This window comes from Mesocricetus auratus, unplaced genomic scaffold, assembly GCF_017639785.1.
Source record: "Mesocricetus auratus isolate SY011 unplaced genomic scaffold, BCM_Maur_2.0 Super-Scaffold_100004, whole genome shotgun sequence".
Taxonomy (NCBI): Eukaryota; Metazoa; Chordata; class Mammalia; order Rodentia; family Cricetidae; genus Mesocricetus; species Mesocricetus auratus.
In genome coordinates, this window is record NW_024429189.1 from 60,635,701 (window position 1) to 60,696,648 (window position 60,948).

The 60,948-nt window shown below is 48.8% G+C and overlaps 1 protein-coding gene across 1 annotated transcript; it reads left to right on the top strand.

Annotated features, from left to right (window-relative positions):
• Positions 1-19,691: 19,691 nt before the first annotated feature.
• Syt13 (synaptotagmin 13) lies at positions 19,692-60,488 on the top strand. The gene is made up of 6 exons (XM_005064894.4): positions 19,692-19,959; positions 45,511-45,736; positions 48,093-48,227; positions 50,926-51,227; positions 56,024-56,153; positions 58,064-60,488. Exons 1-6 carry the CDS (start codon positions 19,777-19,779, stop codon positions 58,366-58,368), a joined length of 1,281 nt encoding a protein of 426 aa, XP_005064951.1. The 5' UTR covers positions 19,692-19,776; the 3' UTR covers positions 58,369-60,488.
• The last annotated feature ends 460 nt before the right edge of the window (positions 60,489-60,948 follow it).

Here is a 60,948-nt window from a genome sequence, read left to right on the forward strand (position 1 = left end):
ACGCTGGGGCAAACAGAACATTAACCCATTGCTAGTGGAAGAGTTAGCCTAAAACTACTTTGGAAAACTTCTTGTCTACTAAAGCTCAGCACCAATTTAACCAGTGACCTAGTGACACCTTTTCAAGGCATGAACATCCATTTCCCAAGAGACACATACAAGCCTGTTATTACTGGCTCAACTAATGGGGGCAAAACCCTGGAGAGTGGCCATTGCTCAGCAACAGGGAGGTGGGGAGATAATAGTGATGGAGTCTCACAATATGCAACGCTGCACTGCAGTGAGACCAAATGAACTCCTGCTGTGTACAACAACGTTGATGAAGTTCACAATCCAATGCTCATTTAGTCAAGAGCCAAGGGAGATGAGGGTGGCTTTTCTAAACTGAAGAGGCATACTAGCCAACTGCAGCAAGTTTGTGGGATTGAATTCCGGATTTCTTTTTAAAAGCTACATTTCCAGGCTGAGTGGCAGCAGCTGGAGTGCATGGGTTGTGTTAGGAGTTGCTGAATTAACATCAGTGTTCTTAGTTACAATGAGGAGGCTGTGTGGGAGGATGCTCTTGTTCTGGAAGCTTCAGGTTGAAGGTCTTAGGTACTTGTCTCTTGCTTTTTTGCATGCTTGATGAAGAGGAACCATGTAGTTAAAAAAAATGGAAGCATGTGGTGCAGTGTTAAAGATCAACAACAGTCTGGAGATGTGGCTCAGCAGTTAAGAGCATGTATTGCTTTTACAGAGAAAATGGGGTTCTATCCCACAGCCCACACTGTGGCTCACAACCATCTGCAACCACAGTCCAGGGGATCCGATGTCCTCTTCTGACCTCCGAGGACACTAGGCACACATACATACAGTGCTCATGTGTACATACTGCAGACAAAAGACTCACACGCATAAAATAAAAAATATAAAATAAATTAAAGAAAAAATCATAACGTAGATGAGGAGGTATATAGTGTTCACCCATCATACTTACAATGTGTCTAGAAACTTAATTTTTTTCCTGAAGAGAATCAAAGGCATGGACAAGAACCAAAAGGAAAAATATAAAACATTGCACTTATAGAAAATTATAAAACTGAAAGAAAGACAAAGGAATGGGAACCCTAAACCTTCACCATAAAAGAAATGACATCTGTAGAGAATTTCCGCTGCATTTTCACTTAATGTTGAGTACTGAACCAGGGAGGGGAGCTGAGTGGAAAGAGACAAAATTACCTCTTTGCAAACAAACTATCAGACCTAAGAGGCGTGGGCAGGCTGCTACATACAAGGTCAGTAAACAAAGATAAAATGTATGTCTAAACCAAAGCATGCCAGAGCAAGAAAAGCAAATTGTGACATTCCATTTAAATATAGCAATAAAAATAAATAAGCCAAGAATAAATCTAGCAAAAGATGATGGGAGATTTTGATGTAGCCAAGAGTAAAGTTTTACTGCAAGGCATTAAAGTCCCCAGTAACAGAGAGATAAGCTGTGTTCATAGATGGGAAAATCTGAACTCTTAGCTTTGTCTATTTCTTTCCAATCCATTTATAAATTTAATTTAATTCCAACCAAAGTCCAAAAGGTTTTTCATTGAATTTGACAATTGGATTCTAAATCTCGATACGGTCCCTGTATGTGGAAGTTAGTGGCTCTTGTCTCCGCTGGTACAAAGACCTAATTTAAAGCCAACGTAATCAAGATTTTTGTGCAGCTGGGCAAGGACAGACACATGAGTTAACAGGACAGAACAGAACCCAAAACCAGAGGAAAACCTCGCATCCTCAAATGAGTGAGGAATCTTAATTTCTGCCAGAGGGAACATTGCAAACCAAGGTGGGGGCTCAGCGGCCAGTCCTTGATGTGTTGGCAACGGGTGTTCCCTGTAGAAACATGTGATGCACTCAGCACCTCCAACCAAGCACTTTCAAACTTTTGAATGAGCTGGCACGGTGACTCACGGTGGCTCAATGCCAGCATTCCGGAGGCTAAAGCAGGAGGATCACCACTGTTCAGTTCAGCCTGGGCTAGGTTGTGAGTTCCAGGCCGTGCAATGAATGGGTGAGGAGAGAGTGCTGTGGAAAGCAAACTGCTTGCGAAGAGACACTCGCTGCCAGGCTGGGGCCAAACCACAGGGATGACATGGTGAGATGCCAGGAAACTGAGTCAGGGGCGGCTGTGGTATTCGGACACAGAGCACCACCTGCTGCTTCTTGAGATGTCCACAGGTCACTTCAAATGTACTCTGTGCCCTTGTTGACATGGGAAGGAGAGTGGTTTCTGACACAACCACCTGCTTATCTGTAGATGGAAATTATCTGCTTGCCGTGTCAGCCCAGAGTGGAGTAGGCTCTGAGCCACCCGCTCAGCCCAGGGACTTCTTCTGTGTGATGACCCTTTCTGTGCCACCTCAGTGGAGCCCAGTGTTGACATGAACCTCCTTCTCCAGAGCATTCTGGTTCCTTTGGTCTCCATGTAGGACCTGGACATGTACAGTCTCAGCCCTGGGGTCTTTTTTCCTGTCCCCTGGTCATCCATCTCCCCACAAGACTGCAGTGACCTCCTGCTTTGCCCTTGGTCTTTGCAGTCAGGCAAAAGACCAAGACAGGAGGGTGACCCTGTCTTGTCGAAGAGCCAAGAACCATTGGGTGAGTGACTGGATCATTGCTCTGTTTCCCTGTCCTGCAGACTGTGCTCTGAGAGCTGGGAGGGACTCAGTGGTGGCCAGGTCAGCCCTTGCTCTGGAGAGTCCCCTGGAGGGTCCTTGTCCTGCTGTCAGCTCTCCTCTCTGGCTACCTTTTACCTTTACGCTGAGTACCACATCCACGGCTGTGGTTCTGAGCAGACCAACCTCACCTCTGCCTCCAGTCCTATGAGTGGCTGTCTTCATCCAAGCTGAGCCAATCAGGTGCTTTCTCTGAAACTGTATATAAGCCTATTGTCAAAATGATCCCACTTTCTTTAAAACCGAACAGTTCACTGTGGGCCTCGGGAGCTGGGAGGAAATGTAGGGAGAAGGAAAGGAAAGACCTCAGTCCCAATGAGTCCTTGATTCTAACAGGCCCTCAGACTATTTTACCTGGGTCTCTCTCGGCTGGGTGGCTAGGACAAGAGCTCCTGGTCCGATTAAACTGTATTGGGACAGCTTTCTGCTCCCTTGTCTCTTAAAGCAAAATGAAGCTCGTTGCCCACAATGAGTCCTATTGTACGGTGACTAGGCTTGGAGGAACAGCATGGCCTCCCCACTTCCTCCTGATCCTATGAAGATGAATAGAACTGGTCTCCTCTCCAATCTCCAGATACATCTGCATACAGCTGTGCTGTGGACTCTGACATCAGAAGTCCCACTGTTCTGTCTAGACCTCTAATTGTTTCCCTTCTCATTAGATGCCTGGTGCCCCAAGAGCTCTGTGGCCATGTCTGTATGAGACAGTCTTGACTGAGGATTGATGTAGAGGGACATAGCCACTAAGGGCAGCATCCCAAGGCAGGTGGAGAAGATGGATGCCATTGCCCACCTCCTCGTGACTGTCTCTGGCTGCCGATGTCTAAGGTGCCAGAGGACACAGTGATAGGGGCTGCGGGCCTGCAAGAAAGTAGACGCAGCAGTGCTTACTCCAGCTGCCCTAGCTAAGAAATTCTCCATGATATCTACACCCAGCAACCCCCTCCTTTGCTTGGTGTACAGTTACCCCCACGGAGGAGGCAGGACAGGAAGCTATGGGGATTTGGAAAGAAGGGAAGGTCCTTACTCCTGAGTCTGGCGAAGTCTCTCCGAGTGTCAAGAAGTTCGGAGCAGGAGCTGGAGAGATGTCTCAGGGGTTAAGACCTCTGCTCTTCTAGAGGCCCTGAGTTCAATTCTCAGCAAGCACATGGTGGCTCACAACCATCTGTAATGAGATTTGGTGCCCTCTTCTGGCCTGCAGGCATAAATGCATGGAGAACAATGTATGTGTGGAAGAAGGAGGAGGAGGAGGAGGAGGAGGAGGAGGAGGAGGAGGAGGAGGAGGAGGAGGAGGAGGAGGGGAAGGAGAAGGAGGAGGGTAAGGAGAGGAGAAGGAGAAGGGGGAGAGGAAGGAGAGGAGAAGGAGGAGGAGGAGGAGGAGGAGGAGAAGAAGAAGAAGAAGAAGAAGAAGAAGAAGAAGAAGAAGAAGAAGAAGAAGAAGAAGAAGAAGAAGAAGAAGAAGAAGAAGAAGAAGAAGAAGGTGTTCAGAACATCCTGACATTTATTTCTGAGGAAGCTAAGGATCTGGATGGAGATTCCCGAAGAATCAGGGAGCTCCCTGTGCTGTGGACAGGAAGCAGGACCTCCACTCTGCCAGTAGTAGGCGCGTATCTGGTATTTACCATGGCCAGAAGACAGGGCCCTTAAGACCTGGAGTTGTAAGTTACAGCCTTAGACCCCCATATAACCATTTGCAGCCCAAATGTTAAAGGCCAGCTCGTGTCCCTGTGGGTTCTTTGTTACCATCTTAGACACTGGAAACTCTATCCCTCTTTAACAGGAGGCAGAACCTGAGGCTCTGGCCAGGTTTGTCTAAGAACCAGTGAGTTTCCTCAGGGTGTGAAGGGGCTTGTCTCCAAGCCTGACAACTTGGGTTCAATCCATGGGACCCACAGTGTAAAAAGAGAACCAACTCCCAAAAGCTGTCCTCTGACTTCCACACGTATGCCCCAGCACACGTATGCATACACACACCCAAATAAATAAATAAATTACCATTAAAAGGGGAAAGAAAGGAAGGAAGGAAGGATGGAGGGAGAGAAGGAGGGAGGGAGGGAAGGAGGGAAGGAGGGAAGGAGGAAGGGAAGGAGGGAAGGAGGGAGGGAGGAAGGGAAGGAGACAGACAGACAAGGCTTGTCCAGAGCATTTCTGACTCCCTGCCTGGACCTTCTCTATTATGTCCCCAGGGACGTGGAGCACAGGAAGTAAAGAGGATTCAGGCCTCCAGGCTGTGCTCCAATCACTGGGCTCTCTGTCTTAGCTATTCCTTGTCTGGTTGTCTTCTTTATCTCCTCAAGAAGACGCGGGGCAGTAGGGTGTGATGGTGGGCCCTGGAATGGAGCAGGCCAGAGAAACCACCAAAGCAAAAGACAGGGACAGACTTTGACGTTTGAACAGCTCCCAGGCTTTGGGAATGAAAACTGGGGCCAGTAGTGTTTATAGGCTGCTGCAGCAAATGGGTCATTTATAGCTGGGGGTGCAGCCAGGAAATTGGGGTTTTATGGCCCACTAAACAGCAATAGTAATTAGACTCAGTTGGAGACTGCATGGTCCACCATGGGTGCAAAGTACTGAACAACAAGCCACCCCCCACCCCACCCCCACCCCTGCTTGCAGCTCTCCCAGAGAAGCCCAAACTCTGCCAAGCCTTCCTGCCTTCCTCCTCTGGCAGAGGAGTGACTCAGCTTAGTTTACTTCCCTTAGTTTTGTTTTCCATAGAAACAAAGACTTATCGACAGGACAGCTTTCCTCATAAAGGGAGAGAAGGGGGTGGTGAGGGAGGGAGAGACAGAGACAGAGACAGAGACAGAGACAGAGAGAGGCTCCCTTCCAAATAGATTAAACAAAAGATGAGCCACCACAATGTTAATTGTGTGGGTTTCATAGCAGGCGTTGGTTTCCTGGATAATGGCCTTCACTGACTCTTTTGAACAGGCCTTGAAGCAGGCACCCCCCTTCACTGATGGGAGAGGAAAGGGACATTCACAGAGTGAGGGCACTTGCTAATGGTCAGTACACATCTGGTGGTTCCATTTGTTGGGTCTGCAGTAGCTGCTGAAGTGGGCTTGCCCTGTCCTTGGTAAGTTATATGTAACACTTAGTAAATTATGTGTACCGTTCTGCTACTCAGGTATCTCAGAAAGACACAGACAACAGGATAGGTGATAGAGATAGATAGATAGATAGAGGATATATATATATATAGATATAGATACATAGATAGATAGACAGATGATAGATAGATGTATACATACATATATACATAAATATGCATATACATTGATACATAGATAGGTGATAGGTAGGCAGGTAGGTAGACAGGCAGATAGATGATAGGTTCATAGATATATAGATATATTCACAATTCAATACATAGAAAATAGGTAGGTAGGCAGGCAGGTGATAGGTACACAAATACTTAGATAATAGATATGTAGATAATAGACTGATGACAGACAATAGATGGATAGATAATAGATAGTTAATAGATAGATGATAAATATATATAGCTAGACAAATGACAGATACATAGATAGGCAGACAGATAGATGATAAATACATAGATAGGGAGGAAGGTCAACAGACAGGAGAGGGGGTCAACAGTGGAATTGACTCCTATGATTATGGGGGCTGAGAAGTCCCACAGTAAGCCAATATGTAAATTGGAACACCGGGGGAGTAAGTAGGATGTTCAGTGCAAACTCAAAAGCCTCAGAATGAGGGAAGCTGTTGGTGTGCATCTGCCTGAGGCCAAAGCCTGAGAGACTGGGAGAGCACCTGGTACAATACCTGGAGTCCCAAGGACTAGGGAACCTGGAGTCCTGAAGGCTGGAGAACCTGGAGTCCCAAAGGTTTGAGAACCTAGAGTCCCAAAGGCTGGAGAACCTGGAGTCCCAAAGGTTTGAGAACCTAGAGTCCCAAAGGCTGGAGAACCTGGAGTCCCAAGGACTAGGGAACCTGGAGTCCTGAAAGCTGGAGAACCTGGAGTCCCAAAGGTTTGAGAACCTAGAGTCCCAAAGGCTGGAGAACCTGGAGTCCCAAAGGTTTGAGAACCTAGAGTCCCAAAGGCTGGAGAACCTGGAGTCCCAAGGACTAGGGAACCTGGAGTCCTGAAGGCTGGAGAACCTGGAGTCCCAAAGGTTTGAGAACCTAGAGTCCCAAAGGCTGGAGAACCTGGAGTCCCAAAGGTTTGAGAACCTAGAGTCCCAAAGGCTGGAGAACCTGGAGTCCCAAAGGCTGGAGAACCTGGAGTCCCAAGGACTAGGGAACCTGGAGTCCTGAAGGCTGGAGAACCTGGAGTCCCAAAGGTTTGAGAACCTAGAGTCCCAAAGGCTGGAGAACCTAGAGTCCCAAAGGTTTGAGAACCTAGAGTCCCAAAGGCTGGAGAACCTGGAGTCCCAAAGGCTGGAGAACCTGGAGTCCAAAGGCTGGAGAATCTGGAGTCCCAAAGGTTTGAGAACCTGGAGTCCCGACGGCTGGAGAGCCTGGAGTCCCAAAGGCTGGAGAACCTGGAGTCCTGAAGGCTGGAGAACCTGGAGTCCCGAAGGCTGGAGAACCTGGAGTTCAAAGGCTGGAGAGCCTGGAGTCCCAAAGGTTTGAGAACCTAGAGTCCCAAAGGCTGGAGAACCTGGAGTTCAAAGGCTGGAGAGCCTGGAGTCCCGAAGGTTTGAGAACCTAGAGTCTCAAAGCAGGGAAGGGAGAGCCTAGATGGAGGAGAAGGAGGAAGACAAGCGAGGAGGAGGAGGGATTTCCTTCCTTAAGCTTTATTACTTCCCCTGGGCCCTCCCTTGATTGGATGGCATCCACCCACTCTAGGGGAAGGCAACTCTCCCCAGTGAGTCACAGGCAAGCTTCACCTGGAAATACCTTGCGTTAGTCTGTCTGTGCTGTTGTGGCAAAGCACCTGGGATGGAGTAACTTCTGAAGAAGAGGAATTTATTTCTCCCAATTACAGATGCTGGAAATCCAGCTAGCACCTGGTCAGGGAGTTTCTTATTTCCAGGATGGCACCTTGGGTAAGGGATCTTCCACAGGAGAGGAGTTCTCCAACCTGACATGGAGCACAGAGTGAATCTACTCCTTGTGCCCTTGGTGTAACACAATCCACCCTTTTGTGAGGTTCTTCCCAGCCTCCCAAAGGGCCCTGAGCCCCACACTGACACATGGGGATTCAGCACGAATTCAGAGGGCATCTTAAGACCCCGCCAAACAAAGCTTTACCAACTAATTGGCTAGCTCTCAATCCAGTCAACCCAACACTAAAATTAAGTACCACACTAGTTCTACTAGTTAGTTAGCTTCATTTAAAAAAAAAAAAGAGTGGTCCTCAGAGAAAAACGAGGAGGGAAATGCAATATAAAACAGAACATAAAAGATGAGCAAATGGTAAGACCGAGCGTAAGGAAGTGAATGTCAGGCTCCAGTTTTCAATACCTCTGAAAGTTTTGGGTTGTTGCAACCAAGAAATCCAGTTGTTTGGAGACTATTACACTAGGCACTCGAGAGGTTAAAATATGGCTGTGAAAATAAAAATTAAGATGAAAGTCTGAAATAGGAAATCGCTCAGAAAGTAGGAAAAGAAAAGAGGCATGAAGAGGTAGTACAAGAGGCCCATCTGATCAGTACGAATTCCAGGGAAAAGCTGGGCGGTGGTGGCGCACGCCTCTAATCCCAGCACACAGGAGGCAGAGGCAGGAGCTCTGTGAGTTCAAGGCCAGCCTGGTCTACAGAGTGAGTTCCAGGACAGCCAGAGCTATACAGATAAACCCTATCTTGCAAAACCAACCCCCCCCCCAAAAGTCAGAAACAAAAACAACCAAACAACAAAACAAATTCCAGGGAAAGCACTGGGGGAGAGGGTAGTGAAGAGAACTAACATTCCCCAAGGCAAGAAGACAACAGTGTTTAAAATAAAAAGGTTCCCAGAGTACCCAGCCCAACAAACAGAAGACACCACACTGTGGGGTGACAACCAGGGCTCAGTGATGAAGATCACACCCTGAAAACTTTCAGGAAAAATCATCACCGCCAAATGAACAATCCCACTGGCACCTGAAATACTGAGCACTGGGGAGGGAGGGGGGGAAACAGAGTCTACACAATTATGCAGGGGAAATCACCTTCAGACTCCATACTGTGACCAAGTAGTTAACAGAGTTTAATAGAATCTTAAGATGTGGGACAGAAAAGACACATTTTCAGCTTTACCAGGAATTGGGACATTTCTTTCTTACATGCCTTTTCTGAGGAATTTACTTAAAGGTGTGCTCCAATAATAAAGTAAATAAACTCCCAACCCCCCCAAACAAACAAACTAACGGTGTGTGTGTGTGTGTGTGTGTGTGTGTGTGTGTGTGTGTAATCCAGAGGTTGTGTCCGGTGTCTTTCTCTATTGAGCTCCACCTTGTTTCTTGGGACCGGATCTCACACTGAACCTGGAGCTCATTGATTGGCTAGGCTGGCTGGCCAGTGAGCTTCAGGGATTCATCTGCCTCTCTGCCCTGCAATGATGGAGTTACAGGCATACACCTCTGTGCCTGAATTTTACGTAAGCCCAGGGATCTGAACTCAGGTCCTCACGATAAAGCAAGAGCTTTATCCACTAAGCCGTCTTCATAGCCTCCACTGGTTCTTTTGTTTACTGAGACAGCCCCAAACTGCAGTAAACCCTTGCTGAGTGAGTGTGGGGCTCACATGACTGACAATTTAGATTGGTAAAGGGATGAAGTCTGAGAGGCTGGGTCATTATGAATTCTGTCACCAAATCTTAGAGGAGGGTTCCCAAGACTGAGTGGTGCAGGTGGGTTCTGAGGGCTAGATGATGGCAGGATGGCATTGTCCGCAGCAGGCAATGGTTCTGAGGAAGCCATCAGAAAGCGCTCAGACAGCAGCTACCAGGGTGGAGACTTCCCCCGGAGTCTGCTGGGGCAGGATTCCCTGGAGGTCATCGGATTCCACATGATGGGGACCTCTCAGCAGGACATCTCATCAGCACAACACATAGTCCAGCGGAGGGTGCAGATAGGACCGGGGATGCTGACAAAGCTCTGAGGACAGCTCCCTTGGGAGAAGGTGTCTGTGTACTCCAACAAGCATCCCTGTGTCCCCATCTGTAAAATGAGGGCTCAAACTGCCTCTGGGGCTTCGTACATACTCCAACGCCGCTTTGGCGTTTCCCAGAGGTGCATGGGACTCGGAGAGCCCAGGTGACTCTGCTCTCATTCTCCTCCCCCAAAGCAGGCTGCCCTTTGCTTCCTACATGTCTCTATGATTGAAACCCCTCCTGTCTTCCGAGAGGACCAGGTTCACATTCAACAATGTTTCCAGTGGCAGCAACCATTCCAAGCCTAGTGCCTGTCACGTGCCAGGGGTTAAGCGTAACCTCCACCCCCTTACATGGTCTCATTCCCACCATTTTCACACACTGAGCCGAGCTTTAGAGACAGTGTTTGTCCAAAGCTTCCCAGTGGGACTCAAGTTCACTTGGGACAACTGAGACCACTTTCTTCCAGCTTCACAAAAGCGCAACACAGTTTCCCAGCCTGCTTGACTACTGGCCAGGCTGTGACATAAGCCAGAGAGACCAGGGGCAGTGGGCAAGGTTCCTCCTGGCCAGTCAAGCCCCAGAGAGGCTTAACAGTGTTGGGGAGTTCACAGACACCCCTAAGCAGCACAGATAGCTTGCAGCAGGTTGTGCATAGAGGAGGTAGAACTCAGGAGCTTGAAGGAAAGCCTGGCAGGGCTGAGGGGCAGGCACAGGTGCTCTCAGCACCAGCTGGTGTGGTTATAGAGAGCCATAGTGCGCCTGGCTCTATTCATTGTACACCGATGAACAACACAGACCCCTGCTGATCCCCTGCCTCCCCAGCCTTATTTCCCAAGGATACTCAGCAAGACAGATGAGATGGATAAGCAGCTTTCTATGGAGGGTTAAATAGTGCAGGTGCTAAGGGTTGGAAAAGCAAATCAGAGAAGAGGAACAGGAGGTGATGGAGCAAGGTGCAGAGAGTTGGTGATTTCAGTGTACCAGGTCCCAAAGAAGGTTGTGTAGAAAAGGCAAGGCTTGCTGCAGACCCAGGGAGGGCACAATTCTGAATATGGACTCTAGGGGGCAGCACGTCCCCATTCAAGCAGCAATGTCCATCTAAAATTGTTCCTAAAAAGGGGCATCTTAGAAACAGTACTGAAGAACCACTGAGGTGATGAATGTTGTTCTCTGATCTGGTAAACACGGGTACCCACACTACAGGAACCCGCTATGACATGCTTAGGCCTGCACACTGTGTGCATCACACGTCAAAAATTGGTCACAATGACATCCACCCTAAACTTTTATTTTAATCTAAATCATAGTTGCATTGTTTTGATTCCATCCCCGTTGGCAAGAGCTGTCATTCCCCTCAGATTTTATGTAATAGCAGAGACAGGAAGCTCAGAGTGTACCTGACAGGTAGAAAGCACTTGATGACTGTCAGCCCCGCCTCCGGCGCACACCCACGGAACCTTCTTTGCGATTCCTGGTGGGTCTGCTCTTTACACTAAAGAGAGAACTAGAGATTTGCCTGGAGTCTGATGGCAGAATCTTAGAGTGCTGGAATTTTTCCCAGCCTGTTAAAGGTTTAGTACCATTGTTATTTTATTATGTGTGTATGGTGTGTGCACATGAGTGTGGGTGCCCAAAGAGACCGAAGGTATCCGGAGCCAGACCTGGAGTTACAGGCAATTGTGAACCACCTGAGATGGGGGCTGGGAACTGAACTGAGCCTCTGGAAGAGCAGTGGGCGCTCTTAGCTGTTGGGCCATGTCCTACCCCTTTGGTGGATAACTCACCCTATTTCACTAGTAGTTCTAAAGGTGCCAGTTACCAAGTGGATCGGGGCAAAGCACCCATGTCAGTTTCCGTAGAGCAAACTCTCTTTAGACTTCTAGTTCACAATGACTGACTTCTTAATTAATTAAGGCATATGCTTCGATAATGAGATCTACAGATATAAAAAGGGTTGGACATAAAAACAGCTATCCCTAAGTAGGTGGAAGACCTCACTGAGGGACTGTGGGTTGAGCAGTTAGAGCACAGGCTGTGGGCTATGAGCATCACTGGATCAGGATGAGGATGTCAGGTACCAGCTGCTCCAGAAGCCATGGTGAACAGGAACTAACCTACAAAGTTGGTCCAGTGGAGGTCGGTTCAGAGAAGTGATACTGTCCACTTTCTGAATATTGATATCAGAAAGACTGGTTCTTGTGCATTTGTTTGTAAGGCTGCCCTGGTCAGGAAGAAAAATAATCAAATGCATTGATCATGCAACATAAAGATCCCGTTCTGGGTAATTTACAAAACAGAGTATTAGGGGACTGGAGAGGTGGCTCAGAGGTTACAAGCACTGGCTGCTCTTGTAGAGGACCCAGATTTGGTTCCCAGCACCCACAAGGTGGCTCTTGGCCACCCGTATCTCCTGTTTAAGACGATCTGGTGCCCTCTTCTGTCCTCACAGGTACCAGGCACAAACATAGCAGACAGACACACAAGGCAAAACATGTGTAAAACACAAGGTACAAAATTAAAGAAAGAGAGACAGAGTATTACCTATTTCGCCATGAACCCAAGACAAATACAATATCATCTCTTTGTATCAGTTAGTTCTTGATATGTAACAAACACTCCAAATCTTACTGGCTGAAAAGGACTCACTGTTTAGGGGGGCTAACAGTTCTGAGGGTGGCATTCAGCTGGGCTCAGTCATGTGTCTGAAGTAAGTAACAGTCATCTGGGCAGCCCGGCTTCAAGAGAGGACCTGCTGTAGGTTGGGGTCACAGGAATAAGCAGCTCACTTGAGCTTCCACTGTCCTTCGAGATCCACTGGGCAAGATTCAGTGAGGACTGTGGAAGGTTCCCAGGGTGCCTTGAGGACTTCATTTAAGTTAATAAGAGATATTAAAGATGAAAACAAAATTAATAAAAAAATTCTAGAGTCTGTTCCAAAGCTGAATTCTGAGTAATCTAATTCTTCTCAATGCCTTCCCTTCATCTAGTCTCTCCCGACCACAACTCTTCCCTCTTCATCTTCAACAGAATGAAATTCTGAGTCAAAGGAAAAGATGCTGGCAGTCAGCTCTAGGATAAACTTGGTACCTGGAGATATCCCCCCTCTGCTGTATGACTATGGAGTAGGGAAAGCTGTCTCCCTGAGCCTCCGTGGCAGGCTTCCCTGGGAATCTTCTTGTTCAGCCTTTATTTCATCCCAGAGTGGTGAGACTCTCCACTGTACCTTCCCAAGACAGTGCTGTTGTATTGATATCATGTCATGTGTATTCATGATCGCTGTTTGCATGATGATTTTTATGGGTCCTTTTTGTATATAAGATATCATGAGACAAAACCCATTCTAAAATTAACTGATAACTGAGCAGCAAAATCTGTGGACACTTCATCTCACATTTTTATTTATTGTGCACTAGAATTTGTTGCCAGCGGCTTCTTGTCCCGCCAGGTTCCGCCGCTTCAGCCTGGGACTTATTGGATAGCCAATAGTCTTAATTGTTAACCCATTTCCATAAATACATGTATTTCTACATTGCCTTATCTTACCAGAGAACGTTCTACTCTCCCGGTCTCTACATGGCATCTTCTCCAGGTCTGTCTCTACCTACCTTTTCCAGAATTCTCCTCATCTCCTAGTCCTGCCTATCTTCCTGCCTCTATTGGCCAAACTGTTTTATTCATCAGCTACTAAGGGAAACATATATACAGAGGGATATCCCCCATCAAGAGTTATTGTTCTTTGCATGCCTAATTTAATATGTGTGTGTTCATGCATATATGTACGTGTGTGTATTCATGTGTGTATTTGCATATGTGTGCATGTGTGCATGTGTGTGTGCATTCATGCATCTATACATCTGTGTGTGTAGGCGTGCAGATGTGTAGGTAAATATAAACATTTTGGGGATAATTCTAACTTCTAACCTTCTTTGGAACACAGTGTTGTCTGAGTCCTTATATAGCTCAAGTCTAGGTAAGATACAACTCCAAAAGTTTAGGACTGATTTATCTTAAAGGTCATTATAAAACTAGACTGTTACTCTCTACTTTGCCTGCTTAGGACTTACAGATTAAAAAAAAGTCACAAGTACAAATGATACTAATGTCTTACATTACATCCTAAATATAATTTAGAGTCAGTCTCTGAGTTCCAGCTTTGAAGAGGGATAGAATGGCTCAAATAGATTCCCATTAAATGATTAAACTGATGACCTAAATGTAAAGGAAATGAAAAGCAGGGTGGAGACAGAAATGCCCCACCCTTACCCCCCGCCCTTTGGTTGCCTTCTGTCCCAAACAAGAAATGAATGCTTTAGCAATGGCAGTTCCTAAATGCTCATTGTACCAAGACTTCCATCGTAAAAGGAGTTACCTAGGCTAAGACAACACAGAAATATGCCATGCTTTGTAACTGTTAGGCAATGAATACACAATGTCTATGTTTTCTGTGTTTTAAACACAGCTTTCTTGGGTTTCACTGTAACTGTAACTATTTTTAGGAATGAAACATTTCCTAAAATTTCTAAGGAAAAGGAAATATAAAAGTTAAAAATGTATTTTGCTAAAAAGAAATAATAGCTGGGCGGTGGTGGCACACGCCTTTAATCCCAGCACTCGGGAGGCAGAGGCAGGCGGATCTCTGTGAATTCGAGGCTGGGCTAGACCGACAGCCTCCAAAACAATACAGAGAAACCCTGTCTGGTAAAAAACAAACAAACAAACAAAAAGAAAGAAAGAAAGAAAGAAAGAAAGAAAGAAAGAAAGAAAGAAAGAAAGAAAGAAAGAAATAATAAGTGGTGTCATGTTGGTCATCTGGATTCTTCACTAGTGTGAGTTTCTATTTACTTTCCCAAACTGAAATCTGATGTAATATCAAAATAATAGTGCAAATGAAATTGTAGTCAGAAATAGGAGTTACAATAATTTACACATTGAAGAATAATCATTCCAAAACTAAGCACTCCTCAATATCTCTGCTATCAAACTTTAAATTTTAGAAAAACTAAAATTAAAAGATAATAAATTATTTTGAATAGTCTAGACATTAAATAATTGTTTTTTATAAAGTACAAGGAGCTGTAGACACAGAAAAAATATAATCAATGTGTTGTAAAAGATGGTTTTTAGTTGGTTAAAATTTCCCTCATCTTCTGCCTTTATATCCTTAGCTCATACTGTGTTCTTGATTGTTTACTCTGTGGGTATAATACTCCTGTTATGAGTATAGTCACTTGTAAATGTTATGTCAGTCAAAGAGGAGGGGAAGGGAGGAAGGGGAAGGAAGGAAGGAAGGAAGAAAGAAAGAAAGACCAGATCTGAGTCATAATAGCTGTGGTCTAGGGATTTCTTCCTTAATGAGTATACCGACTATTTCTCTGTCTCTGTCTCTGTCTCTGTCTCTGACTATCTTGCTGTCACTTCACTTTCATCCTTAGCAGACTCTAGGAATAAGCCTTTCTAGTGCCACAGGACAAAACAAAAAACAAAAAAGGCGGGGGTGTCTGGCCTCTACACAAAAGATGAGACACTTGGTCAGTTGGGGAGGCTGTGAACTGAAATTCCCAGAAAACAGAAACAAAATCCAAGCCAAACCAAAGGAAACCATCACACCAGCAATACAGACAGCATCTGCAAAGTGGATTGACTGAGTAGAACTTTGGCTGTTGAGACCTGGGATGTTAAAGCCCAGAGACGATTAACTCGAGCTATGTTCATCTTTCTTAACAGTCATATTTGTTGCCCATTACTGTACCTGATCTGACATCCTGGTGACTATATGACAAAAATCCTTTGTGATCGATTAACAAACCACTAGTTTCTGCTGACAACCCAAAAGCTAACCATGCCTTCAGATAGCATCTGAGGCCCATTCCTAAGAGTCTCTGCCGTGATCAAAAGAACTGGAGGAAGGCTCAGTTCTAGCATATGATTTCAGAGGGTTAGAGTCCATATGCTAGGGAAGGCAGAGTGTGGCATGGTGTGGTCACAAGGGTAAGAAGCTGGACTGTCACATTTCATCTGCACACAGGAAGCAAAGGGATCGAAACAGGAAGTGGGGCAAAGCCAGCTCAGTGACATACTTCCTCCAATAAGGTACCACCATCTGAGGACGAAGTGTTCAGATACTCGAGTCCCTGGAGGACATTTCCCAGTCTAACTACCACTCTTACTTTGCTAAAACCCACAAAGCTGCTGCTCCCACCAAGGTTCTCAACTTGTCTTGACTTTTGACTTAATTTTCTTCTGTTAGCGTAAAAAGAAATCATGAACTAGTTACTGCATTTGAGGGCAACCTGAATCCATATTCCTGGGCCTTGCTCACTCATATTTGGATCCCTACACTATTGCATGTTTTATTACAGGCATGCTGTGGTCAATGACAGGCAGCACATTCTGTGCTGGGCCCATGAAATGGCAATGGGCTGACCTGGCATTGCTGTGATGAATTTTTCACTTGTCTATGGCCATGCTTGTGAGAATAGGCATGCTACATGGCCAGTTATAGAAAAGCACAGTGCATACAGTTACGTACAGAGCCCAATACTTAGTCATGACAACACACCACTGTTACTGTTTATGCATTTACTACACTTACTCTGGTCGGTATTTTCTAATGCACTTCTTATACTAATGAAGAATCATTACGGTGAAAGAGTATTTGTATTGTGGTGGATGCAGCTTCTGTGCAGTCTGTGGTTCTGGTGTCCCTTAATTGCATACAGGAACCACAGGGTTTGGCTGACCTGTATGCTCTGTTTTTTTTTGTAAGTGTGTGCATCCTATGATGGGATTGTGGCCTGAAGAATTCTCAGAAGGTATCCCACGGTGAGCAGTCATGTGACTGCATTTGAATTTTTTTCTCCAGGATGAAAGTATTTCAGGATCTTAGAGACTAAGAGCGATTCCTCCCACTATTTAGACATCCAAGCAGCCATCAAAATAACAATGATGACACTCCATCCTGAGGCTGGGGGATAGCCCTTAGAAAGCCTTCTTCTGCTTGAGTACCCCCCCCCCCCCCCAGAATGTTGCCTTTGTCCGACCTTGGCAGCCTGGCAGCCCAAACATGCCCAATTATCCACTGGCCTCTTCTTCAGCCTGTCTCATCCATTCTTCCAGGCTGACTCTGTCAACCGCTTTTATCAGACCACATGATTTCATTTGTCAAAGAAACCCAGCCAGGCCTTTTCATTAAAGGCCACTTCCTAGATATCAGTCATAGGAAGCATAAGTTACCCCTTTGATGGGATGCGTGAGGCTGACTGGTTGGATAGCAAAGGCATCTCTGCATCCTGACAACCCCTGGGGCTCAGCTGCCTTGGGCTCCACTCCTGGCTCCATAGTAGGTTCATTGCATATGAAAGAGAAGAGAGGTGGGCTCTTCTTCCTAGGCTTGGGACCACTGCAGTGCTAGCATTCCAGTAACCATAGCAACGATGGACCACATGGCAGGTGTCTGATGTCCCTCGGACATTTTCTGGTATTAAGTGCTCTTCATCCTTCCATCCAGGCCTCCCTTAGGATTCTATTCTGACTGGTGGCATTAAGAGTCTCCCAGGAGAGCAGTGAAGGCCTGGGAGACCTGCAGCTGACTGCCTTAATTAAGCCTCTTATCTCCCCAGAATGTTTTGCATTGCCAGGCTCAGGAACCAAGAGAATCTCCAAGGGCAGCTAAATAGAGCACAGGACGTGGGGGTGGGGGGTTGCAGTTCACAGTTGTGAACAAATAGGGGTTAGTAGAAAAATATTCCGGGTATACAGCAGGCACCTAACTAATAACTGTGGAAAAATCATTGCAATAAAATGGACTTGATATAGAAAATGGAGATGATTATGTGGGTTACTAATTATTGAGTGCCTGCTGTGTGCAGCCATGGGTGCTATAGAGCCTCTAAAGATGCTCGTTTCTTGAATAGATCTCGTATGCACTGGGGAAGACTGAAGAGAAGCATAGATGGATTAGCAGGACCAACCAAGAAGCGACATGCTCCCATCTAAGCTCCCCTGGGGTCTATCCATGGAGAATCTCTGAAAGGTTATGCATGTTGCGACAGAATCAGCTGTAGGCTTCAGAAACATCCATTCTGGTAGATGTCTAAAAGAATTGAGAAGGGAGTAACTATGAGCAAAGAACCGATTTTCTTCTGTACCCATGCCTTAGGAGAACCGGCAGTTGGGTCTTCCTTTCTCTTCAAACCTGGCTGCCATGCTGGGAGCTCTGGCTACAGGGAGAGGCCATGTGGAGGAGAACCAAGGATGCCTGCAGAGGCTTCAGATTGATTCCTGTGGTGACCTGGCACCAGCTGCTGCCTGTGTGAGTGCGCCATTGCACAGCCCGGCCCAGCTGGACCCCTAGACAACTTCAGTCCTCGGAGACTGCTGAGCAGAAACCAGCCAGCTTAGGCCAGCCAGCCTGCAGAATCATGCTATATAGAAAAGCAACTGTTCTAAGTCAGAGTCTCTGGTGGCACCCTCTGCAGTGGGTCAGTGATAAATTAGGGGGAGACAAAGGGGAACCCAGGCAATGAACACACCTGAATCCAGACAGACAAGAGCTGCTAGACATCTCCAGCTCCGGAGTCATCGGCTGCCTGGAAGCTGTGGATTAAATTCTGCTAAGCCCCTTCTCATATGTGCCCAGCATACCTAGACCCACAAACCACACCTAGTTATCAAAGGATCAAACTTCCACATAATGAAAAACCCCAAAAGCTCAGTAGAGTTGATAGTCATCTTCCTGCAGAAATTCTCATTTTGTCTCATTCTTAAGCACACGCATTCTCCACATTGTGAGCCCTCTGTCCCAGCGGCAACCTCTGTTACTGCTGCCCTCCAAGGATAGGACTTGGAGCCAGCAAACACTGAGTGTGGGTTCCGGATGGTGACAATGTTTCTAGTGACCCAGTATCCCTTCTGGGCCTCGCAGCTTCAGCAAGGTAAGGTCCTTGGCGGTCAGTTTGGGTAATAAATGTAAGCCGTCATGTAACCCAAAGATGACTACCTGATCACAGGCCCTTCAAGCCAGACTCCGCACTGCATCTGTAAGTCCTGGGCCACACCCCAGTCTGCCCCATCTCCCTCCTTGTTCCCCTACATTCCCTCTCCCAGCCTCTGCTGTCCTTGGTGGGAAGCCACTTTGAACCCAGGAAATGAGACAACTCTTGCGCTGCAAAGTTTGAAACATCTACTTTACAGCCTCCTTACCAGCCCTGGGGTAGGGGGAGGAGTGGAATGATAGGTAAAGGGTTACTAGTCTGATGAGGTAACCAGCTACCCAGAGTGAGTTCCAGATCTGGGCGGAAGCCCTGATTCACTGGGTTGATTAACACTGTGACTTCAGTAACCTCCAGTCATTCTTAGGTCCAATTGCCTGTGTGGGTACACATGTGCAGAGCATCTAGATAACACTGAGATTACCCACCTGCCAGAGTGTGTGTGCAAGCATGTGCGTGTGTACATGTGTGTGTGCTTGACTTTATGTATATGTGTATGTATATGTATACATAGAGCACTAAAAAATGGATCAAAACAACCCTGAGGTTATCACATGCCAATGTATGCATGTGCTCATGCATGTGTATTCATGTGTGTGTGTGCACACATGGTATCTATCTGTGTATGTATGTGTGTATTTGTGTGCTCTAGGAATTGCACCACACAACCTGGAGGTTGTCACCTACCAGTGTGTGTGTGTGTGTGTGTGTGTGTGTGTGTGTGTGTGTGTGTGTGTGTGTGTGTGTGTGTGTGTGTGTGTGTGTGTAGAACACTAGTCATGGTCCCGCACAGCCCTGAGGTGATTACCAGGGCCTTACTGGCGATAGGGGGAGGATCACATGGTGGCGGGGAGGGGGTTGTGGTTGACGCGCCTCCGGGTCAGCCTCCGCCTCTGACGTCCTTACAGCGGTCCTCCCTCTTGGCTGGCTGCGTCCCCGCCCTCGGAGTCTGGAGAGCGGCTGGAGCCCTGCGGGAGCTAGAGGTGCTGGAGGCCGGCGGGAAGCGGGCGAGCCGCGGGAAGCAGGCACCATGGTGCTGTCGGTGCCTGTGATCGCGCTGGGCGCCACGCTGGGCACCGCCACCAGCATCCTTGCGCTGTGCGGGGTCACCTGCCTGTGCCGGCACATGCACCCCAAGAAGGGGTTGCTTCCGCGGGACCGCGAGCCAGACCCTGAGAAGGCGAGGCCGGGTGTGCTCCCGTCGGCCCAACAGGTGAGTGTGGGTCAGGTGTGGTGGCCGGCCACCTTAGGCTTTGCCAGACCAGGAGGGGGACAGCAGACCTGCAGCAGGGGTCGCGGTGGCCCCGAGGGATGGGCGGGGGACTTGAAGGAGAATGGGGGATGAAGGCTTGGAAGGGTTGGGAAAGGAATGAAGGTGGGGGGAACGACAGTGTATAGGGAGGAGAGGCTGTGAGCCTTGGAAGCGATGGGGGACCTGCAGGGTTAGGGGTTAGGGCATCCTTCGTGGGGAAAAGCCTGCAGAATCAGGGAGCAAGGGTAGTGGGGTCTGCCAGAGGAAAAACCTTAGGGCAAACAGATAGCTGAGGAATAACCAGAGTGGAGGTGGCACGTTTTCCCTACGTGTCCCCCCAGCTGGACAGCAGGAGGAGTAGGGATGTCTGGGGTCTAAGGGTAGTCAGTGAGGAGGAGTATGCAAGACCCCTACTCCTAGCATCTGAGCCTCAGCATCCCCGAGGGTCTCTGGAGACTGGAGGGCTTTTGCCCCCCTCATCTGTGGTTCTCAAAGCGACCTCGAGCTAGAAATGGGCTATGGGCTGTGTATCCCAAGCAGGAATGGCAGCAGGGTCTGAGAGATCTGGGGGAAGAGTCTTCTCCATGATCTGTGACCTCCAGAATGCTTCTCAGGTGGAGGACGGTGCTGCCTGGAGAGCCAGAGGAAGGCTGGCCCTGGGTCAGAGATGCATCGAGGATCTCCCAGGACCATATAGATTCCCTGATTTTAGCCTTCTGGGAGCATCTTGCTTTAAGCCAGTCCTTCTTTTCCTAGTAAATTAATTATTCAGAAGCCCCCTAGGTCCCAGAGTGGAGCCTGTGTCGTTGGTCACTTTAGTGAGAGTGAAGGAAATGGCTGCTGTCCTTGAGGCTCTTAGAATCCCAGGCACGTGACATTGTCACTAGTAAGCAAAAGCTGGTGAGCAGTGGGATGTCAGCCTGGAACGATCAGGAATTGGGAGCAGGGGGCTCCCCAGTGGTGAGGGTGTGACTGGCTGCCTGTCCTTCCCATCTGGCATGGCTGAGAGACACCTGAGGGACAGATGGCCATTCTGCTGCCTTTCAGTGGTGGCCCTCCAGCCCTGCCCCTAACTGGGGAGCAGTAGTGTAAACAGCCTCCAGGCGCCCTTCCTACTGTCCTACTGACCCCCAGTAGCCCACATAATGCTGATCATCTGCCAGAGACCTGCCAGGCTATTTCCCAGCAACTTAAAACCCTCCAAACATCTCACTAGAGTAAGCAAACCAGCCGTGACTTAATCACCACCATACTACCTTACATATCTGTGCTTTTAACAGCCCAACAAAGGTACAAGGGAATAGCCCAAGCCACAAATTAGGAAACACAAGTTCAGGGAATGTAAGTGTCTTGCCCGAAGCCACACAGCTAGTTTCTGAGCCCAGTTGTCCCTGAGCTGGTCTGCTTTTAGAATCTAGCTAGTAGGTCCTCCAGCCATCTCCTATGCCCTCTGTCTGGAAGGAACCTGCAGTCTTTGCCTCTCTGGCTTGGAGATTCTTCTCCTTCTTGTCCCCCACTCATATCCTACACAGATGGCTTTCCTCAGCCTTTAGATCTCTTCCTGTTCTCTTCTGAGGGAGGATTTTGCTTATTGGCCCATGAAATAAACATCCCAACGACTGTGTCCCAGACCATTCCTTCTAAAGCTGTTTACAGCACTCCCTACTCTGGCTGTCATTCATATTAGCCACCTGCATAATATTTATTCCCCGTACCTGAAAGCTGGCATTTGTGAAATAAGGCTCCCAGCCTTCTTTTCCAAGGGACTGTGTTTTGCAGCCCAGGGCCAGTTCTCTGGAGACTCAGTCATGTCTGCCCATGAATATCTGTTGATATGTTATGCTCACCCAAGTACATTTCTTCTCCTGGTTTTTTAGTGCCAGGAAATTTGGCAACAGAGGCTAAATCAATAGGTGTGCGAACGATGACCTGAGAACTGAAGGTGTCTTGGTGGCCACTGTGTTCTGATTCAGCCACTGACCCAGATAAAGTAACCGACAAAGACAACATAGTTGATTTCAAGGAAGCCAAGGAGACAGTCACAGCATGGGAGATGGCTGAGGGACAGCCAGCAAGGTTCACTGAAGGTGTTCCTCAAAGAGAAGAAGAGTGCTAGAGGAGGGAGGAGACCGTAAATTTCTATCTCCAACAGAGGTCGTGTGACTAGTTATGTCCTGCTGAGGTCAGAGGTCGTGTGGCTAGTTATGTCCTGCTGAGGTCAGAGGTCGTGTGGCTAGTTATGTCCTGCTGAGGTCTGGGGTGTTTGTAACGTGTGCTTCCAAATCTTATTGGCTGTGTTACTGGGAAATGCCTTTGGTGTCATAGGGCAGGCCTGGGAATCTGGTCTATGTTCCAAATAGATAAACAAAATTGAAGTTTGTATTGAAAAAGAGCTTGAAGGTCTTCTGAGGGATTAAACGTCTGCCAAGAGTCTGAAGATGGAGTTTAAGGGGAGTAGGGAGGAAAAGATCATGTTTTTGTCATCATTAATTCAAATTGGAACTTGGTATCTTCTTTAAGTGGGGGCATAGACAAGAAAGTGCAGGGGCATTCCTGATCCCCGAGACTTTGTCCTCAAGGAAAAGCATACCTTTCCTGAAATACGCAGCCGGGGTATTCACGTCCCGTGCTTTACACACACCCATTTTAAGTTACGGTGTTTATTAAAGTCCCTGTCCATCCTGTGACTTACTATATTAATAAAAGACTGCATGTTCCTGGATATAAGCTATTGACTATTCCTTTACAGCCCATATGCTTTACTTTCTGCTTTTCAAGCACCCTGGAGACGTATCTGAGGGCTTCTCTAGGCAGGGAAGGGATCCAGTCACAAAAGACCAGGAGCTCCTGTGGGGGCCAGGTGACAGAGGTGGAAGCTCTCCACAGCATCCCCTCTTCTGCCTTGCTGGCTTCAGGTCACAGGTCACAGTGCTTTCCCTGAGAGCTAGACTCAGGTCCCTTGGTCTCATCTACTTGGACAATGTCCCCCTTTGTGTCCAGCCTTTGCGGGATGCGGAGAATTCAGTCTTTCCACTCAGACCATTCCATCCACAGTCTGGTGAGGTCACTGGGAACCCCAGTCCACCCCAAGAAGTTTGGATACAAGTGACCTGTGATTTGAAGCGTAGTTAGGGAGGTGGTCCTCAGGGAGGCGTCCTGATGGCTATTCCCTCACCTTCACAACTGTCTGAATTTATTGCAAGTTGCCTTCAGATGTCCTGGCCTCCTTCCCTGGAACTTCCTGTTCCTGGGGTTGAGGTTGTAGTGTCCCTTTTGGCATCCCTGGGTGAGCAGAGAAGCTGAGCTCCCCACTGAGCATCCTGAAGTTATCTGCTAGCATGACCTTAGGGGGTCAAGAAGCTTTCATTGTAGGGTCCTGTTTCCTTTCACATGGCACTTACATGGCCGTGACCTTAAGTGAATCTTCTCAAATACCTTTTAGGTTCCCTGGGGGACCTGGTGCTGTCTTCCCAAAGGTGACATGTAGCCACAGTGCACTCGTTGGCTCCAGCAGTAGTCACCCTACGCCCCTGTCCACACCCTGATCCCCACTGCCACAAGCACCCAGCTCAGTCGGTTCTTTCCCCCAGCAGAACTGAAACACCATGGCTTTCAAAAGGAGCTTAGTTCCAAATTTGTCTGGGATGAGTAAACAATGAATTTATGCCAAATAATATATGCTTAGTCAAGTCCTTTCCCCCTGAGATCAGGAATTTGTCCTTCACCTTTCCCATGTGCCTGACAATGTCTGCTGGAAAGCAGGCATGTGACCACCCTGGGTGTGTATGTTGAATGAAAACATTTTGTATCCAACATGGATTGGGAGGGGACAAACCACGAAGCAGGTCATATAGGCGAGTTCACGCAGGAGACCTGTAGCTATGTTACCCAGCAAGTAATGGACGGGGTGATTAGGGAGTGGGGAGCCTCTAGACTTTGATCCCTGCCCTGCCTCTTGATGTAAGTGCTGGATACATGGTTTATTTCCTTTAAAATCCACCTAGCCTTATGGTTATGGTGTGTGTGCTTTCCTGTAAGTAAATGTGGTCCCTATTAAGCCGTCTCATTGTGTTTGTGAATATTATGAGGACCAGGCTAGCACTCTCATGCTGGGGGCTTTTAGACCTGAGATCCTCCTGTACATGGTCTATCACAAGCCTCCTCCTAGCTCTATCCATTTGCTGCTGCTTCTCCACCTGCAACACAAAAGACTCACTCTAGGGACTAGGGTTTCAACACCATCAGTGGGATCCTAGGACCTTTTAATTGTTCTCCTTCCCGTGACCTCAGAACAGCACTCCAGGCTGCTTGTTTTCATTTCACCCAGGAATGAGATGGACCAGGCACAGCTGTTGCACCCATATTAATCACATCATTCATTAAAGGTTAATGAGTGCATCCTAGGCATAGCATACAGTGAAAAGCAGACATGCTCCTCCTGAGGAGACAGATGGTGCAGCTAGCAATTGTCATGGTGCAGGTTATGGTGCTACATGATGGGCAACATTCAGGAACCATACGAAATTCTAAGAAGAAGCAATGCCACCCACAGTCTAAAGTATATCCTTCTTCGTTTCTGGGTGCTCACTCTCTGGACATCCTTTTTGTTGACTCTTAATGCCTGGAGGGCCTATGAATTACTAACCCCACTCCTGGAACTGATTGGACTCTGGCTGCTTTAAGGGTTGACCTCCATAGATTCTCGGCCTTTTGCTTATTGTAGTTGTTGTTGCTAGTTGTTGGTGAGGGCAGGGGGAGGCATGAACCCAATGCTTTCTACAGGCTAAGTACATGTACTACTGAGCTACCCCGCTAGCACAGTTCTCAGCTTTTTAAAGGATTCAACTCCAAATTTTTTGTTAGTAAATCCCCTTTCATCTGTACCACAACACTGAAAGATCCATTTCCACATAGTAATAAACATCAGGGCTGGCTCTGTCATCTATCTACATACGTTCCTTATATGTTCCAGACACTTGCATGTTATAGGTAAGAAATGTGAATCCAGAGAGTTTAAGTAACATATTCAGAGGCAGAGTTAGGACCCACACTTATGAAGCCTGGCTCTAGAGCCACGTGTTTGATTACTTGGGTATAGCTTAGTATGAAATTCTAGTCAAAACTGTGTTCAGGCCACTGTTTCCCCAGACAGGTGAACAGGTGTCTGGGAATCTGTGTCTTTGATGTTCAGCTTCCCAAAACCTCCCCCGATGCTTGGGGTTATTCTCTTCTCTATACAACCATCAGCTCCAGGCACTGGGTACAGCCTGAGAGATTTTAAACAGTAAATATGTTTGGGCTGGTTGCTTAGCAACAACAAAGACAGTATGAATTTTTCATCACGAGATTAGCATAAATTATTTCAGGGAGATGAGCACACAGCCTCAGGAAGTGTTAGGCTCTTCAAAGTACAGAGTAAATATCTGTATCTGGACCCACTAGTCACTTCCCAATGGCAGATCCTGACCTATTACCTTCCTGGTTCCTCCCCCAGTTTTTTTTTTGTTTTGACATGGCATATAGACTAGTTAGTGTGATGATTAGTGTTAATTATCAATTGACAGAATTTAGAATTGCCTGGGAGATGAGCCTCTGGGCATGCCTGTGGGGATTATTTTGATTATGTTAGCAAAGGTGGAAAGACCTGTCTACTTAGATGGCACCATTCCCTAACTGAGACACCAGACTAAATACATGGAGAAAGGGAGTTGAGCAGCAGTGTGAACTCACTGACTGAATGAGGTGTGATCATCTGCAGTGTGAACTCACTGACTGAATGAGGTGTGATCATCTGCAGTGTGAACTCACTGACTGAATGAGGTGCGATCATCTGCAGTGTGAACTCAGCTGAATGAGGTGTGATCATCTGCAGTGTGAACTCACTGACTGAATGAGGTGTGATCATCTGCAGTGTGAACTCACTGAATGAGGTATGATCATCTGCTCCAAGCTTTGGCATGAACTGTGAGCCAAAATACAGCCCTCCCCCTTGAACCGTTTCTTCCAAGCATGCTATCATAGCAACAGGAAAAGGGCAGCAGCAGCTAACCTCCCCCTTGACCACCCTGCCTCCGTGTTCAGAAGCCACAGCGCCTATTTCTTCCTAGGGGGCAAACCTGATTTGAGGATGGGAAGAGCTTCATAGAAGCAAGGCGTTTGTTTGATTTTATATGTGCATTGTGTGTCTGTGTGAGTCCGTATGCACTACATGCATGCATGCAAATGTCTGCAGAAGTTACAAGCACTTATGAGCTACCATGTGAGTGCTGGAAACCAAATCCAAGTCCTCCTCAAGGACAAGTGTTCTTAACCACTGAGCCATCCCACCAGCCCCAGTAGAGTTCAGTTTTAACAACTAAGGAATTCTCTGTATGGGGATCAGAACCAACACACCTGAGCACACAAAATATCCCATAACCAAGTTATAGGAACTAACTTGTCAACAGAAGGGAAAGAAAAACAGAAAGAAGTGGCATGTTTCTCCTTCCTTTCCCCCTCCCTCCCTTCTGCTATCTCTCTATCTCTCTCCTTCTTCTTCTGAAAGTTGGTGGGGGGAGGGTTCAGACAGGGTCTCATTGTTCCAAGTAGCCCAGGATAGCCTTGAACTTGTTGTATAGACCAAGTTGGCCTGGAACTTGGAGATCCTCCTGCCTTGCCTCCCAAGTGCTGGGATTAAAGGTGTGTACTACCACAGCGGCCCTCTATTCCTTTTCTTACCCTTTAATTACATGTATTGAGCACATACTGTGTGCCAGACTCAGTGCTAGGGAATGGGTACACAGTAGGGGCTGCTCCCTCCCCAGTGACACAGTGACCTGTTCTCTATCTTCATGAAGCTGGGAGCAGGATCAGAGTCAACAGAAGGGCCATGTGTTTGAGTGAAGAGAGCTGTGGCCAGGCTGCAGGATCAGTGAAGCTTAGGTAAGCAGTCCATTGCAGCCCATGGTCAGGTTCCTCCTTTCGGGCATGCTCAGTCTATTCTAATGCCTCTGTGGAGTGTGTGTAGATTCTATTTAGTTCCAATGTGTTTTTGTATTAGGGTAAAATTCACACACACAACTAACCATTTTGAATTGCATGAATCATGAATCAGCCATTTAGTACATTCACACTGTTAAGCAACTGCCACCTCCACCAAGTTCCAGAACATTTCCATCACCTCAGCAGAAAACCTGGTACCCATTGAGCAGTCAGCCTCTTGTCCTTCCTCCCCAGGCTCTGGTAACCACCCATCTGCTGTCTGTCTCCATGGATTTGCCTGTTCTGGACTTGTCATATAAATAGAACCCTTTAACAAGTGACCTTCTGTGTCTGGCGTCTTGCAGTTAGCATAATGTCTCTGTTTTTAAAAGACGTTTGTTTTATTTTTAGTTATGTGTATGGGTGTGTATCTGAGCATGTGCATGCAGGTGTATTGGAGGCACGAGGCTGTCTGATTTCCCCCTAGATCAGATGGTTGTGAGCTGTCTGGTGTGGACAATGTGAGCCCAGCTTTGGCCATCTGCAGGACAGCAAATGCTGGTAACTGCTGAGCCAGCTCCCCAGCTCCATCACTTAGAACATTTCTAAGGTGTTGTCCTTTCTTAGTCATACTGCCCTGGACATTCCAGTGCTGTATGCTTGAGTTTCTACCTGCAGCTCTTTCAGGTACACAATATACATGGAGTTGAATCCCTGGGTCATAGGACAATTCTATTTTTAACTTTGGAGGATAGGCCAAACTGCCTTCCATGGACATTCCACCATTTTCTATTCCCCCAGCAACACTCTGTAACTCTTTGGGCATCAGTTCTGACTTCCTTCCGCCCTCCCTCCCTCCCTCCCTCCCTCCCTCCCTCCCTCCCTCCCTCCCTCCCTCCCTCCCTCCCTCCCTCCCTCCCTCCTCTTCCCCCTTCTTTTGAGATAGCCACCCAAGCAACTGTGTGAAGCTGAGCTTTGGATATAAACTGTACCCACACACACTCCCTGCCCAGGCTCAAGTGCTCTAACACCTGGTCCCCAGCTGGTGGCGCTACTGCTCTGGAAAGTTGAGGAAGTGGAGCCTTGCCAGGGGAAGTGGGTCCCTAGGGGTGGGCTTTGGGGTTTCACAGCCTGGCTCCACTTCCTGTCCACTCTGTTTCCTGATTGCAGAAGCAAGCTGATCGACTGCCTCACCTCATGCTTCATTTCCCCACGTGATGACTTGTGCCCCCTAAAACTGTGAGGTGGTTTCCTGTCAGGTTTGGTCACAGCAATAAGAAAAGGAACTATACACAAATGTGTCTCACTTCAGAATTTTCTAAGCCTTTCCGTGGAAACATTCATTTTAAAATTGTTCTTGTGCATTTATTCTGATTTACATGTCTAAACTCTTCAACTGGTTTTTAACAGACGTTTTCTGTCTGCACTAAATGTCTATTGAAATGGACCTATATAGGTGCACTTGAGACATGAGTCTCAGACTTCTCTCAGTGAGAAGTCTGTACCCACCATTCTGTTGCTTGAATATGTAGCATGTTGTCACTGACCTTTTCCTCAGTGCCCCCAACCCACCTAGCTTTAGCCCCTCATGGGCCCCAGGACGCTTTACACAGACACTCTGGTGTCCTCTAAGCTTGACTCCCTTTTGTATTTAATTTCCTTGTGACTTGACAGTGACAGGCCAGAGCAGTGTCAGGAAGAGCTTTGACATCCCCAGTGGGGCTGGTGTGACCTGCACATAAGTCTTCCCACCACAGCCTTCTCTTAGTGCTAACTCCTTAGCTAAGGGCTTTCATGCCTTTGTAGTACAAAAAGTCTTGGATTATGTCATACAGCCCTGAAGGGTAATTACAGAGATATTTGGAGAGGTTGGTTAGGGTTTTAGGGTGGACAAGGAATGCATTATGATTTTCCCATTAAAATGATGGAGTATCGCTTGCCTTCTGAAACTTGCTCTACGGGAACAAGTCAAGATCAGGCTATGAGGGGCACTTACGCATGTGAGTGTAGATGAACAAAGCAGGGAAAGGCCCTGTGGGAATTCTGTGCGATCAAGTCCACCTGGCAAAGGCCCAGGACATTTTGATATATTTCATTGATTTTCTTCACCCTCGATTCTGCTGATTAAAGCCAAAGTGTACTTTACTTTCTTAGAAACAGGCACAGAGCTTTGCTTAGCAAGAAGCGAGGAAGGCTAAGTGAATGAACGGATTGGGGCCTGGACGGGTGATGAATGAGCAGCTGTCTGCAGCCCCAGTATACTCACAGCATAGGCACAGGGAGGCAAGAGGGCACCAGGCTTACTGGGCACTCTCTGCACAGGGAGGCAAGAGGGCGCCAGGCTTACTGGGCACTCTCTGCACAGGGAGGCAAGAGGGCGCCAGGCTTACTGGGCACTCACAGCATAGGCACAGGGAGGCAAGAGGGCACCAGGCTTACTGGGCACTCTCTGCACAGGGAGGCAAGAGGGCGCCAGGCTTACTGGGCACTCTCTGCACAGGGAGCTGTGAGAGGCGTGGAATGTGGACGATCTCACTCCAGATGGTCGCCCTTCCTTTAGGTCTTCATTCACTTGGTTAGCATAGGACAAAATACAAATCTTTACCTGTGGGCATGGGGAGCTGTCCCAGTCTGCAAAATGTTGGCTGTGCAAGTATAATGATCTGTGTTCAGATCATTGGCACCAATGTAAAAGCCTGGCATAGTGATGAGTGTTTATAATCCCAGCACCAGGGAGTCATAGAACCAGATATCAACCTCTGATGTCCATGTGCACATGAACCCAAGTGCAAGTGTGTTTGCACACACACATGAACATATGCACACACACCTAGATCTTCACCTGCGAGGACCAGGCTCTAAGCCCCAGGAAGTTCATACTGTGCCTTACAGAAGTCCAAACTGCTTAGGCTGGTTGTGCTGCTGCGGCATCATGGAGGGGCTGGAGAAGAACTGAGGCAGAGAGAAAAGTCTGCTTGTGCACGAGTGTGCGCATGTGCGTGTATGTAGATGCATATGTGTGTGACAGGAAAGTAGAAGGGAGTCTATGACAGGGAGAAAGCTGTCTAAGGAAAGGAGAACCAGACAGGCGTTGGTGGCGCACCCCTTAAATCCCAGCACTCAGAAGCGGAGGCAGGTGGATCTCTGTGAGTTCCAGGCCAGCCCGCTCTACAGAGCCAGTTCCAGGGCAGGCTCCAAAGCTACAGAGAAATCCTGTCTCAAAAAACCAAAAAACGAGCAGGGGGGGGGATAACCAAAGGAGGGGATGAGAGTGGGAAGAAAGACCAACTTTCAGGCTGGGAATATAGCTTAGTGGCAGAATGCTTGCCTAGCGTGTGCAAGGTCCTTGCGTCTATTCCCGGCTGTCACAAAAGGAGGAGGGAGAAGACAACATGACTGGAAGATGACACAACTACTCCTATGGCAAGGAGATTTTCATTTACCTGTGAAGGAAGAGGGGAAGCTCTGGGAGGGAAGAGGGACCAGAAGGCTGGGTGGGAGAGGGGAGGCCAGTTGGAAGGGCAAATATAAGCAAGGCACAGAAGTGTCACCCATGCATGAAACTATTATGATGAATCTCAATGAAAATACTCATTTTAACAAAGTAGGACGTAGTGCAAGCTTGTCATCTTAGCACTGGGGAGACAGAGGCAGGAGACTGTCAGGAGTTCAAGGTCATCCTTGGGTACAGAGCAAGTTCAAGACTGACCTAAGCTACAGGAGACCCTATCTAAAAAAAGAAAACCCAAATAGTGATGACTGAAATTATAAAGAAGAATGCTCTGGAAAGTATTTGGAGAAGGGGAGAGCACTTAAGGGAACAGCAGAGGAACTGAAGGAGATGGTCACAGGCATGTGCCGCCCTTCACGTTTGGTGTCCCTGGCTTTCCTGGTTTCATAGCATCCTTTCTCTGGGTGTCTTGCAGCAGCAGCAGACATGCCTCCATTCCCAGCACACCTTCCTTCACCTGGAAGGAAAGGGCAAGGCCATCAGAGAGAGGCAATGGCGGTATGTGAAGACAAAATCCAACCCAAATAGCAGGGCTGGTCTCTAGCTGTGCAGGCGTGTCCTCTGATGAGCTCATCCCCTTCTGCACAAGTGGATCCTAGAAGCAGCCATGTGGTGGGCACCCTTTGTGAAAAACATGTAAGGACAAGACATCCAAGAGTTTTAGGAGTGGTTGCCTCAAGGCCAGAGCTTGCCAGATGACATCAGGACAAGGATGCAGAATAAGGGTGTCTTTAGACTCTACAACACTCTTGAGACAATAGGTCACAGCGTTAAATAGGGAAGTTGGGAGGTGAAGCTGGTCGGGCCTTCCTGGATGAGGCAGGAGAGTTCAGCCTGTAGCTGGAGTGAGGGAAAGCTGGGAATAGAGGGCACCGTGTCTCAAGGTCCCCTGAGAGCATCATGCCCCTCAGAGTCGAAACGGACAAAGCATCCTTTAGATCCCTGCGAGACAAGTAGGGGATCTAGTCAGGGAGGTGTGTTAGCAGACAACTGGAATACTTGCAGGCTATACCAAGGTAAATGAGCTGACAGCCTCAGAGGGGACAAATGCCCTTAAACCTCCCCTGTGGTGTTTCTGGACTCCTCCTTTATTTTAGGAAAGTTCTAGAATCCCTCTGCAGAGGGAACTCCTAGGCTGTGTGGTCACCGAAGCCCATGGAGAGTACTACAGGGACATTCACTCTGTGTCTGCTTATTCCTGAACCCTGAAGTCTGGAAAAGTGTGTTGAGGCTACCTCCAGGGATCCAGGAGGTATTGCAGATTGTCCCTGGGAGAGGCATCTCAGGGTCATGACCTCCTCAGGAGCACAGAAGGGTGGCTCTGGCTGAGGCTGACTAAGCTGGAAGAAGCTCTGCTTGGGGACTCTGACAAGCTGCCTTGGGAGGCTGTGCTAATTGCAACAGTAAACCAAATGGTAATTGGGCTAATAAATAGTATGAATAATTAAGCTGCCTTCAGAGGCCCTTCCCCAAGTGGTTTTGCTACAGTCTTTGAATGAGTGAAGGGATGAACCATTTGAGTAGATCAGCCCTTCTCTCTGTGCTGACACCAGCCAGTGAGTGACCTAAGCTTTGCTCACCTGCCTTGATCACCTGTTAGCTGTGTCCCCGTTACTGAGTCATCATGGAGATTAAATTAGATAGCATGCTGTGACAGTATAGTGAATCTACTTGACAGAATGTAGAATTATAAAAGAGACAAGCCCTTGGGTCTGCCTGTGAGAATTATCTATGTTAGGTTAATTGGGGTGAGGAGACCTACCTTAATTGTGGGTGAGATCATTCATTCTAAGAGATGGGTCCCAGACTGGTTAAAAAGGAGAAAACCAGCTAAGCACCAGTCCCCCTCTCCCTCTGAGACTCCACGCTGGACTGTACCTTCAGGGGCCGAAACATCCCCTTCCACAAAGTTGCTTTTGCTGGTATTTTATCACAAAACAGCAAGAACCAAATCCCACACAAAGCATGGTGCCCAGAATGCAGTAAGTCCTGGGGTGGTAACTGCCCCTTGTTGATTCCAAGGCCTCTCTCTGAGCCCTCCTGACCCAGGTCCAACGTTACCCTATCCCTGTCCCTGTCCTAAGAAACCCCTATTTTCTGTTCCTTCACGCTCAGGCCCTGGCAGCTATACTGGTAGAGCAGGGTGGTGTTGGCCCAAGGGCACCCTGAAGGGAGACCTTCCCTTGACTCCTTCCTGCCAGGCTGCTGAAGGTGACCTTCCCTTGACTCCTTCCTGCCAGGCTGCTGAAGGTGACCTTCCCTTGACTCCTTCCTGCCAGGTTGCTGAAGGTGGGGCGCTATACCATAACAGAAGGGCTCAGGTCCTTTCAGGGGACTGTCTTCACTCAGCCATCTGCCCTGGGTCTTGTGACCTCCTTACCCATAGCCCCTTTATACCTAAGGATGTCAATGATCCTGCTGCCCCCAAGAAACCCACCATTCATGCTTCATGTTGACGCCTTGACCCTCCACTAGTGTAAATGTTCAATGAAGTGTCCCCGATGCAGTCCCCCACCCAGACACCTCCTCCTTGGCGTACTCACCATGCCATGAGTGTGTTCCCCTCTGGATCTAGGTTGCTGCCTTTCCTATTTGAGATGGTCTCTTCCACCATCCGTTATCCTCAGATTCTAGGCTGAAGTCCTTCTCCTCCTCATCACATTGATGTTGAGGTGCAGAAGGAGATTTTCTCCTTCTCTCTTGGTCCCACTGGACCAGTTTTCCCGCTGCCCACTGGGTCCCACAGCTGCTTAAGAAATAACCACTGAGAGATTTAGTACATATTTATAATTGTTTGGTCATTGGCTTAGGCTTCTTACTGGCTAAGTTTCCTTTAATTACTAGCCCATTACTATTAATCTGTTTATCTCCACATGTCTGTGGCTTACCTAGGTGATGTTCTGGAATACTGCCTCCCTGGCAGCTACATGGAGACTTTCCTTACCTCTTTGTTCGAAATTGTCACCTAGCTAAATTCTGCCTGACCATTAGCCAGAACAGGTTTATTCATCAACCGGTAAGAGAAACATACTCACAGCACAGAGAGGGACACCCTCATCAACGAGGGGCTGTTCTTTTGGTCTTCAGCAGCACACAGCCCAGACACCGGACTTTTTAAACCCACAATCAGGGAACTGGAGAGATGGCTCAGCTGTTAAGAGCACTTTCTGGTCTTGCAGATGATGAGTTCAGTTCCCAGCACCAATGTGACTTCGCTTCCAGGTGGTCCAACGTTGTCTCCTGGCATTCTTGAGCTCATTATGCACATGGCTCACATTCACACAGATGCAGACACATAAATAAACATAACCATTACTTATAACAGGCCACATTCAGCAGGCTCGGAGAGTAACTCAGACGTAGAGGGCTTGCCCACACTCATGAGGCCATGGGCCCCATCCCCCACAACTACCAAAAATTCTTTTTATACAGATGCACCCAGAGTAGCAAATACCTCCCATCTTGCATATCAGTCTTCATCCATTAATACAGTTCAAGGATGCCTGAGCTCAGCAAGAAAGAACCCTTTGATCGATTAGCCGTGTCTGCCATGAGCTCAGACTGGGGAGTTGTGGCATAAGTACTTCCTTGTTCCTAATTATGGAGACACTCAACCAACCCCTCAGTCCACTCCCTTCGAGCAGGGCCTTGCTCGTGTTTGCTGCAGAGTCTGGGTGATACACAGCTAGGGATCCAGTGGGGCCGACTAACTGGACCCTAACCAAACGAGGAGGATCTAAGGAGAATGCACACCTGTTTACACCACACTTTTCCATCCTGGCTGTTGCCGCACCTCCAGGGTAGAGACTGCTGTGCCTTCCACATGACTAGGCCAAGAGGACGGCTGATCCCCGAGACTTGCACCTCTCTGCACTTTTTCCACCCCGTGTCACCCTTGATGGATGATTTATACGCTTGACAGCCTCAGCAAATGTACTTCCTTCTCTAACATGGAGAAAAGCTTTGAGGATGCAAATGTGAGCAGCAGACGTTGCTAGAAAGATAATCTTGCATGCACTCGTCATTTCATGGGTAAAAACAATCCTGTCCAGTAACATGCGATTTTCAATAAACTGGCATGATAGCAGGTTTGAAAATTGTTGTCCTGGACCATGGCTTCATTGATTATGCAAGGATTATAGAATAAACAATTCCCCTGGCTGCTCTGGAGAAAGACTCTAGATTCGATATCAAGGAAAGTGAGCAGGGCCCATGTAATGAGGAGTCAGAAACAGGCTTGTTTGCCAGCCCAGGCTACTTGGTGAGTTCTAGGCAGGTAACATTCTGCCTCAAAAGAACAGCATTGATGTGTCACTTGAGAAACAACAGCTAAGGCATGTCCTCTGACCCCCACATGCCTGCACACATATGTGTACCTGAGTGCACACACACACACCAAACAAAAAAACCAACAAATATGGTCACCACAGACAAGAAATAGAAGCAGGGCTGGAGAGATGGCTCAGAGGTTAAGGACACTGGCTGCTCTTCCAGAGGTCCTGAGTTCAATTCCCAGCAACCACATGGTGGCTCGTAATCATTTATAATGAGATCTGGTGCCCTCTTCTGGCATGCAGTCATACATGTAGGCAGAACACTATACATAATAAGTAAATAAATATTTTTTAAAAGCTGGAAGTAAAAGTGTCTAAAGGGTTAAAGTAGATCACAGACTTATGAAGCCCACATACTCCTGTCTTTTTTTTTTTTTCTTGGTTTTTCGAGACAAGGTTTCTCTGTGTAACAGTCCTGGCTGTCCTAGAACTCAATCTGTAGACCAAGCTGGCCTCATGCACTCCTGTCTTACAGAAGCTACTCACAGGCCTGGCTGAGCTCCTGGCCCACAGATGGATTCGGTTTAACAGAGAGACTTGTAGCCCCTGCAGATGCAATACAGTGCTGAGGGAGGGGCTCACGTGGAAACTTGGGAGGTCGAAGGCCAATGGAGAGAAGGCTCTGGAGTCAAAAGTCACTAAGGCACACAAGAAATGCCAAACTGAGAAGCAAACAGAAACCAAATTGTAAAGGAGGTGATGTGCCAACATCCAGGCAGCTCATTAAAAACCAAGTCAGGAGGAGGAGGCCCGTGGGACACAGTGTCTTTAAGGGACAGTCAAGAGCCAGCCTGGGCACTTCCTTTCTCAGCTGTTACCGAGGGTGTCCAGACATGGCACCAAGGAGCCGCACAAGTGCTCAGCAGCATGGCTTTGGGGGGATTTGGACTCTAAGTCCGTCAAAGCTGCACATAAGCTACGCGACTTTGGACGAGCTTCCGTCTTCATGATACTCCATTTCCTCCTCGGTAGAGAAAGTAGCTATGCTTTCTTGATTTTTACTTAGTTTAAAATTTTTATTTTATTCTTATGTGTGAGGGTTTCACCTGCAGAGATGTCTGTCCACCACTTTCATGCCTTTGTGGAGGTCAGAAGAGGGTGTTAGATCTCCTGAAACAGAAGTCTCTGATGGTTGGGAGCCACCATGTGGGTGTTGGGAATTGAACCCAGGTCCTCTAGAAAAGCAGCCAGTACTTTTAACTGCTGAGCCATTTCTAGCCCCCCACGATTCCTTATTAATACTCAAATATAGCATTGGGTTGGGGAGATGGCTCAGCAGGCACACGTCTCTGCTGCCATGCCTGGTAAGACAGGAGTTCCATCCCAGGGACTAGCATGACGGAAGGAGAGAACTGACTCTGAGCGTGGTCCCCTCATCTCCACACACACCACGCGCACTCCCTCAACCCCACACAAATAAATACATAAATGTGACTTTAAAACTTAAAAGACACAGAATAGAGAAATATTACCTGTGGGGTGGGTGGAAACTGGATATAATGAAGCTTGTATTCCATTTTGCAGTGTCCCTCACACAGGGATTGTTAAGAAGGAGGCAGCCACATTGCCTTTTCTGCTCTGTGAGTGAGTTCCAATTAGTGCAGGAACCACCTCTGAGGAGAAATATCCCCGGAAATGATCTCATCGTGTGGCTTCTGGTCCCATTTGTTTGCTTGGTTTTTGAGACAGGGTCTTTCTTATGTTGACCAGGCCGGTTCTGAACTTGTCTTCCAGCCCCCATCTCCCCCTTGTGCTGGCTCTGTGTTAGGGCTGTCTCTTCTCAGAATGTCAGGGGCCTAACCCTCCTCAACCTGCTCATCCTCTTGAGCCTCGATGTCCTTCACCTGGGGACTCAACTGCTCTCTGGATAAAAACGTTCAGCCACCGCCTTGCCCCAGGATGTTCCTCGCCAGAGCCTCTGTCCGCCAAGTGGCTACTCGGGCTTTGGGGTGCCTAGTTCAAAGTCAGGTTCTCTGAGCATCTTGGTGCATGGCTCCTTTATCCCACACCTCCCCTTCTTTGGGTGCTGTGTGACTCCAGTCACATGTCTAGCTGGGTCTTTTATTGGGTTCTGTCACAGTGGCTTTCCTTATAATATCTGTAGAACTGCTTTGGTTTCACAGAACTTCCTTCACAGAGATTCAGAGGGCTCAGGGAGTTGCATGGGGTAGTGCAGGGCACAGGCAGGCAGAACCACAGGGGCAGGGGTTGGAAGAGGCTGGAAGCCTGTGTTTAAAGAAGAGAAACCAAGATCCTCCTCAGAGTAGAATAGTCTGACTTCACAATCTTTGCCACTTAATGAGGGGAGATTTGGGGGGTCTGTCTGTTACAGAGCACGTCTGTCGTCCCCCCCTGAGCAAATTAAGTTCTCAGGAGAGTGAGGTCATTCTCACTACAAACTTAGCCTGGGGGGGGGGGGGGGAGGCGGGACCTTCCTCTGCCGCCTGCTGCTTCACTTGACGACACCCCCTTCCCACCTCCCTGTCATCACACAGGTGCAGACCATGTGTGAGGACGGAGACAGGCAGGTGCCATGGCTGCTGGCACAGAAATGATGAATGACCAGATGAATGAGTGATGGACAGACTGGGAACACAGAGTGGGACATCCCCCTTGCCCCAGCTGGCCTTGGGAAGATGCCAGTCCACTGCCGGCAGAGAAGCACATGGCCAGGCTGGCTAGGACTCTACAGTCACATATCTGGGTCCAAATCCTGGCTCCGTATTTCATCAACCACACGACCTCAGACGTAATGTTTTGTGCCTCAGTTTCCCCTTTTGAAAAGTAGGCGGAATGATGCCACTTTCCTTATAAGGTAGTGAGGTATGAAGAAATACCCTCTGGCTGAGTGTTTAGACTTGTATCTGATACCTGAGGGCTGCACACACCGATTGATTGATTGACTGATTGATTGATGATTGATTGATTGATGATTGATTGATTGATTGATACTTTAACTTAAGAAGGCTTTCTTGACACTCAAGTTCTTATGGACATAATTTACTTTCTTCCTCACTTGGTAACCCCCCGACAAGGTCTTAATACTTTTTCTTTCTAACCAAAATTGTCTTTGGGGACTAGTGGTGTCTAGATTGGTGTCTGCTGAGATTGTCTTCCCTATGAGGACATTGACTCAAAGATATTGCTACTACTGCTCCTTGGCCCCCCAGATTTGTGGTCAATGCCGAGTGAATGGCCACATGGGTGACTGAGCACAGAGACAGTTTTCCCTCTCTAGTTGTGTCATACGCTTGCCACTGACAGACATCTTGAGCCACTGACAGAGGGCTACCTACCCCACTCCCATCCTGCTCTAGTATGCTGTGTTAGGTACTCACTAGGGGCCAGATACAATACAAACTGGACTATCTGTCTGTGTGTCTGTCTGTCTATCTAGGTAAGGTCTCAGTAAGTCTAGACCTTCCTAATGCTGATCCTTTAATACAGTTCCTCATGATGTGGTGACCCCCCCACCATAGAATTATTTCATAACGAGGTTTGCTATTGTTATGAATCATAATGTAAATATCGGATATGCAGGATATCTGATATGTGACTCCAAAGAGGTAGTGATCCACAGGTTGGGAAACACTGGCCTACACTGTTCTCAGACATACTGTATAGCCAAAGATGATCTTGAACTCCTGATCCTGCTACTTCCACCTCCCAAGTGTTAGCATCACAGGTGTGTGTCATCACTGGTCCGTGTAGTGTTGATTGAACCCAGGGTTTCATGCATGTTAGATAAACCCTCCACCAGCTGAGCCACATTCCCAGTCCCAAGAACAAGCCTTTTTAGGTTTAAAAATAGTCTCCAAGGGAAAATAGAGTAGGAAGAGGTGAGTCCCGAGAGAAGGGGATTTGGGACACTGGCTTGGAATACACAGAAGAGGAGGTTGTGCTGACTGTGGGGTCGCCATGGAAACACTGCTTGGCGACAGGATTGGAAGACCAGCTGTTCCTTCAAAGTGAAGTTCTGCTCGGTAGTTTGAAACACACACCTCTTTCGCTGGGATCCTGTGGACTCACCCCTGAGCAGCCAAGCTGATCTACCTTTAGCTGTGTCTCTGGGGTCTCCCTCAACCTGCGGTAGGTTCACATATGGTGTAAGTACCAATCACAGCAGGGGCACCCTGGGAAGCTTCTTAGACATGTGAGTTTCCCAGACTTCACCTGAGCCTGGGGCCTGGGAATCTGAGCGGTCCATCCCTGTGTGTGGGTGATGTCTTCCAGAAGCTCCTCCAACATTCCTGTCCCCCTGACTGCAGACTGTGGGGCAGGCAGTAGACATCAGGGGAGTAAGCGTTGGTCTAGGTTGAAAAGGAGCCCCGCTGCTCTCTGCTGACCATGATTTTGAACCAGGAACTAGCATCAGTAGAAGAGCCTTGATCTCACAGAACTTCCTTCACAGAGATTGAGAGGGCTCAGGGCGTTGCATGGGCAGTGCAGGGCACAGGCAGACAGAACCGTGGGGTGGAAAAGCCTGGAAGCCTGAGTTTAAAGAAGAGAAACCAAGATCCTCCTCCGACTGGAATACTTTGCTTTCACAGTGCTTAGCTGCCAAACCGAGTGGGGTGTCTATTTGTTACCCAGCATGTCCTTAGTCTTCTCTGACCAAATTAGGTTCCCAGGAGAGTGAAGCCATGCTGACTACAAGCTTGGCCTGTTGGAGGGAGCCTTCCCCTAGGGAGGTGGTGATTATGTGTATGCACATCTGTGTGCATATGTGCACGCGCGCGCGTGCGTGTGTGTGTGTGTGTGTGTGTGTGTGTGTGTGTGTGTGTACTTGTGTAGGAGTAAATGTAGAGGCCAGAGACCAACCTTGGGCGTGTTGCTTCTTATTTTTCGAGCCAGGATCTCACTGAGTCTAGAGCTCACTGATTTGGCTAAACGGTCTGGCCAGTGAGCCCAGGGAATCTGTGTGTCCCCACCCCCTGAATGCCAGGGTCGCAGATGTGTGCCATCACACCCTGCAGTGATTGGGGCGCTGGAGATCTGAACTCAGGTTCTCATGGCTTTTACTAAGTCCTTTACTGACATGCTACCTTAAAAAAGATGTCCCAGCGCAAAACTCCAAATTAACAACCAGCAGGGCTGCTGAGCACCTGTCTGTCACAGACCACTAGCTCCATGATTTGCTTCTGCTTTCCCAACATAAACTTCACCTGGGAGGGCATCTGTCTCTTCCCTCCCGGAACCCTCATGCTCAGGTGAGGCCTGGCTGGAGGTGAGGCTCCATCAATATTTGCTCATTAGATGAAGGTCCAGGTCCTCCCGCCCTGCCCCCAAGCCATCTGCCAGCTGGCAACAGCTGATACAGACAGAGCCCGAGGCTTCCAGACTGCACTTCCTTAGGATGCAGAAGCCAGGAAGGCAGGGCTGAGGCGGGGAGCAGGGAGGCAAGGCAGGCATACTGCAGAACTGCCTCCTCTTAGTATCCAGGGTGACAGCGGGGGCTTCAGGGGTCACCTTCAACCCCAAAGCTCCAAAGACACTGTAGGGGAAAACGGAGGGAGAAAAACAGAAATTCACACCAGGCTTCCCGCCCAGGACTCAGGATCCTCCCCAACACTCAAGAGTTACTGGCTTTTCACATTTTTTTCCAAAAATAATTTTTTAAATGTCATTTGTGAAAGAATCTTACTATTTAACCTTGGCTGGCCTCCAACTTGTGATTCTCCTGCCTCCAGCTTCTGAGTGCCAGAGTTATAGGTGTAAACAACTATGCCAGGTTCAAATTATGTATGTGTGTTGTGTATATATGTATGTGTATTTTATATATGTATGTGTGTATGCATGTATATGTATGTGTTTGTATGTGTGTGGATGTGTGTATGTATTGGGTTGTTTGGAGGTTTTATGAGTTTTTGTTTTTTTGCTTTTTGTTTTTGAGACAGGGTTTCTCTGGGTAGCCTTGGATGTTCTGGAACTCACTCTGTAGATCAGGCTGGCTTTGAACTCACAGAGATCCCCCTGCCTCTGTCTCCTGAGTGCTGTGATTAAAGGTGTGTGCCACTATTATCCGGCTTTATTGGGTTCTTTGAAACAGAACTTCACTACATAACCCTGGCTGGCCTGGAATTTATTATGTAGACCAGGCTAGCCTTAAACTCAAAAGACTCTGCCTGTCTCTGCCTCCCAGCTGTTGTGATTACAGGTGCATAGGGTACCATCATGTCTGACCACCACACCAGGTTCACTTTGTTTTACTGTGCTAAATACACATGGCATGGAATCTGCATATGTGGGTCTATGGTGTTAGATACCCTCAGAATGGTAGACAACCATCCCAGCATCTCCGTCCACTTTGCTTCTGTAAGGCTGGAACTCTGTCCCCTTTCAAGAGAACCTCCATCTCCTCTCCCTGTGCCCAGCTACCACCATTCTGCATCCTCCCCACGGTATTCTGACTACCCAAAGCCTCTCAGGTTTGTCTAGTAGCTGGTGTCTTTCAGGTACAGTGGTGCTCTCCAGGTTTGTGCAGAAATGGCACATCAGAAAGCTTTCTCTTTAAAGGCTGAGTAGTATTTCAATGCGTATGTTGATGTTTTCTTTCCTTCTCTCTCTCTCTCTCTCTCTCTCTCTGTCTCACTCACTCTCTCTCTCTCTCTCTCTCTCTCTCTCTCTCTCTCTCTCTCTCTCTCTCTCTCTCTCTCTCTCTCTCTCCCTCTCTCTGTTCTTCAGGCAGAAACCTGGAGGCAGGAACTTAAGCAAAGGTCATGGAGGATGCTGATTACTGACTGGCTCCCGCATGGCTTGCTCAGCTTGCTTTCTTGTATAGCTCAGGACCACCTGCCCAGGGTGGCACCACCCACAGTGGTCTGACCACTCCCACATCCATCATTAATCAAGAAAAATTCCTGACAGACTTGCCTACAGACCAGTCTTATGAAGGCAATTTCTCAGTTGAGGCTCTCTCTGCCCAGATGATGCAGGTCATGTCCAGTTGGCAGAAACTGTCCAGCATGCCTTGTTTAGCTGGTCATTGTGTTTCCCCTTAGGGAATGACCGTAGAAGTCCTTTCCCTGCTTTCGAATGGAGTGGCTTGGGCTTTTGACACTGACTTTCCCCCATGCAGTTTTAGCTCTCTGCATACCCTGGTGGTTTTTGAGTGGACAGTTTAGCCCTGAGGCAGGAGGCAGGCTAGATGTGACTTGGCATGTTTCTAGGCACTGGGGTACAGCCCCCACCCCCAGTCTGAACCTGGTACCTGCATACCTGGCCATGGTGCAGGGAGTCAGAGGCTAACGAGCCGGGATTCAAGTTAAGACTTCCAGACTCCAAGGGGCTCCCCTGTGGGGTCTGTTCTGAATGTGTGTCTCTCCTGCCTGGCTCCACATAGACAGACAGATTGACATCCATGCCTATCTACTGAACTGAAGGCCCTCTGAACACCCTTCCTGACTTGGGCACTGAGGTTTCAGCTATTTGGCAAGCAATGGGAAGATGACATTTTTTTACATTTATTTATTTACTTGTGTGTATGTAGGGGGTACGCATGCCACGGTGCATGTGTGGAGGTCGGAAAATAGCCCATGGGAGTCAAACCTTTCCTTCCATCGTGTAGGTACTGAGGATTGAACTCAGGCTGTCAGACTTGGCAGCAAACAGCTTTACACAGTGAGCTGTCTCAACGACCCTGAAACAAGGTTCTGAAATGTAGAACAAGGTGGTTGATTGGTGCTTTTTGTGTCCTGAAGACCTGAGTTACCCACAGCAGCTCTTCTCCCAACTTGGACCACTAATCATTCTTGCAAAAGGCCAGTTTGCCCTCAGGATAAACATCAATACCAAGTGTGGAAACTGTAGGCTGGGTACACAGTGATTCCCAGGGGACAGGGTCCTCCCCAAGACCGAGTGGACACCTGGCTGATGACATCTGCAGTTCTGGGCATCCGTTTGTCATGCTCTGGGTTTCAAGGCAGAAATTGCCAACTCGAACCAGCCCCAAGAGTAGGAACACACAAAATGTGAACTTGCTGAGGTGGCCACAGAGTAAGTGGACTTGGTGGCCAAGTTGTATTAGCATCAGAGACACAGGCTCTGTGTCCGTCCACCCTCAGTGCACGGTGTTGGCTTTGTCCTAACTCTGACTCATCTTGCAGTCACAAGACAGGGCCATGTGTTATCTGCCTACTGGGGATGCATTCTGTCTGGTTGAGAACAGGCCCACCATAGCATCTGGGCTGGCTTTCCTAGGGCAGGTGTCCTCTAACCTCAGAGCAGGAACAGTCACCAAGGTAATACCATGGATAGGAGAATCAGAGAGAGCAATTAAACTCTAAGGACTGATGATGTTCCTAGACAACCAGGTAGTGTGTGTGGAAACGTGGATGGAGGGGAGTCAGGATGGTGCCTGTCTTTATGCTCCAGGGTAGGCAGGAAAGCAGACCCTGGGTCTGTGAAGGGCTCCATGAAGGACCTCATTCATTTCTGAAGCCAGTGATGAGTCCCCCACCAAAACCACAAGCTCAGCCAGCCGTGAATCACACCTAAGAAGGAAAGTCAGCCATTCTATAAAACAACTGAACTGGAATGAAACCAAATCAAACATGAACGTGCTCCCCAGACCACCCACAGAGCCTCACTCCTGGTCCCAAGTATGTGGCAGTCAAGGTGGCTCCGAGTCAAGGATGGCTGGGCAGTCTCTGGGAGCTCTTTGGGGCTGAGGAACAAGGTAGGGCATCTGAGGCTGGACCAGGGTGCTGCTTGCCATTTGGTCACTAGCAGTGGCCAAGACAGCTGATACCAACAGGTAGCCGGTATGAAATCTGGGCTAAGTCTCCATTGCAATGGTTCTCAATCTTTGGGTCACAAGCCCTTTGTGAGAAGGCTGTTGAATGACTTTTCCACAGGGGTTGCCTAAGGCTATCGTAAAACACAGATACCTACATTTCAATTCAGAACAGAAACAAAAGTAAAGTTACTAAGTGGAAACAAAAATAACTGCATGGTTGGGTTCACCACAACATGAGGAACTGAATTAAAGAGTGGCAGCACTGGCATGGTTGAGAACCTGTGTCCTGGTATCTCCTGATGGCTCAGAGTGTCTGAGTCTCAGTTTCCCCACCGTGAAACAGTAAAACAAATGGAACCCACACTTAGGTGAGATGGAGGAGGTGGCTCCCTACTACTAGATGTCAAGGACATGATCCTTCTGCCTTCCACACGCCTCCCTCCCTCAAGGTCAAGGTCAAGGTCAAACCTGCTTCCAGGCTCTCTAGTTGCCTGTGGATCACACGCTGTTGCCCTTGACCTGCAGTCTACTGCAGGGATGGTTCCTCACCAGTCAGCTGGGCTCATTCCTTACTTCTGCTGTTTGGACTGTCTCTCCAAAGGACAGTGTCACCTACCTCTTTACAACCTGAAGCATAGCTCAGATGTGTCATTTAAGGCAACAGCCAAGAGAGGCAAAATGACCTGTCCAAAGTGTCCCAGCCCTGATGCTAGAGTCAGGAGTGAGGCAAGACTTGGTTGCTGTTCTCATGGGTCTGACCCTAGGACAAGGGACAGACCACAGTCAGGCCGCCAACAGCTAAAACATATCAGGGGAAGCCAGTACTGTGAGCCAAAGACCAGGTGTGGTGGTAAGGAGGGGTGGGTATACTTTAGATGGACGGACGATGGGTGGGTCAGAGATGGCCTTTTGGGCCTTAGGAGGGAGGCGGACTGATGTGGGCAGTGGATCAGGTAAGGCAGGCTCTTCTAGGTCACCAAAAGGAGTCTGCGTTTTGTAGGTGTGGTGGGGACCAACCGCTGGCACATCTCATCCCAAGGAGAGGATTGAATAGATGGGGGGGGAGGAAGACACAAAGAAGGGTGCACAGGGAACAAGCATAATGGCACCCAGGGATGGATGGGGAGGGATGGGGAGGGGTGGGGAGGGATAGGGAGGGGTTGGGAGGGATGGGGAGGGGTGGGGAGGGATAGGGAGGGGTGGGGAGGGATGGGGAGGGATGGGGATGGATGGGGAGGGATGGGGATGGATGGGGAGGGATGGGGAGGGGTGGGGAGGGATGGGGAGGGATAGGGAGGGGTGGGGAGGGATGGGGAGGGATGGGGAGGGATGGGGAGGGGTGGGGAGGGATGGGGAGGGATTGGGAGGGGTGGGAGGGGTGGGGAGGGATGGGGAGGGATGGGGAGGGGTGGGGAGGGATGGGGAGGGGTGGGGAGAGATTGGGGAGGGGTGGGGAGGGATGGGGAGGGGTTGGAGAGGGATGGGGAGGGATTGAGAGGGGTGGGGAGGGGTGGGAGGGGTGGGGAGGGGTGGGAGGGGTGGGGAGGGATTGGGGAGGGGTGGGGAGGGATTGGGGAGGGATGGGGAGGGATTGGGGAGGGATGGGGAGGGATAAGAAGGGGTGGGGAGGGATTGGGAGGGATGGGGAGGGATTGGGAGGGATGGGGAGGGATTGGGAGGGATGGGGAGGGATTGGGGAGGGATGGGGAGGGATTGGGAGGGGTGGGGAGGGATGGGGAGGGATGGGGAGGGTGAATGATGGAACATCACACCCTCCAGTATGTACTGGAAAGTAGTTAGAAGTGACGTTTCTCCTTCCCAGGCCATGCTCTCTGGGGCAGGATGGGAGCAGACCTTCCGCCCTGCCTCCTACAAGAAGCCAGCCCCACCCCACTTCTTCTTGAGGTTGAGATGGTCCCTACCACGAACTTCTGCTCACACCGACTGATCAATTCTATTCACATTTGTAGTTCAGCGTTAAAAAGTCCACGGAACCTGTCCAGCCCCGACCTCTTCTCAAGTTCCCAGACATCTATGGTCCCCGGCCAGCTGTGACAGCCCCAGAAGTCATCAACTACGCGGACTACACTCTGGGGACCACAGAGGAGTCTGCTGCACCTGCCAGTCCCCAGGCCCAGGGTGACAGTCGCCTTAAGAGGCAGGTCACAGAGGAGCTGTTCATCCTTCCTCAGAATGGTAGGGCTCCCTGCCCCTAGGGGGCAGCACGGGGCAGGGGTGGATAGGGAGGGGCTTGCCAGTGTCTTCTGATACAGTGTATGCCCTGCTAAGGCAGGGCCCTGGTGTGGTGCGGTAGGTGGACTCCGTTGTTTGGCATCTAGCCTTCCTGTGAGAACTGAGGAGTCTCCTTCAGATCTTACTGTGTGATTATGCAATGGATTTTGAAAAGCCAAGGTTAGAAACAAGCTTCTGAGTTATGCCTAATTCTCTGCCGTTTTACATACTTGCTGTGTGGCATTGGACATGCTGCTAAGTATCTCTGGGACATCCACTTCCTTGATGAAGTGGGATCATATTATCCCTATGACTGTCACTGTCAAACGTATATAAATAATGACTAAAATAAAATGCCTGAAGCAGGGCTCAGCACATAGCAGCAAACAATTGCTGTTGCTCTATTCTCCTCTCTATGAGCATCAGGCCTCAGAAGGCAGCACCATAGGTGGCCAGCATGGTGCAGACAGGGAAATAATGGAGGAGCTGAGAGGCAGGACTTAGCCCTCAGGAACACAGAAGATTGTGAGAGAGACAACTAAGAAGGTGGCCAGCCCTGTGGTCCAGGTTGGCTGCATGTGGCAATGCAGGAAGCAGCAGCCTTGAGTGACCTGGATTCGTGTGGACTCTTGTGGGTGGGTGGCCTGATGCAGGGGCCAGCAGTGTACATTGGCCTGGTTTTATAAGAACCACTTCAATCTGCACTGCAAATCGGCCGATCCTCTTGGCTGTCAGCACCCAGGCTCTCCCCGCCCACATTTTAAGTAGATTCAAACTTGAAGACTTAAGAGTGGAGAGTTAGACAAGACTGATGGGATTGAGTACTCTTGTGGATGAAGCCCACAACCAGAGCCTTTCTCAGGAGCCCCTGATTGCTCGATGCTTGGATGGAACCAGGATGGAACCCTCCCCCAGGGGAAGCAGTGCCTGATTGCAAAGACTTCAGCACACACCCACTCCTTTCTTCCTTTTCCTCCCCATCCCATAGGGCAGCGGCCTGCTTCTGATCCACAGACAGCTGGCAGCATTGGCCACTTCAGCCAATGCCCCCATGGTGCACTCAGTGTGTTTGACTCCCCCAGCCACACTGCTCCCCTCACCACAGTCATCAGCACCCCTGTGTCTGGAGGAGGAGTCCATTCCTGCTACTCACATGGCACTAGCCCTTGGTCACTTGGGGAAGGCTTCTGCAGAGTGACCTTGTAGATGCCACCCCTGAAGAGAAGCCCAGCCAGGGATAGAAGACGTCAGATGAGCGGTTTGGGTCTGGGCTTTCAGGCTGAGGCTGCCTGAGCACTAAGAGCTCTGGGTACAACTAAGTCCCTTCTCACCCGGTCTGCTGCAGTGTCCTCAGGATGGCTTTGGGAGTCAAGTGCATCCTGCACACGTGTGTCTCGGTCAGTCTGCTCCCTAGAGGGCTTTTGTAGCAGGAATCTAATAATGAGCCCTTGGGGACATTACGGTCCTCTAGAGCCCTGCGCTCTGATTCACTCTGAGGACCAGTGGTTCGGTTCTGGCTGCGTTCTCTGCGGCAGCCACTGTGGCTTCTTAGTCCTCCTTCTAGGCTTGACTCCTGAGATTCTAGCACACATTAGGCTCTGGATCAAGAGAGGGGTGGAGCCAGCAGTACTGACGGTTTTATTGGCAGTTTTAAGACCTTCCTTTATTAATCAATTAATCTATATTTTATATGCATTGGTGTTCTGTCTGCATGTATGTCTTTGTGAAGGTGTCAGACCCCATGGAAGTGGAGTTACAGACCCTTGTGAGCTGCAATGTGGGTGCTGGGACTTGAACCAGAGTCCTCTGGAAGAACAGTCAGTGCTCTTAACCATTGAGCCATCTCTCCAGCCCTCAGAACCTTCTTGATTAAAGATAATCTGTTCACTCATCAAATGTTGAATGCACCTAAATTAAAGTCAAAGCCACCATCCTTGCCAGTGGTGTCTACTCTGGGGTTGTTCTCTGATGTTATCTCTACCTGTTTACTCCTGTGAGATTGGCCCACAATTCCATGCTCCACCAGAACCACCAAACAGGCTGTGACAGCTTTCCTTATGGGAAGCTCACTACAGACCAAGCACAGAGCTGAGAGCATCCCCTAAAGGATGCCCAGCTACTATGTGGCAGTGTAAATATGGCACCAAAGCCCACATATTGACCACTGGACCCCAATGATCCCTTGAGGTACAGTGCCCATAGCCTACTTTTGGGATGGTTTGGGGCTTAGGTCCACGGCTTAGATGGCAGAGACGACATGATATGATCAGGGAAGCAGAACCCCAACATGATGGCCACAGCCACTCTTTCTATCTCCAAGGTGTGGTGGAGGATGTCTGTGTCATGGAGACCTGGAACCCAGAGAAGGCTGCTAGCTGGAACCAGGCCCCCAAGCTCCACTTTCGCCTGGACTATGACCAGAAGAAGGCCGAGTTATTTGTGACTAGCCTGGAAGGTACTGCTTTGTGTGATTGGCAGGGACTTGTGTATGCCCTGCCAGTGGGATGGGAGGGTCTGGAGCTGGAGAGAGCAAGGGTTAGCACTCTGACAAACAGCTCCCCAGATTCTTCTGTCTCCCTCCTATAACCGTGGAAAGCAGGAGTTTCTGGCTGGTAGACACCTTTCCTCTGCATGGTGAGTCAAGGCCATGCCTTCCACCTGCAGTTCCCTAAACGCCCAGACCTCCTGCTAGCTGCTTCTAGCTGACGAGACAAGAGCGAGGAGAAGGCACAGTCATTCTGTAATGGCACTAATGGACTGAGCACCAGCCACTTCTGCTCATACCCCACCGCTGGAACCTCATTGCTTGCCACACTTTGTTGCAGGGGATCCTAGGAAATGTGGACTGGCAGGCTGCCCGAGAGGTGGGGAGATGAGTGAGTGACAGATGAGCACCTAGCAGCCATTGCCAGGGATGCCTTTGACATTGAGCAGGGGTTTGTGCCAGGCAAAGACAGTCTTTCAAGGGTCAGAAACATTTCTGAGACCTTTCTCAAGAATCGGGTAGTTAGTCCTGGGAACCGCTGCACTGACGGTACACCTTACTGCCAACAAAGTTAAAATTTTGCAAAAAAAAAAAAAAACAAACCAAAAAACAAGGGCTCCTGATGGAGTCAGCTGTGCTGTGTGTCTGTTCCTAATTTCTTTTGTTTCTGTGACAAAACACACCTGAGGAGGGGAACTTAGAAGGAGGCAAGGTTTCTTTTGGTTTGCACTTCCAGAGTTTTCATTCAGTCTGTGGTTGACACTGTTGCCTTTGGGCCTGTGGTAGGCAGAGCATCACAGTAGGCAGAACACTGTGACAAAGAGCTCACCCTGAGCAAAGCCTCTCACCTTACAGTGACAAGGAAGCAGGGGGTGGCAAGAATATGCCCAGTGACGAATTTCTTCCTGCAAGTCCCCAGCTCCCTAGAGCACCACCAGCCAAGGGCCAAGCCTTCAGCCACAGCCTTTGCAGTACATTTTAAGATCCAAACTTCATTCGTTACTTCTCTACCTGTTGTGGCAAAATACCCTGACAAGGCAATTTAAAGAGGAAGGATTCATTTGGCTAACAGTTCGAGGGACTTGTCCATCGTGTCCCACGGTGGAGAAGTCATGGCAGCTGGAGTCTGAGGCAGCCAGTCACACCCTGTCTACAGCCAGGAAGCAGAGTGATGGACTCTAGGGCTTAGTTTTTTATTCAGCCTAGGATCTCAGCCCTGGGGTGCCTTTGGCAATGAGGGTGGGTCTTCCAGGTCTAAAAGATCCCTGATGGACAAGCCTGGAGATTTTCTGCCAAGTTGACAAAGCTATCATGTACCACACGTCAGTCTTGTGGTGAGCTTGGTCCTGGAGATGGAAATCAGAGTTTCAGACACACTCAGTAAGTTCTCTGCCTCTGAGCGTTTCCTCAGACCCTGGCTTCCTAACTTGAGTGAGAATTTCCCCTTTTTAAACACTTCCATGTACTCTAGTCCATCTGGCCCTCGGGGAAGTAACATTTGACAGGTTAGGAAACTGAGTTCTAGCCTCTTCTACGAGGGGTCCAGGTTACGCTGGTAACCAGTGACTGGGCCAGGGATAAGCAGACCCTTGAAGCTCAGGAGGAAACTATGCTCTGTTGGGATGTTAGGTCCTCAGGCCTCATTTGTGGACATGGTGCTCATTCGGCATCTCTCTCTGTGAAATGTCAGTGACCATGCTGAAGGGACGGTCACCAAAGTGTCTTGGAGGAGGACCTGTAGGACACAGCCATGCCATGACACCACAGAAATACTTGTCAGCAGGGGAGGAGCTCAGTGGTACAGAGTGGGCACACTATGAGGGAGACCCAGATCTCTTTCCTGGAGGGTTAAAGACCAAAGCCCATCAGACTAGCCAAATGCCTGCTAAGGGGTTCACAAAGAGCTATGGTTGAATTCCTAACTGTCCCCAAGGGTTCATGTGACCAACACTTGCTCCCCAGCCCCCCCACCCCCCACCCTCACCCCATCCCCCCACTCCACCCCCACCCCTGCCTCTATCTCTCACCCTCCTTTGTTTTCCTGTCATGGCATGAATTGTTCTCTTGGTCATGTGATTCCTCCACGACATGCCGCCTCACAAAGTAATGTAGCCACTGATTATCATGGGCTAGAGTTTCTGAAACTATGTGTCCAAGTAAACCTTTTTACTTTATAGGCTGACTCTCTGCAGTGTTTGTTATAGTGTCAGAAAGCTGACTAACACAATCCACAGTGTGACGTATTCAAAATATCAAGGTTGAGAGTCGGAAGCAACATTCATGAGGCAGCAGCCGGGTGATTCAGATCACAAGTTGCTGTGTGGTAAATATTTAAAATGCAGAAACAAATGAGTCACAGCACTGGTAGCTATCTTAACAAAAGCTCTTCAGGGACTTGGCACCAATGGGGACATCTCTGAATCTTGAGGTCAGAAGGGATCTAGAAAGTGCCTCCTCTTGTCTCTATTATCCAATGAATCCCCCCCCGCCATGATGACCTATTTTAACAGCTTTCCCGACATGACAATTGCACAATGACGGAATGTATTGGTCACCCCAGGGTCCTGCAGACACCCAAGGTCATCTGTGTTCTGTAGCCCTGTCTAGGGACCTTCACCCCCCATCCCCGGGAAGTCCCAGGTCTGTCTTGTTTTGTCCTTGTCTGCAGCTGTCACCAGTGACCATGAAGGCGGCTGTGACTGTTACATCCAAGGCAGTGTGACCATCAAGACTGGCTTTGTGGAGGCACAGACAGCTCTCAAGAAGCGGCAGCTGCACACCACTTGGGAGGAGGGCCTAGCCCTGCCTCTGGGTGAGGATGAGCTCCCCACAGCCACCCTGACACTCACCCTGAGGACCTGTGACCGCTTCTCCCGCCATAGTGTGGTTGGGGAACTCCGCCTAGGCCTAGATGGAGCGTCTGTGCCCCTGGGGGCAGCACAGTGGGGTGACCTGAAGACCACAGCAAAGGTAGGGCTTTCCAGACTGAGAGCGAGAGCTGGCTGGTGGAGGGTGGGAGTAGAACACTGAGGCCGAGAAACAAGGCTCAGAGACGTCCTCAGCTCAGGCAAAGGGCAGCTCGGGCTCCTGATCAGAGGCAGGAGCAGATTTGTGGCCCAGAACTTGGGGTTCCTGGCACCTGTTCCAAGGGGTGCCTCTTACTGTCCAAAGACACCCCTGCCACCAGGAGCAGCATCATGGTGAGAGGGTGGGAACAGCTTTCATGATTTGGCAGAGTTGACTTCCCCTAAATCCAGTCATGGTTCTTATGCTGCTCTCAAGATTTGCCCTGCAGAAGTGATCAGAGGAAGGGAACACAGGTCCCCTCTGCTCTCAGAGCATGTAGACCTAAGGCAAACGGATACAGCTGGCTGCTGGCAGCTGGTATAAGACAGGTGTCACAGCCTGAGATGGCAAAGAAGAGCCTATGTGTGCTCTGACGGAAGCTTCTGGGATTTTGGCACTGACTCTAAATGCTCTGTGAGGACCAGAGAAAAGTCAGTGGTCTGCGCAGATACTGTTCTGGGATGGCGTCGACTGTGGAGGCTGTGAGACACTGGGCTCTTTGGGGAGCAAGCCATGTTCACCCACAGGCCATGACAGTGTGGGGTCAAGGTAGGACAGGCATTGTGTGTAAGTCCTCAGTGTCCATCCAAGAGCCTGCCACTGAGGAGCCTCCAGAGAACTTCTGATAATGACCTGTCAATTAGTTGCTCTATAGCACTGAGATGTGTCCAACATTTTGACATTGGGATATGATGTCATTTACAAGGGCACTATCAAGAACCATGCAATCAAGTTTTTTGTTTGTTTGTTTTTTGTTTTGTTGTTGTTGTTGTTGTTTTTCAAGACAGGGTTTCTCTGTGGCTTTGGAGGCTGTCCTGAAACTTGCTCTTATAGACCAGGCTGGTCTCGAACTCACAGAGATCCGTCTGCCTCTGCCTCCCAAGTGCTGGGATTAAAGGCATGTGCCATTAACGCCCAGTCTACAACCAAGTTTTATTTTTAAAAAATCACAAAATAATCTTAATGTTTTAAGTGAGTTTATGGTTTTGCATTGGGCAGCATTCACAACAATCGTTGGGCCACGAGGCTGCATGTAGCCATGGAACACAGGCTGGGCCAGTCTGGATCAGCTTGCAAGGCCCACAAAGTTGCAAGCCTTTCCCATAATCCTTTTTTGGATAGACAAGTTGCCAACCTGCCCATCTGAGACACCATTTCTGTGCACCCGTCTCAGTGCTCAGCTCAGGGAGTCATCTTCCTCCTCATCTTCACTGCCCAACCCAGACAGGAGAGGGCAACATTGTGACCACCCTGTCTGCACACAGGGGAAACTGAGGCTGATCTGATTAGGAATCCACACAGCATGGGCAGACCAAGCAGGGCAGACAGCTCAGCCTCAATGGCACGTCCTTCTGACTCATCCTGCGTGCTTCTCTCAACTGCCATGCACCTGCCAGAGGAGGTGACAGGCAGGGGTTCTTTCCTCTGCAAGCCTGGACTGTAGGACTCAGAGAGCACCCCACTCCTTACTTGCGTTTCTTTGGGTCATCATTTCTTCTGGGCCCCATTTTCCTGTTTTCTATTTTCTCAGCTTAGAAAATTGAGAGGAAAAACTGCAGCCACCCTTTGAGACGCTGTCTCAAACCCTACTTTCTAATTTGTATGTGATTCTGGACCCATGTGGGGGTCACAGACAGGGCCCCTGATGGGAAAGAAGGCACGTGGGCTAATTAAACTGATTATCCGGCCTTTTCTGAAGCATAGGAGGGTCCCCTATCAGGCATGGGTTGAAATGCACCTCACAGAGACAACTCCCGGGTGTCTTGCCTGTTTCTGTCCATTCCCCAGAAGACAGCAATCACTCATTCGCAAACACCTCACCTAACCCCTGCTGTGTCCTGGGCAGTGTGCCACAGCTGCAGCGGAGTCCTGTCCTTAGGCTCATCCATCTTAATGCCATCACTCTTGCCGCAGCTGTCACCACTCCACAGACAGCCCGGCGCATCTCTTTCCCTCTGGGCAGTGTCGGGGGACGCATCAAGCCCCATCCAGATGGAGAGTGCGGGCTGGTTTGAATCTGGGGAAGGAATCTGCAGTTATTGCAACCCAGATGTTTCTTTTGTTTCTTTTCCGGGCTCGAATGGGTTAAGAGAGGTGGCAGCAGTGCCCCAGTTCCAGCCAAAAGTGGCATGTGCGTCATTAGAGACAACAGAGCACCCCACTCCGAGGGCAGCTTGGAGTGATTCACTGAGCATCTAAAAGAAAAGGAGGCGGGGAGAGACAGGAGAAAGGAGAAGAAAGGGACTTCTTTCACTCGTGGGTCTCTGAGCATCTGAACCCAGTCAGGTGTTACTGCAGTTCCCTTGTATGACAGCATCCGCAAGGCTGGTCGTGGTTTCACTCATACACATGTGAGAAGCCCTGCAAAGATGCAGGCCTGCCCTGTGAGGAGCAGAGGGCTCGGGTTGGTCATCTGTAACCACAGCCCAGGCCAGCTGTGGAGCGCTGTCCAGGGCTATGTGCTTGCCACCTGTCCCAGACCTCAGTGCCTCTATTGTAAAATGAGAGCACTAGGAGACTGTTCACCTAGGAAGCCAGAGCAGTGACCCGGGACTTGGGCTCCCTTAGAGCAGACTTCACAGGAGGCTCAGATTTGCCCTCATAGCTACTGACCCTGGAGGTAACAAGCCCCACTTGGCTCTCCTGCTGAGGAGAGTTCAGTGTCCTTCTCAGGGTCATTGCCAAGATCAAGAGAGAGGTCTGAAATTTTTCTGGCAGACATTTATTTTGTGTCCAGTGTGTGCCTGGCACCAGGGGTGTGCAATGAACCCACAGTCTAGTGGGACAGGAAACGTACTTGCATGGGCACAGTGCTCTTGCTTAACAGACCTGTACATGTGCCATCCCAAGATGCCCTGAGACTCCCAGATCGGTTTGTCACGTGACTAGCCACCTATCGCTGATTAAAGTCTACTGGAATCTCAAGTCCAAGGCCTGCCTCTGGGCACCTCAACAGACCAGGCTTGACCACCAGCTGCCTCAAGGGTCCAATTAGGAAAGACATGAATGGAGCAGAGCAGGAAATGCGTTTCCTGCACTACATCAGGAATGAGGCATGTCTAGCAACCCCCTAGAATGCTGCCTGCCTCCCTATCCTGACAGGAGCTCCAAGATGACACAGGGGTGGCAGTTGTGGGCACGAAGGTGTGGGCACCATTATCTTGCTTCTAGGCAGGGGCATCACTACTGATTTGTGGGGTTCAGTTCTCAACATGAGGCAATGGCCCACAGGTTCTGCAATTCTTAGAACTAGAAACAACTCAAAGAGGGAGAAAAGATTCCAGGAACAAACCAGAATCAATTAGGATGGAGAACTGGCTCCTCCCTCAAGAGCAAAGGACAACTTGAAAAGAGTCCCCGGGGAAGAATGAGCCATTGGGGTCATGGTAGAGACATTTGTCCTGGATGACAGGCATGCTCTGAGGCAGAGGGTGTGCTCAGAACACACAGCAGGCTTCACCAACCATAGCTGTGTCCCGCGCCAGTGTGGCTGAAGGAGATAAAGGGCTCTGGGACCACCCACAGTGACCTCTGCATTTGGTTGGGGAAGGAGCTCCCTGAATCCCCTCACTGCAGCAAGAAAGGACAGGTTACTAAAGCTGTGTCACAGAGTCAGGGAAGGGTTCCCCCAAAGGACTTGGCAACATTTCACACTCCCACAGGAGGTGGGTGGGGGACATTGTATACCAGCACACAGGATGGACAAGCACCTAAAGGAGCATCCTAGAGGATCCGTACCTCCCTGGAGTACACCACTACTACTTGGTCCTTGCCCAACCATCCTTGCTGCCCCAGACTTGTGCTGATGTTGCTGGCTCCTGATGGCGAATCCAGTCCTTGTAAGCATGAAGACAGCCACTTCATTGGTGATGTTGGCCTGCAAAGCTGGAGTTACCTCTTCAAACAAAGAAATGGGCAACTTGGAGCTGGGGACAGCAATTGAGAGCTCCTCCCCCTCCTAAAGAGAATTCAAGTTCTATCACTCACATTAGGTGACTCACAGCAACCTGCAACCCCAGCTTCAAGGGATCTATCTGATGACCTGCAGGCACACATGTCCATACCCACACAGAGACATACATAAAACATGTTTAAAATAAGTAAAATCAAAGGGGAAAATAAATAACTCTCTACTTCTCCAGGAGCATGATGTGTCCATCCATGGCTCTAAAACTGGGGTTCCTGGGACCCTAGAGTTCTACCAAGGCACCCCAGAGTCTAGGAAAAGGAGAGGGGCCCCCTGTTTTCTGCCCTCAATGTAGCCTGAGTGGAGGCTATTTTCTGTTTATAAATTGGATGTAAAGAGATAACATGTGCCAGAGTGTAGTGGCTCATGCCTAATCCCAGCACTCAAGAGGGAGAGGCAAGTGAATTTCTGTGAGTTTGAGGTCAGCTTGGTATACATAGTGAGTTCTGGGCCAGCCAGGATTATGTAGCGAGACACTATCTCAAAAAAAGAAAAGAAAAGAAAAGAAAAACACAGAAAGATAACATATGGCAGACCAAGATTCCTGATGGCACACATGCTAGTCCCCTTCCTCTGGGCCCTGCTGCCTTGTGCAGTGGTAAATAAACTAACCTTAGGTGAGTGGATCCTGGAATATCTGTGGGGTACGCGGGCAGTGTGACTCTAGTCTCGGCTTCAGCTGATGGGTCAGAAGCCAGGCTCCAGTGAAATCCCCCTGCCTTCCTGTTTTCAGGAGCCATCTGCAGGGACTGGGGAGGTCCTTCTGTCAATCAGCTACCTCCCAGCTGCCAATCGCCTCCTGGTGGTGCTGATTAAAGCCAAGAACCTCCACTCCAACCAATCGAAGGAACTTCTGGGCAAGGGTAAGTGAGGCTGCAGGGAGACAGGCAGGGTGCCCCACTGCATGCAGAAAGCAGTGGTACCTGGTATAAAATGGAGACGGGTCAACAGGGAGCTGACAGGAGTCCATTTGTGGAGTCACCCTCAGCATGTTGCCCAGGATACACTAGTCAGTTATGGCAGACACACTGATGCCTTTAAGTTCTCTCACATCTCTGCTACTGTTCCCACTGTTCCCACATGCTCCCACTCTTTTCTCTGTCCCAAGCCTTGGCCAAATGACCCCCATACACACCTACCGAGTTTGGGTGACAATAGCTGATGTGTGGCTATGAGGGTAAAGTCTGGTGCCTAAGGAGTCTATAGCATGGATGCCCACATAAGCCTCTTCATAAAAGCCTGCAGGCTTCGGGTTACCTTCTGATACCTGGGCACAGGTCCCTAGCCTTGGGGATCAAGGAGACTCTCCAGCAAGGATGAGCTGGGCCATACCTGCATATGGAGCGAGATCTCAATAACACAGAAATCATCATTACATATAAAAAGTTACAAAACAGATTCACCCTGCATTCCTAACAGGTCTTGGGCAAATGAAATTAGAATGGCTATTGTTGCAGTCCTGAGCCACAGGTCAGAGGTGAATGCCTGGCTTCATCCCTTCCAGTCAATTCTATCTTGCCTTTTTTTTTTTGTAAATAGCTCCCATCAGGACCGTTACAGAAGAGCACTTTGTGTCTGAAATATCTCTGCAGAAATAACAAACTAACCACCCAGGGGCGATAACGATAGCAATAAATACAAAGTAACAATTATTCTCACATTAGCTTGGGCAGCCTTGACTAATGAAAGCAAAAATGTCCTAAGCTGTGGAAGCTTGCCTGCTGACTTGTGAATTTCCTGGGGGATCTGGGGGCAGGGAGCCTGCCTTCATCCTCTCCATAGGAAATCCAGGTACTCAAGTAAAACTTAGAAAAAAAGACAAGTGACCAGAACTCGGCCAGCCAGGAGGTCATTCACCATCTTAACAACCGGCACAAGGGCTTGACTGGAGAATGAAGAAGATAAAGGGGAGAACACTTTTTCTGGTCTGATTAGAAATTGAATTGGAGGACACCTAAGCTTTGTCCCTGACTTGGTGTGTCAAGTCGCTTAGAAGGGCTTACAGCCAAAGTGGTTCCCCAAAGACCCTCTGACATGCCAGGGTCTGAGTTACAGACTTCATATGTTTTGTGAAGGTTATGTATCTCTAATTGAAAAATCCAAAATCCAATAAACACCAACATCTGAATGCTCTTGACCACTAGTGGAGAATTCTACCCCAAAACACTTGGGGGGTTTTATGTTGTATAAAAGAATCTTCAAGCTGTGTGTATAAGATGCTTGTGAAACCCTAGGGGTTAGACCTGGAATCCCAGCTACTATGAAGGCAGGAAGACCTCAAGTTCCAGGACTGCCTGGAATGTAGAGAAAGTTCAAGACCAGCTAGAATTACATAGTACATCCCTGTTTCCAAATCAAAAAAAAAAAAAAAAAAAGAAAGAAAGAAAGCTGGAGATTTGCTTGGTGGTAGAATGTTTGTGTAGCATGTGTAAGGCTCTAGGTTCAAGAAAAAAAAAGAATCATTAAATTAATTTTATACTGACACTTGAGTCCCATCCCCAAGATGAGTGTGTGTGTGTATGCAAATACTCTCTAAGTCTGAAAAACACCCCAAATCTGTGAGGTTTATGGTCCCAAACCTTACATATAAAGATACTCAACAGATATGACAGCTTTGCCCCTCTTCCTAAATCTAGGCCAGTGCCTGCCCTCTAGTAGATACTTAATACCTGTTGAGCAGATGGATGGTCCAGCGGAGGTGTATTCCAGGCGCCATCAGACCCTAGCAGCTCACCCCTCACCCTGACTTTCTTTCCTCTGTACCCTTCCCCAGATGTCTCCGTCAAGGTAACCTTGAAGCACCAGGCTCAGAAGCTGAAGAAGAAACAGACAAAACGGGCCAAGCACAAGATCAACCCTGTGTGGAATGAGATGATCATGTTTGAGCTACCCGATGACCTGCTGCGGGCATCCAGCGTGGAGTTGGAAGTGCTGGGCCAGGGAGAGGAGGGTCCGAGCTGTGAGCTGGGCCACTGCAGCCTAGGCCTGCATGCCTCGGGCTCTGAGCGCAGCCACTGGGAGGAGATGCTAAAAAATCCACGCCGGCAGATTGCCATGTGGCACCAACTGCACCTGTAGTCGGCTGCTGGCCACCAGCCTTGTCCTTCTTGGGCACAGTCATCCTCCAGACTCAGCTTCAGTCGTCCACTCCTGCCCCTGTCCACATGCCTACACCCTAAGACAGACGCAGACATGTTGGCTGCAGCCGGGGCCTCATTCCTCTCTTTCTATATCTCCAACACTAAAAAGTGAGCAGAGCCATCAGGGTAGTGAGTGGGACTGGCACATCAGGGCCACTCAGAAGACTGTGTCTTGATCATCTGTGTTATGGAAAAAGATGTGTGCCAGGTACACTCTGTCTTGGCTCACTTTAGTCTAAAGCAGCAGTTCTCAACCTGTGGGTCCTGACCCCCTTGACAAACATCTGTCTCCAAAAATCTTTACATTACGATTCACAACAGTAGCAAAATTAGTTATGAAGTAGCAATGAAAATGATTTTATGCTTGGAGGTCACCATAACATGAGGAACTGTGTTAAAGAGTCTCACCATTAAGAAGGTTGAGAACCACTGGCTGGCCAGCAAGTCCTTGGGCCACTGGGGTCACGCCATATTGATGCTCTGAACGGAATTCATGGGGCATCTATCCTTAACAAGCACGGGGTGGGGGGAGAGGGCGCGGCATCTGGAGTAGAGCAGGAGGGGCTGCGACTGATGAGATCTCTTCTACACTAACCAGACAGATGTTCCAACCTTGTCCTCCAGGAGCTCCACACCAGGGCAGTGTGGGGAAGAGAACTCTCTGCTTACTTAACCCCCCCCCCCGCCTTTTCTATTCCTGCTGTTCGTATCCCACTCTGGAAAGGCATTGTGTGTTTTGACTGTTTTATTTAAGAAAACAGGGTGGGTTTTTTTAAAATCATACCCAAGGAACCCTTTCCCTGACAAGTTCTGGTGGCATCCTCTGGGGTGGTTGCCACATTCTGAGGGCTAGCTGACATGTCCACCAGTGTCACCCACCCCCTCAACTGACTGTGTGGGACAGACCTGTCCTTCTCAGCGTGCCCGTACTTCAGGAGGAAGCAGCTCTGAGCTTGGCCTGTTCCGTCTGTCTGACTAAGTGAATGAGGAGGGGGATAACAAAGAGAAAACATGGCCTCCTGAAATGTACCTCCAGTTTGGGGGGCGTGTCCCTTTAACTGGAAAATAACAAGAAGCTAAGTTTGGAAATATCTGCCTCAGTTGATATTTCTGATAGATGCCCCCACTAGGAATTAAATGTAAGTGGCTGCAGGCAAAGCTACCCGTGAGCAGAATTCGAGTTGTCAGTTACTTCCTTGCTCTACAGCGCCTCAGTGTGGCCATCTGTAGCACAGCACCGATATCATGGGAGCCTGCTAGAAAAGCTTCAGAAGACAAGCAGCCAGGCATTAAGCAGACATCAGTTGTCACTACTCACCTGATGGCACTTCCTAGTTCCTCTCATGGCTGTGCTCCAAAACTTCCTCTGTAAATTACTCAGAGGTGTCAGACAGATGAATCAAAAACCTTCAGTCACCTTTTCCATCGGCGTAGCCTGTTTCCAGCCATGCTTGTAAGTTGCCTCTGAATCAGCTGAATCTTCGTGAACAGTTGGGATCAGTGGGAAGGAACCTAAGTCTTTGCCAGGGAACACTTTCTGGCAAGAGACCCAAGCTGAGGCGAAAATAAAGTGAGAGGCCATTTCAGGCTGGGCTGCTGCCGGGCAGTTAGGAGTTCACCCCAGTGCTCCTGAGTCCCCTCCCAATGTCAACTAGGTATCTTACCTGTTGAGTGTTTGCCCACCAAGACGTTGCATGTGTCTGTCCATTCTGATCTGAGATGACTCCAGGGGCGAATGAACAGCACATCACCTTAATGGAAACAACAGATAACAGGAGCCAGAAGAGCAGGTGGGTTGAACTGCTCTCAGTTGTAAAGGGGCCTGGGGGAAGGTGGCAGTCTCTGAACTGAGCTGAGCTGGGAATCTTCAGAGGAGAAAGTTAGTCCTGTGGAGTGTTTCTGCCCTTGGTGTTTCCTGTTGTTACATGCTGCGTGTTCATTATGCAGTCCCAAATAAAAGCACAAAAAGACGCATGAGACATTGTGGTCACATGTCTGGTCACACTTTGGAACACAAATCTCACAGCGGTAAATAAATCATTTTCCAAGGGTTTGGCAGCCCAGTGGTTTTCTTTGTTCCTTTTCCTTAATATTTTAGATATAGAAGATTTAGGGACAAAATAGTGTGGATTAAGTACACATGAACCACCTCCAACTTCAATGAACCTTGACAACTACAGTTGAATTCCCTTCTAGTGCCCTATGCTGAGAAGAGCAAGATCTTGCATTCTGATCTGTTATCACAAGCATTCCTTTATAGCTTTAGTATATGATCATGGAAACCCTGGGCATTAAAGAGTATCTGTGTGTTTCTAAGCTTTACTTAAATTCTTAAATTGCACCATACTATTTTTGTTCAACATTAAAATTTTAAGCTCCAAGCAGACATGTGGTTCTAACTAATTACTCTTTCATAGCTATATAATATTCCACTATATGGGTCTACCACATTCCATTTTAGTGATGTTATTGATGCACACTTAAATCTCTCTCTCTCTCTCCTTCTCAGAAGTTATTT

Excerpts from the sequence above, each read along its gene's own strand:
- Syt13 (XM_005064894.4), top strand. The coding sequence starts at position 19,777 with ATGGTGCTGTCGGTGCCTGTGATCGCGCTGGGCGCCACGCTGGGCACC. Across the intron at positions 19,960-45,510 it reads TGCTCCCGTCGGCCCAACAG|TTCAGCGTTAAAAAGTCCAC; the intron begins GTGAGTGTGGGT and ends TCACATTTGTAG. Across the intron at positions 51,228-56,023 it reads ACCTGAAGACCACAGCAAAG|GAGCCATCTGCAGGGACTGG; the intron begins GTAGGGCTTTCC and ends TCCTGTTTTCAG.